The sequence below is a fragment of the Nicotiana tomentosiformis genome, chromosome 5 (assembly GCF_000390325.3).
Source record: "Nicotiana tomentosiformis chromosome 5, ASM39032v3, whole genome shotgun sequence".
NCBI classification, from domain to species: Eukaryota; Viridiplantae; Streptophyta; class Magnoliopsida; order Solanales; family Solanaceae; genus Nicotiana; species Nicotiana tomentosiformis.
The window spans coordinates 109,831,074-109,903,162 of record NC_090816.1 but is presented as its reverse complement, the minus strand read 5'-3'; the positions used below and the strand labels follow the sequence as shown (position 1 = coordinate 109,903,162).

Genomic DNA, 72,089 nt, shown 5'->3' with positions numbered 1-72,089 from the left:
TCAGCATGTTTTGGTATGAAATTTTAGCAAATGAACTAAATAACTTCAGCATACATTAGAAAAACTAATAAGAAAATTACATACTGCAAGACAAAAACTTAAGCATGTTTAGTCTGAAGTTTTAGCAAATGAACTAAAAAACTTCAGCTTGTTTAGACTGAAATTTTGGATAAAACTCATGACAAAATTGTAGATTGCATGACAAAATTTCAGCATGTTTTGGTATGAAATTTTAGCAAATGAACTAAATAATTTCAGCATGCATTCGCAAAAACTCATAAGAAAATTACATACTGCAAAACAAAAACTTAAGCATGTTTAGTCTGAAGTTTTAGCAAATGAACTAAATAATTTAAGCATGTTTAGTCTGAAATTTTAGCAAATGAACTAAAAACTTATGCGTGTTTAGTTTGAAGTTTTAGCAAATGAACTAAATAATTTCAGCATGTTTAGTCTGAAATTTTAGCAAATGAACTAAATAATTTCAGCATGCATTAGCAAAAACTCATTAGAAAATTACATACTGCAAGACAAAAGTTTAAGCATGTTTAGTCTTAAGGTTTAGCAAATGAACTAAATAGCCTAAGCATATTTAGTCTGAAATTTTAGCAAATGAACTAAATAGTTTAAGCTTGTTTAGTCTGAAATTTTAGCAAATGAACTAAATAACTTAAGCATATTTAGTCTGAAATTTTAGCAAATGAACTAAATAACTTCAGCATGTTTAGACTGAAGTTTCAGATAAAACTCGTGACAAATGGTAGACTGCAGGATAAATAATTTCAACATGCATTAGCATGAAGTTTTAGCTTCAATGTGAAACAACTCCATGCTACATTAGCATGAAATTTTAGCTCCAAGGTGAGAGGAGAGGAGGAGATCTCACGCGATTAATGTGTGATGCAAGTTTTATATCTTTTGTCAGGAGTTTAATTGTCATATTATTACGAATTTTCTGTCACCTGACTACCAAATCAATAATTTTTAAAAATAGGATACAGGTTAAAAGGTGGCACAAATATAAGGTATGGCTGTAAATGCCCCTAAGAAAACATGGAATTCAGATTACCAAGTAGTTCATTAAAGAACTAGGAGAAGGTAATTTCTCTATCAAACAATGCTTAAAATCTGATCTAAAGTACTAAAAAACGAGCCTAAACATAGTATTTATACTAAGGCCAAATATTAAGAAATTACTAAAACACACAAAAATTAAAAAGAGGGGGGTCCCATCTAGTGTCTATGCATGTGTTCTTCTTCGACCATCTCCGACCCAACACCAATTTTGACATCAAACACCATTTTAGTGTAAGATTTGATGTTTCGGTGCTCCAACCCAATACTATTTTGGTGTGTGAATAGTGTTACACCAAATTTGGTATAACACTATTCATCAACACCATTACTATTCATCATTATTTTATTATTATCTTTTATTATATAACACTTTTAATTTAACATATTATAATTTTGTAATTACTTATAGTTTTTATGTAATATCTTTATAATATAAATTTTATATTTTAATTTTGGTGTATAATTTTTATAAATTAATTTTCGTATATTTTATTTTTATATAAAATTGTAAGTTAATTTTATTATAAGTTATAATTGTATAAAAATATATAACCATCAAAAAATGTAAAGTGCAAAACTGAAATATAATATGTTGTTACTAAATAACACAATGTTCATTGATTATCATAAAAATAAATATTTAATACAGTAGCGACTGAAATAGATTAAAATTAAAAGTACATTAAATAACATAATGGGATGAGAAAATTACAACAATAATCTAGTACTCTGGAAGGCCGCTTCCAGATCCACCAATATTATTAAAATATTGAGTGTATTGAGTGAATATTTATGTAAAAATTAAACTAAATTTTATCATAATGTAATATTTATTTAATTATATTTTATCAATGATATTATTTTTATTTGAATTATACATTAATATGTATAATGTATAATATTTGCTTATAATTTATATTATTTAAAAATTAAAGGTATAAAATAATTTTATATTAAATGGTTATATAAGAAAGAAATATGAATTATATGGGATAAATATGTATTAAAAAAAAGAAAGGATTTTTTTTATAAAGAAAATAATAGAAGAGAGAGAAGAATATAAAAGAAATATTCTTTTTTGGTGTAAAAAATAGTGTAATGAGTTGGAGTTAATTTGCACCATTTTGGTGTAAAAAGAAATTGGACTCCCTTTCGAGTCAAGGTCTCGCGTTGAATGCTAATTTTAAGAGGACTTTTTCCACCACCACCAAGCTTTTATAGTGGGAGTTTAAGATTAATTGTTTTTTGTTATACTTTATTTTTTTTTTTATTGCAATGCGATTCATTTACGCATTCAAGAACTCCTCGCCGGTCTCTTGCTCCGGCTCCGGCGAATTTGTTCATAAACTGTGATTTCTTTGAACCACGGTCTCTTGGTTCCGTGGGTGTTTGTGCGTTTTGCAGGTATCACTTTTGTGGCTGTTTGGCGGTGGTAGGGAGGTGCACATGCACAAGCAGTAGAGCGGAATAGGGTCATGTCCTCGGGGAGGTCAGGTGGGGGGAGGGGGTAGGGAAAATGTTAAGGGGTGGATGTAACGACCCGACCGGTCGTTTTGAGTATTACAACCCCGCTTCCCCCTTTACTGCTCAAATTATACTTTATAATTGTTGTGTGAATTGCTGGGGTAATTGGTTTGGGTCCGGTGAGGTTTTAGAATGAATTGGAACACTTAGTTCCAAGGTTTAAAGTTTAAGTTAAAATAGTGACCGGATGTCGACTTATGTGTAAACGACCTCGGAATTTAACTCTGATGATTCCAATAGCTCTGTACGGTGATTTTAGACTTAGGAGCGCGTCCGAAAAATTATTTGGAGGTCTATAGTGGAATTAGGCTTGAAATGCCGAAAGTTAAATTTTTGAGAAGTTTGACCGGGGAGTTAACTTTTTGATATCGAGGTCGGAATCCGATTCTGGAAATTTGAATAGCTCCGTTATGTCGTTTATGACTTGTGTGCAAAATTTGAGGTCAATCGGACGTGAATTGATAGGTTACGGAGTCGTTTGTAGAAACTAGAAATTTCAAAATTCATTAGGCTTGAATTGGGATATAATTCATGGTTTTAGCGTTGTTTGAGGTGATTTAAGGGTTCAACTAAGTCCGTATGATATTTTAGAACTTGTTGGTATACTTGGTTGAGGTCCCGAGGGCTCGGGTGAGTTTTGGATGGCTAACGGATCATTTTTGGCCTTGGTGAGATTGGTGATATCTGTTGCTGCATTTTTTGGATTTTCTCTTTCGCGTTCGCGAGTGAGCCCTCGCGTTCGCGAAGAGAAATTTGTGGCAGTCAGGATTTACTCTTCGCGTTCGTGAGGAGGTCTCGCGTTCACGAAGAGAAGCTGGGTTGTGCATCGCGTTTGCGTATGGGGTATCGCAATCGCGAAGGGAAACATAGTGGGCATGGACTTTTGCCTTCGCGTTCGTGAAGGAGGAGCTCGCGTTCGCGAAGAAGGGCTCCGTAAAGCATCGTGTTCGCGAACAGTGGCTCGCGTTCGCGAAGAGCAAATATTGGGAAGCACATTTTGTGCTTCGCGAATGCGAGGGACCTGTCGCGTTCGTGAAGAAGAGAGGTCTGGACAAAAAGTTTAAGTTTAGAAAATGGGACCCATTTTTAATGATTTGGAGCTCGGATTGAGGCGATATTTGGGAGATTTTTAGAGGAAATAATGGGGTAAGTATTTTTAACTCAATATTGGTTAAATTATCCGAATCCATGATTGTTTTTATCATTTAATTGGTGAATTAAGTTGGAAAAGTTTGAAAACTCTCTTAGTTTAAATTGAGGATTTGAAGGCCGAGTTGTGATCGAATTTGAGTAATTTTGGTATAGTTGGACTCGAGGTTGAATGGGGGTTCGGATTTTATGAGTTTTATCGGATTCCGAGATATGGGCCCCACGGGTGATTTTTGGGGCGTAATTTCGGATTTTGTAAAAATATTAGTATTTTGATATAGAATTAATTCCTATAAATTTTGTGGGCTGAATCAAATTAATTGTGGTAGATTCGAGCCATTCGGGAGTTGATACACGCATAATGGAATTTCTGGAGCATTGTTTAGCTTGCTCGACATTGAATTCGGCTTGTTCGAGGTAAGTAACTCTTCTAATCTTGGAGTTGAGGGTATGAACCCTGAATATATGTATTTTGTGAATATTTGGGAAGTGACGCACATGCTAGGTTACGGGCGTGTGGGCGTGCACTATAGAAATTGTGACATAATTGTTTGTATGGAATTTTATAGTTAAATAATCTTGGCATTTTTCATGCGGTTTTATGTGTTAAAGAAATTGAGCTGAAAAGTATATTAAAAATCATGTTGAGGCTATGTGCCAGTATTATTGGGACCCACAGAGGTCATATTTTTGTGAATTATTGTGTTAAATTAAAAAATTCATACTCAGTCATATTCATTTCATTGCATATCATTACTCAGTTTTATGACTCTATTTTGATGCATATAAATGTTTTGGACCGAATGCCCTGTTTTACTGAGATGCCCGAGTGGCTTGAGAGGTTTATGACTGAGTGAGGCCGAGGGCCTTATTTATGTTGCATATTAATGGGATCGGGCTACACGTCGCAGCATGTTGCATATTTATGGGATCGGGCTGTACGCTGCAGCATGTTTGATATCGGCTGAGGGCCTGATTTATGAGGATGAGTGTGGATCGGGGCTGCCCGCCTGCAGCATATTTATGACTGAGTGAGGCCGAGGTCCTAATTTGTAAGGATGAGTTTGGATCAGGGCTGCCCACCTGCAGCATATTTATGACTGAGTGAGGCTGAGGGCCTGATTTGTGAGGATGAGTATGGATCGGGGCTGCCCGCCTGCAGCATATTTATGACTGAGTGAGGCCAAGGGCCTGATTTATGAGGATAAGTGTGGATCGAGGCTGCCCGCTTGCAACATACTTTATTATTATAACATGTGGGTTGTCCGTGCAGTACGTGAGTTGTCCGTGAGAATTATAGCGCTTGGGCTGTAGGAGCCCCTCCGGAGTCTGTACACACCCCCAGTGAGCGCAGGTACCTACTGAGTGCGAGTGCCGAGTGCTGAGTGACTGGGAGGCATGAGTGATTATGAGGTATGCCCGAGTGGCAAGAGTGATTGTGAGGTATGCCCGAGTGGCACGAGTGACTGTGAGGTTTTGCCCGAGGGGCTGTATATGAGTGATGTTCTGCCCGAGGGGCTGTTTATGATCTTATCATTGAGCTGCATTGTATTGGCATGCACACATGACATACATGCATAGAGATGTATTTTCTCGTATTGTACTGCATCACATCATTCATGATTTTTCACACATTGTTGACAGATGGGCACAGTGATGCATTTGTTTTTACACGGATTATCCGGAAGGAAAATGAAACATCTTATTTATTATTGACAAGATTTTTGGAGAAATTTATTGTTTTCAAACTATTCATATTTTTGGCAACTCCAGCAAACGATTTGGTTTTTTTTTTACTGATGTATTTGAAAGAAAGAACTACTATTTTTGAAATCGTGATTTGGCTGGGTATTTTATCCCTGAGTTACTTCTGGCATTATTTGCTTTATATTGTAATGGATTGTTGTGGACTATTGGTTTTGGACCCGGCCTTGGTGGAAGCTCGTCACTACTTTCAACCTACGGCTAGGTTTGTTACTTACTCAGTACATGTGGTCGGTTGTACTCATACTATACTTCTGCACATTGCATGCAGATGTTGGCTGTTGTTGTTACTGTGCTCAATGGTTGCAGGACTTGAAGATGTACCTGTATTCCTGTTGTAGCTGCCTTTTGTTCAGGGTAGCCTTAGATTTATAAAAGCTCTATTTATGTATTATTCAAACAGACTATGTATTATTTCATTTCCGCTTTGTATATTCTATTCTTAGAAGCTCGTGATTTGTACTACCAGTTCTTGGAAAATGTATAAGGTTAAGATAATTATTTACTTAAATTTCTTTAATAATTGTTATTGGAATTGGATAGTTTAAAGTTGGCTTACCTAGCGGGTTGGGTTAGGTGCCATCACAACTAGTTGGATTTTGGGTCGTGATAGTGGAATGGGGCCCAGAGGGGGTAAAGGGAACAAGGTCGCTCGTAGGTTGAGAATAGGATCGTGGGACATTGACGGGTAAGTCTATAGAGCTGGCGAAGATTCTCCAGAAGATGAGGGTCAATATAGTGTGTTGTAACGACCCGACTTGTCGTTTTAAGAATTAATGCCCAGTTCAGCGACTTAAGGTCTCGAGCAACTTCGTAATAAGTATTATGACCCGCGGGGTGTAGTCGAGTTTTATTTTTTGGAAGATTCGGAATTATTAAAAGAAGCAATCCTTAATTAGAAGCTTAAATGGAAAGAGTTGACCGGAGAGTTGACTTTTGAGTAAACGACTCCGGAATGGAATTTTGATGATGTCAATAGCTCCGTATGGTAATTTTGAACTTAGGAGCGTGTCCGTAAAAGTATTTGAAGGTCTGTAATGGAATTAGGCTTGAAATGCCAAAAGTTGAATTTTTGGGAAGTTTGATCGGGGGGTTGACTTTTTGATATCGAGGTCGGAATCCGATTCTAGAAATTTGAATAGGCCCGTTATGTTATTTATGACTTGTGTGAAAAATTTGAAGTCATTCCGAATTTATTTGATATGTTTCGGCACAAGATATAGAATTTGAAAGTTCAAAGTTCATAGATTTTGATTTGAGGTGCGATTCATCGTTTTGATGTTTTTGATGTGGTTTGAAGCCTCGACTAAGTTTGTATTGTATTTTGGGACATGTTGGTATAATTGTTTAAGGTCCTGAGGGCCTCGGGTGGATTTTGGAAGGTAAACGGAATGGATTTCGGACAAAGAGGGCTGCTGAAAATTTCTGTTGCAGAGCTGTTCGCCAGAAATTTCTGGTGCATGAAGCCAACTTTGGAAGCTTATATCTCACAATATATAAGCAATCTGAAAATGTATAAAACTTCAAAGTTGTAGCCATTTGATTCTAGTTTCGAGAAAGTTAAACCATTTATTATTTGAAGATTTGTACAGAACGTTATAATGGATTGAATGGAGGCTGGTATAGCAGTTTTGCCAGAAATTTCTGATGCGTGGAGCCGACTTTGGAAGCTTATATCTCTCAATTCATATGGAATCGAAAAAATTTCAAAACATGAAAGTTATAGTATTTTGATTCTAATATCCAGAAAGTTAAACCATTCATCATTTGAACATTTGTACATAAAGTTATGATCGATTGAATAAAGGCTGGTACAAACAAGTTCTGGACTTTTAGTGACGGATGGGCAAAAACTTAAGGACCAAAAATGGTCATTTCCTTCATTTCATTTTGGATTTTTGGAGCACGGTTCTTGGGCGATTTTCATGGGAAAATATTGGAGTAAGTGTTCCTTATCCTATATTGATTATATTTCATGATTCCATACTCATTTACATCATGAATCCGAGAATTTATGAAAGAAAAATCAAGTTTTTTTGCAAAATCTTCCAAAAACGAAAATTTAAGATTTGGAGGTCGAGTTATTATCGGAATTTGATAAAATTGGTATGGGTGGACTCATAATTGAATGGGTTATTGAATTTTGTGAGTTTCGTCGGATTCTGAGATGTGGGCCCCACGGACATTTTTGAGTTAAATTTCGGATTTTGTTGGAAAATTAGTATTTTCATATGGAATTAATTCATATAATTAGTATTGACTAAATTGAATTAATTTGAATAGATTTGTGCTGTCCGAAGGATTTATTCAAGCAAGACGGCTATTTTGGAATATCGGCATAACTTCAAAAAGGTAAGTATCTTGCCTAACCTTGAGTGGGGAAATTACCCCTTAGGCATTGAGTCTTATGTGAAAATTATGTAATTGAAAACCATGTACGCGAGGTGACGAGTACGTACTTGGTTTATAAGTGCATATTATATCGGTTGAAATTTGTAGTCGCCCTTAAGTATTAAATTGGAAAATTATTATAACTTATTAAATCCCTTATTTGTCATGCCTCATTCCTTGTTTGCCGAGGTTGTTTTTATATGATAATTTGGTGTGATTGTCACTTGACTATACGTGAACTCTGTGTTTGTTTGAGTTGCCATTTTTATGAAAAACACTTTCATTATTGATTTTACTTATAGATAATTTAAATGGAAAATTTAGTTAATAAGATGAATACATCTATTTATTTCTTGAAGTTGTAATTTAAAAGAGGTGTTATTCCTTGATGAATTACTTTTCAATTCACGTTGTTGAAAATTTGGTATTGAATTAAAAAGGACGTGAATCATATTGAGGCAAAGTGCCAAATTGTGAAATATTATTCTGTTGAGTTATTCACTCCCGAACATTTTGTTAAGATGTTGTACACATTATGATTGAGTCGTGGGTTCCTTACTGTGGAAAAATAATGTATTGTTGAATTTTGTGAAAATTTATAATATTTGAGGACTTGATGTGCAATTTGTGATATGTTGTAAGATTTGAGCACTTGATGTGCAATTTGTGATATGTTTTAAGATGTGAGCACTTGATGTGCAATTTGTGATATGTTGTAAGATTTGAGCACTTGATGTGCAATTAGTGATATGTTGTAATATTTGAGCACTTGATGTGCAATTTGTGATATATTGTAATATTTGGGCACTTGAGGTGCAAGTCATATTATGCTGTGATATTTGGGCACTTGAGGTGCTATTTATGAAATATTGTGATATTGATACGCATGCGGTGAGATAAGGGTGGCTTGAAACGCGTGGCTAGTAAGAGAACTACTAGAAGTCATGCGGTGATATAAATTCAGGGTGTTGAAATGCATGCGGTGAAATAAGGATGGCTTGAAACGCGTGGCTAGTGGGGGAATTACTAGAAGTCATGCAGTGTGATAAGGGTGGCTAAAAACGCGGGATGCTATTTTGGAAAAAAATAATAATTTCTTTAAAATTAAATATGAAGGCTCCCGCGGTGATATAAGAAAATGAGATATTGTGAATTTATGATTTGAGACTACGAGGCGGTACCTCGGGAGTGCCCTTTTGTTGATATTTCTCTATGGCTGCACTTGCCTTTGGTTATTTTATTTTTCCGAAATTTATAAATTCTTGTGTTTTCCGTGATGTATTATTTCACTTAATATTAAGTGTTTTGTATTTCTTGATGTATTGTGTTGACCTCGACTTTTTCGTACGAGACTTTGAGGATTTGTATTTTTGGGTTGTACTTGTTTTTTATGATTGAGTTGCTTTAAATAAAAGAAAATTTCTAGTATGTTTTAATTTAATAAATTTTATATCCAAATCAGTAGTTTATCTGATGTTTCATTTTAATTGAAATGTTATTTTCTCCACCCAAATGATCCTAAAATAAATTCATTCATTTATTGATTTCTTACTTGATTTAAAGATTTTAACCTTACTTTATTGAAAAATAAATTGATCATGTGGATCTTATATACATTGAGGATATTGGCACGTGAGTTGTCCGTGAAGTTAAGATATGAAATGAGGGCACGAGGTGCCGGGAAAATATGATGATTTAATTATGGGCACGAAGTGCCGTGGAGATATGAAAAATGGGCTGAGACCCGTGTTTATGAAAAATATGAAAATGGGCTGAGACCCGTATTTTTATGATTATGAAATGAGGTGTCACATGGTGACTTTTTAATTGAAGCATTAAATTCAAAATATTTATTTGGAAGGATTTTAATTTAGAAAGTAGAAAGGATTGTATTTGAAAGATATTTATTTGAGGAAAATTATATTTGAAAGAGAGTTATTTGGTAGAATTATATATGAAGGACATTTATTTGAATAATTTAATTTAATTGGGTGTATTTGTATTTATTATTCGTCTGAGCAATAATTATGATGTTCTTGTTATCATTGCTAGTTATTTCCCAGTATTATTTTCTATATTATATTGCACAGGTTATTAGACTAATGAGTGTCTTAACTGTACCTCGTCTCTACTCCACTGAGGTTAGTCTTGATACATATTGGGTACCGACCGTGGTGTACTCATACTACACTTCTGCACATTTTTGTGCAGAGCCAGGTATTAAAGGTATCGGACTTGAACAGAGTTAAAGCGGGACCGTAAGGATGCAAGGTAGAGTTGTTTGGTCGTCACAGTTTCTTGTAATCTTTTCATTTCATTGTACTGTTAATTTTTAATCAGACAGTATTGTATATTCAGTCCTCGTGATCATTCTATGGATTCAGTTAGAGTTCGTGACTCAGTACTACCAGTCTTGGGAGGTTGTTATATTAATAATTATTTTCGCTCTTGGTATATATATAAAAAATAAAGATGGCTTGAAATGTTATTGTAATCGGCTTACCTAGTCTTAGAGACTAGGTGACATCACGACGCCTGTGGTGGGATTTTGGGTCGTGACATGTATGTGCAGGAGACTAGGTGGGTAGGATCGAAGGCGAGGAATGTAGACGGGTATAAATTGTGGTTCTCTGGAGTCGTGAAGGGCAAGAACCGAGTGGGCATTTTGGTGGATAGGGAGCTCAGGGAGTCGGTGGTAGAGGTTAGGCGGGTGAATGATAGATTGATGGTGATTAAGGTAGTAGTTGGAGGGAGCACTCTGAATGTCATTAGCGCTTACGCGCCGCAAACGGGCTTGGACGAGGAGGTTAAAGGGCGTTTTTGGGAGGCGCTGGATGAGGTGGTGTGACGACCCAAAATGTCATCTTTAAATTTAATGATTAATTATGTGATCTAAGCACTATTTACCATTACTCAACTTGAGCGTGCAGTCCGTAAAAATATTTCAGAAAGTTTTCAGGTGAAAAATGAATTAAAATGTGAATTAAAGCTTTAAAACTCAACTGAGTTGACTTTGGTCAACAGTTTGAGCAAACAGACTCGGATCAGTGTTTTGACAATTTTGGTAGGTATATATCATGATTTGGGACTTAGGCGTATGCCCGGAATCAAATTCCTAGGTCCCTAGCCAGAGATATGGAATTTTGATGAAAAATTAAAAGTTTAAGTTCAAATAGTGACCGGATGTCAAATTATGTGCAAACGACCTCGGAATAGAATTTTGATAATTCCAACAGCTCCGTATGGTGATTTTGGACTTAGGAGCGTGATCGAAATTTTATTTGGAAGTCCGTAGTAGAATTAGGCTTGAAATGCCGAAAGTTGAATTTTTGGGAAGTTTGACCGAGGGGTTGACTTTTTGATATCGGGGACGAAATTCAATTCTGAAATTTTTCATAGCTCAGTTATGTCATTTATGACTTGTGTGCAAAATTTGAAGTCATTCTGAATTGATTTGATGTGTTTCGACACAAGATATAGAATTTGAAAGTTCAAAGTTCATTGATTTTGATTTGAGGTGCGATTTGTCATTTTGATGTTGTTTGATGTAGTTTGAAGCCTCGACTAAGTTCGTATGGTATTTTGGGACATGTTGGAATAATTGGTTAAGGTCCCGAGGGTCTCGGGTGGATTTCGGAAGGTAAACGGAATGAATTTCGGACAAAGAGTGCTGGAATCTGGGAGTTTATATCTCGCAATGTATAAGGAATCAGAAAAATTACAAAACATGAATGTTGTAGTCGGTGGATTCTAGTTTCCATAAAGTTAAACCATTTATCATTTGGACATTTATACATAAAGTTATGATCAATTGAAGTAAGACTGGTAGAGCTATTTCTGGTTAACTTTTAGCGACGAGATTGGACTTTTAGCGACCGGAATAGTGTTTTTGGGGCAGAAACTTAAGGACCAAAAATGGTCATTTCCTTCATTTCGTTTTGGAGTTTTGGAGCACGGTTCTTGGGCGATTTTGAGGATTTCTTCAAGACTTCAACTTGGGTAAGTGTTCTATATCCAAATGTGATTATATTTCATAAATCCATGGTCATATTCATCATTTATTTCGGATTTAAATGGAAGAAATCAAGATTTTTGCAAAATCTTCCAAAAATGAAAATTTAAGATTTGGAGGTCGAGTTGTTATCGGATTTTGGTAAAATTAGTATGGATGGACTCGTAATTGAATGGGTTGTCGGATTTTATAAGTTTCGCCGGATTCCGAGATGTGGGCCCCACGGACAAATTTTGAGCTAATTTCGGATTTTAATAAAAATGTAATATTTTCTTATGAAATTGATTACTATAATTTTTGTTGACTGTATCGAATTAATTATGACTAGATACGAGTCGATCGAAGTCAAAAATTTGAGGAAAAAGCATAATACTTGGTTAAATTGGAGCAAGTCGAGGTAAGTGACTTGTCTAACCTTGTGTGGGGAAAATTTCCCCTAGGATTGGTATTGATGTGATTATTGAAATGTGTTGAAAGTCTTGTGCACGAGGTGACGAGTGTGTACACGGGGCTAAATTGTGAAAGATTATATTTTTAAATTGTGTAGATCACTGTTGCGCATTTATTAAATTATGTTATCTTGTTATATTCTTCATCATTGATCTGAGATATATACTTCAAATTTTTTGATCTTTTCTTACTAATTGTTTTACCTGTTTAGTTGAAACTTGGTTTCTTTTATTCTGTGCATTATTTGAAGGTTGATTTTCTTTAAATTAAATATTATTAATATGAAATATTTGACATTTTTAAACTTGATATTGAAGCAACGTAGTAAAGATTTTGAAATATTATTTTCCTAAATTATTTACTCCTGAATATTTTTATACTCATTGTGAGGGAGCCGTGAGCTCTTTATTGTGAAAAACTATTATTGATGATTTATTTTGGCATGAGCCGTGAGCTCTTTATTATGGAAAAATATTATTATTGAATTATTTTGGCAAGTTAAATTATTTGAGCACTTGAGGTGCAAATTGTGATATATTGTGATATTGATACGCATGCGGTGGTATAAGGTCTGGGTGTTGAAACGCATGCGGTGAGATAAGGGCGGCTTGATACGCGTGGCTAGTAGGGGAACTACTAGAAGTCATGCGGTGTGATAAGGGTAGCTAAAACGCGGGATGCTATTTCGGAAAAAAAATATTTTCTTTAAATAAATTGTGAAGGCTCCCGCGGTGAGATAAGGAAATGAGATATTGTGAATTTATTTATGATTTGGGACTATGAGGCGGTATCTCGGGAGTGCCCTTGTTGATATTGATTTATGGCTGTAGTTGCCTTTGATTATTGTTGTGATTTTCTTAAAGTTGAAAAGAATTCTGTTTTGTTTCAACGAGGTATTTATTTGCCATTATTTGATGTAATTAAATGTGACATACTACTTGATTCATTTTCATTGTCATTTTATATTATAATATTGTTTAAACATTTTACCATGCCATTATTTATTCTCCAGCAGGGCCTGACCTGACCTCGTCACTACTCTACCGAGGTTAGGCTTGGCACTTACTGGGTACCGCTGTGGTGTACTCATACTACGCTTCTGCACATTTTTTGTGCAGATCCAGGTACATCTTATCAGACCACGCATCAGTAAACTAGTTATACGAGGAGACTTTGAGGTATATCTGCCAGCGTCCGCAGACTCCGGAGTCCCCTTCTATCTTACTATGTTGTCTTCCTTATTTGCTTTAGACTCTGATGTATAGAGACATTGAGAATAAATTCTTAGAAGCTTGTGACTTATTTCTACCGGGTTTTGGGAGTTGTAATCATTTGAATTGTAGATTACTTATTTTCGGATATTTATGATTATTCCGCATTGATAGGCTTACCTAGTCTTAGAGATTAGGTGCCATCACGATACCCTACGGAGGAAAATTTGGGGTCATGACAGGTGGCACGGGGTATTCCGCCTACGGAGAAGCTATTCATAGGAGGGGATTTCAATGGTCATATTGGGTCGTCTGCTAGTGGCTATGGTGAGGTGCACAGTGGCTTCGGCTTTGGTGATAGGAACGGGGGTAGTACCTCACTGTTGGATTTCGCTAGAGCTTTTGAGTTGGTGATCGTGAACTCTATTTTTCCGAAGAGGGAGGAATATTTGGTTACTTTTTGGAGTAGGGTGGCTAAGACTCAGATTGACTATCTCCTCCTTAGAAGGTGCGATAGGGGGTTGTGCGAGGATTGCAAGGTGATCTCGAGTGAGAACCTCACAACTCAACATAGGCTCCTATTGATGGACGTCGGTATCTTGATGAAGAGGAAGAAGAGGTTTGTACGGGGTCAGTCGAGGATCAGGTGGGGAGCTCTGTCTAAGGATAATGCGCGGGAGTTGGAGGGGCGACTTACGATTATAGGTTCCTGGAAGAGTGGTGGGGACACTAGTGCTATGTGGACGGAGACGGCGGACTGTATAAGGGAGGCAGCGAGAGAGGTGTTGGAAGTTTCAAAAGGTTACTCTGGCTGGCACCGAGGCGATTGGTGGTGGAATGACATTTTCCAGGGTAAAGTGGAAGCCAAGAAAGCGGCTTACATTAAGTTAGTAGAGAGCACCGACGAGGATCAGAGGAGAGCAAACAAAGAAATATATAAGGAGGCTAGGAAGGAGGCGAAATTAGCGGTCACAGAGCTAAGATTGTTGCATTTGGTCGGCTGTATGAGGAACTTGGGGGAAAAGGTAGGGTCAAGAAGTTATTTCGGTTGGCCAAAGCGAGAGAGAAGAAGGCTCGCGACCAGGATCAAGTGAGGTGCATCAAAGACGAGGACGGTCGAGTATTGATGGAAGAGGCCCAGATTAGGCAAAAAAGGCAGTCGTACTTTCATAAACTTCTGAATGAAGAGGGGGATGAAAACATCGTGTTAGGGCAATTGGGGCACTACGAGAGCCACCGCGACTTTAGGTATTGTAGGCGTATTAAGGTTGAGGAGGTCATGCGTGCGATGGGTAAGATGAGTCGGGGCAAAACGACCGGACCAGACGAGATTCCAGTAGAGTTTTGGAGATATGCGGGTTGAGAAGGCTTGGAGTGGCTGACTGGGTTGTTTAATATTATCTTCAGGATGAAGAGGATGCTTGATGAGTGGCGGTGGAGTACAATGGTTCCAGTGTACAAGAACAAAGGTGATTTCCAGAATTGTAACAACTATAGGGGTATCAAGTTACTAAGTCATACCATGAAAGTTTGGGAGAGGGTGGTGGAAGGGAGGATAAGAAGGGCGGTGTCTATATCGGAAAACCAGTTCGGGTTCATGCCAGGTCGTTCTACTATCAGGAGGTTGGTGGAACAATACAGGGATAGGAAGAGGGATTTGCATAAGGTGTTTATTGACCTAGAGAAGGCGTATGACAAGGTCCTCAAGGACGTCCTTTGGAGGCGTCTGAAGGTGAAAGGTGTGTTGGTGGCTTACATTAGGGCGATAAAGGATACGTATGATGGAGCTATGACTCAGTTTAGGATTGTGAGAGGTGACTTAGAGCCTTTTTCGGTGGTTATGGGGTTACACCAAGGATCTGCGCTCAGCCCGTTCTTATTTTCCCTGGTGATGGACGCACTGACACACCATATCCAAGGAGAGGTGCCATGGTGTATGTTGTTCGTTGATGATATAGTTCTGATTGATGAGACGTGAGGCGACGTTAATGGGAGACTGGAGGTATGGAGGAAGGCCCTAGAGTCTAAAGGTTTCAAGTTGAGTAGGACTAAGACGGAATATGTGAAATGTAAGTTCAGCGACGTGACGGGGGAAACAGATGTGGAAGCCAGGCTTGACTCACAGGTCATCCTCAAGAGAGAAAGTTTAAAGTACTTAGGGTCAATTATCCAGGGAGATGGAGAGATCGATGGGGATGTTACGCACCGTATTGGGGTGGGGTGGATGAAATGGAGGTTAGCGTCTGGATTCCTGTGTCACAAGAATGTGCCACCGAAACTCAAAGGTAAGTTCTATAGAGCGGTGGTTAGACCGGCCATGTTGTATGGGGTTGAGTGTTTTCCAGTCAAGAATTCACATATCCAGAAGATAAAAATAGCATAAATGAGGATGTTGAGATGGACGTGTGGGCACACTAGGTGTAACGACCCGACCGGTCGTTTTGAACATATGCACTTCGCTCGGTTGTTTGAGGGCATGAGTAGCTCCGTATGATGTACTTTGACTTGTATGAATCGTCGAATTTGGTTTGCAGGTATTTCGGAATCGAATTGGAAGAAAGAATTTCATTATTGAAGCTTTAAATTGGGAGAGTTGACCAAGTTTGACTTTTTAGCATTTGACCTCGGATTGGAATTCTGATGGTTCCATTAGCTTCGTTAGGTGATTTTGGACTTAGGAGCACGTCCGGAATGTGATTTGGAGGTCTGTAGTGGAATTAGGCTTGAATTAGCGAAAGTTGGAAATTCGGCGATTTCGGTCGGCAGTGGAAAATTTGATATCGGGGTCGGAATGGAATTCCGAAAGTTGGAGTAGGTTCGTAGTGTCATTTGTGACATGTGTGCAAAATTTGAGGTCATTCGGACGTGGTTTGATAGGTTTCGGTATCGGTTGTGGAATTCGTAAGTTTAGAAGTTCTTAGGATTGAATCTGAGGGTAATTTGGTGTTTTGATGTTGTTTAGAGTGATTCGAAGGTTCGACTAAGTTCGTAAGGTGTTTTAGGATTGGTTGGTATGTTTGGTTGAGGTCCCGGGGGCCTCGGGTGTGTTTCGGGGTGAGTTTTGAGCGAGTCCGGGCATTTCCGGAACTCAAGTATGGTTCTGGTGCTTTAAATTTCGCGGACCTCAGCAGAATTTCGCAGCTGCGCTTGGAATTTCGTGGACCGCATAATTCTGCCGCGGCCGCACTCCGGGGAAAGTTCTGCAGATCTGCTGGTCCGACTTCGGAAGCCTATATCTTTTGATCTACATGGAATTTTGAGATGCTTCAAAAATGAAAGTTGTAGCCTTCGTGTCTAGTTTCTAGAAAGGTAACGATGTCATCATTTGGACATTTGTAGAGAAAGTTATGGCCAAAATACTAAAGCCTAGTAGTGCAGCCACCAAAAAGTGCAGCCACACCAGTTTTTTGCGACCGCAGGACCTGAGAGGCGCGACCGCGCTCAAAATTTTGCAGACCGCGAAGTGGGGATCAGAGGTGCACTATATAAACGGGATTTAGGGTATTATTTCACATTTTGGACCTAGGGAGCTCGATTTGTGGCGATTTTTCGTGAGTATTTCAAGAAATCCATCGGGGTAAGTGATTCTAACTCGAATTTGGTTAATATACATGAATATATCAATGATTTCATCATCTGATTAGTACTTTGAGGTGAAAATTTGGGGGAAATTGTAGAAACTTCATAAAATGAATTTTTGGGATTTGAATGTCAATTCGAAGTCAGATTTGAGTGAAACTAGTATGGTTAATCTCGTGAGTGAATGGGTGTTCGTAATTTGTGAGTTTTACCCGATTCCGAGTCGTGGGCCCGGCGGCCGGGTTTGAGCCAATTTCGGGTTTTTGGTCTGAATTGGTAGTTTTTCATGTGAAATTTATTCCATTACCGTATATTGATGGTATTGTACTGATTGTGAATAGATTCGGAGCATTTGGAGGCCGAGTCGAGAGGCAAGAGCATCACGGGGTAGAGATTTGACCGGTTTGAGGTAGGTAACGATTGTAAATCTAGTCCTGAGGGTATGAATCCCCGGATTTCATATCATTTTACTATTTTGAGGTGACACACATGCTAGGTGACGGGAGTGTGGGCGTGAACCGTTGGGGATTGTGACTTAGTCCATCCCGTAGCAACTGTAAAGTTGTATATTTTATTGAAACTATATGATACTTATGTGTTTTAGAAAGAGTTTCTGTAAATTGGGTTGAATGCCATGCTTGTGCCAGTGCTGTTTGGACCTTTAGGGGCCTTTTCTTACTATTCTCTCACTGTTTTCGATTGAAAATATATATTCAATCATGGTTATACTTGTTTACTACATAACTCAGTTTTCGTTACTCTATTTTGATGCATATAAAAGTTGTTTTGGGCTGAATACCCTGTTTTACAGAGAGCCCGAGTGGCTTGAGAGGTTTATGACTAAGTGAGGCCGAGGGCCTGATTTGTGAGGGTATTTATGGGATCGGGCTGCACGCCACAGCAGTGCTTGGATCGGGCTGCACGCCGCAATAATATATGGATCGGACTGCATACCGCAGCAGTATTGGGTCGGGCTGCACGTCACAGCAATATAGCGCTTGGGCTGTAGGAGCCCCTCCGGAGTCTGTACACACCCCCAGTGAGCGCAGGTACCTACTGAGTGCGAGTGTTGAGTGACTGGGAGGCATGAATGATGGTGAGGTATTCCCGAGGGGCTGTTTACGAGTGATTGTGAGGTATGCCCGGGGGACTGTATACGAGTGACTGTGAGGTTGCCCGATCGGCTGTATATGAGTGATGTTTTGCCCGAGGGGTTGTTTATAATTTTATCATTTTTGCTTACCTTGCATTGAGCCTTTGTTTGAAAACTGTTGAAAAATATCTTTAAATAATTTTACTGGAACTAGGTTTAAACGAGATGTTTTGATTCAAACCCTGATTTTTAAAGCATGTGGTATTTTACTGAGATTTCATGATATGAACTTTATATGCTTATTGCTCGTCACTACTACTCAGTCTTTATTTACTGTTGTTACTTACTGAGTTGACGTATTCATGTTACTCCCTGCACCTTGTGTGCAGATTCAAGCGTATTTGGACACGGTAGAGGTTGTTGACTATTCCGGTTGTAGATTTTCCCGGGGATAGCAAGGTAGCTGCCTGGCGATCACAGCCCTGCTCTTCTCCCTTTTATCTTCCTTTAGTTGTATTTAGCTATTTTCCAGGCTGAGTTAGTCTTGATATTGTTAGACAGATTGTAGTAGATGCTCATGACTAGTGACACCCCAATGTCGAGCTTTTCTTTTCCGCACTTTTATTTTGATTTGAACTCCTTTATGAAGGTTTTTACGCTAAATAACCTTGAAATAAAAATATCGGTTTGTTTTGGAATGAGTCGGCTTGCCTAGTTTCACGATATATGCCATCACGACAGGTTAGGTTTTTGGGTCGTGACACTAGGCTGGATAAGACTAGGATTGAAGATATTCGGGAGAGGGTGGGTGTGGCTCCAGTGGACGACAAGATGCGAGAAGCGCGACTTAGATGATTCGGACACGTGCAGTGGAGAAGCCTAGATGCCCCGGTTAGGAGGTGTGAGCGGTTGTCTTTGACAGGTACGAGAAGAGGTAGAGGGCGGCCCAAGAAGTATTGGGGCGAGGTGATCAGACAGGACATGGCGCGGCTCCAGATTTCTGAGGACATGGCTCTTGATAGGAAGGTGTGGAGATCGAGCATTAGAGTTGTAGGTTAAAGGGTAGTCGAGCGACTTTTCTCTTTGTCCCGGTTTCCCTCTTTATACCGACGAGTATGATAGTGTTTTGTCTAGCACTGCAAGCGATTTATGTTATGTTTCACACTTTTGCATAATATTTGTGTTACTGTTTTTCCATTTTTGTTGTCTCTCACGTTGTTGATTATTTTTTAGGTTTTGTTGTCACAGATCTATTGTCTCTGAGCCTCCCGGAAATAACTTCTCTACCCCCTCTGAGGTAGGGGTAAGGTCTGCATACACTCTACCCACCCTAGACCTCACTGGTGAGATTTTACTGGATTGTTGTTGTTATACTTCATTTTTTAATAAAATCTATAAGGCTAAAGGAGTATCACAATGTCTTAATAATGCACAGACTGTCTATATTTCATTCATCCGGAGGGCTTTTCCGACTTTAACATGTGTATATAAACTAGATAGATTTAGCCCGTGCAAAGCATGGGCCCGACATTTCACATTTTCGGGCATCTGACGATTTCTTTTTTTCTTTTCAATCCTTGAATTGGTTTCAGTCTGGACCAATACATATCATTCAGAATATTGATGATTTTGCATATGCATATTCTAATATGATTGGTCATTGCTTAATTTCAAGCAACATAAAACCGTAACCAAGAGATAACAACTAAGCATGATCCTTAAAACTTGGACTGTACAATGACTTCAAATGTTGCAAATATTCTTTGTTTACAAGGTGATGTAAACTCAAACTCTCAAACGTGAAGACACAAAAACTTAAAAAGTCCAATACATGCCATGTAAATCAAACGTCTCAAACATTGATATGCAAAAACCGAAGAAGTCTGATGTTTAGGGAAGACGCAGAACGAAGCAAATTATTTATCAATCATAGAAACAACCATTCAAGCTACATCACATATACTTGAACTTAGGAAATCAATCTGAATTAAAGTGAACGATGACAAATCATATTTAGTTCTGGATTAAAAAAAAAAGGAACCCACATACTGACAATGACAACTCAAAGTGCACTTAACATTTTCACAATGTTTGAAAAATTGCCAAGTGTGGGAGGAATTCGTCCTTCGAAACGGTTATCGTTCAAGTCAAAATACTTTCCTTAAAAGCCAATCTCCTTTAGTATGTTGTACCGATCACAGTATATTCATACAAAGTCTTGCATATCAACAACGCATTAACATAAAAATCTTGAAAATTTTCAACACAAAGAAGCAAAATCCTTTAAGCCTTCATCAGAAAGTAGCTTACAATTCCTGCAAAAAGATTAGGTGCACGTATTGAAAGAAATTCCTTCTGAGAATGTGTAAATGCAAATTAGAGGCACATTTGTGCTACTGACCTGTTCCAAAATATATCAAATAAATTGGATTCCCCTGAAAAAGGTTAATAACCAAATAAATAAACAGAAGATACAAAATTACATAAGTGGAAGGCACGTCTTCAAGTTTTTATGACAGATCTTGCAACATAGAGCAAAGTTTCCAAGTCCATCGGATCTAAGACATTCTAATTGGTAAGTCAATAAAGTGGTGAATTCTTATTTGAGCTTCAAGAATCTAATCATTAAGTCAACAATTTATCAAAAGAATCAATATGTCCAGTCTCCATGTACATATATCCAGATACTACATTAGCCAATAACATAATCAAAGAGACTCATGACTGCTAGAATCCTATTTTGACGACATACAACCAAGAAAAGTTATACTTTATTGGCTGCAAGGATCACTTATTCAGTATTTAACACATATCAAGTAATGTAACCTTTTCATTGTGAAAGTACTCATGAATAAGATATAACTATACTTTAGGTCAGCATCATAGAGCAAAAATTGCATTTTCATGTCCATGTTTATCATTTCTTGCAATTAGTGTTTCGTCTATGACTGTTTCAAGAGTGTCTCTCAAGGTGGGACTTGTTTGAACCATTTAGGAAGCATCTCTATCTCCACAAATCTCAAATTCTCAAACATGTTGAATGTGAAGATCAAAATGCAAGTAAATGCAATCATGTAGAAAAAGTCGCTCTCAAATGATAATATTAGGAAAACTCGACAAAGAAAAAATTAAGTCGTAATATTTTCCAGATCTTCCAGTAGAGAAAACATATACACATAATAAACAAAAAAGATAAATTAAAATCACATAACATTTTATAAGTACGGAGAAGATAAACAGATAAATTTCCTCAATTAGTAAAATTAGACATCTCTTTGGATCTAGTATTTTTGGCGAATCTTGCTTTTAACATGAAGTTTTACCCTTTGTGTTTCCTTCTGGCTCCCACGACACTTAACGCAATATTTTTAAAAAGAAACTTAAAAAAGGGAAGTCGTTAGTATCTTGAAAGAAGAAATACAAAAATGAAAGTTTCAATTGAAAATACCTTAACAACTTTGGATGGTTAAGGACCAAAAGCTAAAGGAACATCATTTTTTGGTTAGACACATCTACGGAAAGCTAAGATGATCTCCCTGGAACCATTAATAACTGGTGAGACTAATCTAGTATTCGCCTACTAAATACAGGAAATAATAATCCTTAATCAGTAGGTCAATGCAAGTCTGCAAATTGAAAATTCTTTTTTTTCTTGTCAGAAGTATCAGGTTTCAGTCTTCTCTCTCCTAATATCAATCTCATTGCTCGGCCCACGGGGCTTTGTTTCAAAGGTAAAGCAAGTAAAGCACAACATCAATTCGATGTGCGATAGATGTGCGATAAAAGCACAACATCAATTCGAACCATGTCGCTGATTAATGCCTAGTATATAAATGGGAGAAAGGTCGAGGGACGGACCCATACTCCACCGAGTTTTGTTCCAAGATCGTTTGCACCGGCTTTGGATTCAAGAAGATTCGCCACGTTTTGATGAACCAAAACCTGAACCCTTGCACAACCGGAGAAGTATATTTGTTACAGGAATCCAAGATCTATTGTCAAAAGCAGACAGTAGCTCTTTAGGCATTCTCTGCATTGCGGCTTCATTGCATTCAAAAGTAGCCAAGAACTCCTTGTACTGCACTAAGACAGAAATAGACTGCAGAAGAAGATCTCGCATCTCCGCACTGGATATCCTTGGATCATTGAAGTGGGTGACAGCGAAAGTAACCTGAAGAAAGAAGAATTAATAGCAAATACACGTAAAAGAAACGAAGCTAAATAATCTCGCACATAACAGGAAACAAGTACCAAAGGAATCTAGCATTAATCATGTGGATCATTCCGGAACCAACCAAGCTATAGTAAGAAAATCTTTTTGTGCTAATATTTTTTCTTATAAATACTTCTCTTTTGTTAAGTTAGCTTTAGAGGGTGTTGATGTGTTCTATTTCAGCATATTAAAATAAGCAACTATGCAAATACCACTGCCATTATACACTTAGTCCTAAAAGTACCATAGAAAAAAAAAAGCATGTGACTAGAGTGAGACAGAGACGAACTAGAGACGGAGAATTGAGACATACAAACGATGTAAGTCCTTGCTTGAGAAAAATTGTAGCAGGGACGAAAGGAGGGTCACTTTTACGAAGTACATGGAAGCAGTCCACCTGTCATTGAGACAAAAGAAAGGAAGATCACTTTCAAAAGTTGTGGCAACTAACAAACCGACTAAATAAATGACATGAAAATAGCTGGCAAAAAATTTGCTAATGATGAGCACTTGAAAGCATAAAGCATTTTCAATATTTCTATGCCCATAATACAGCTACATATAGACAACAGTGTAAACCTTTTTTTTCCAAGCCCTTCCTTTCTCTTTGCAGGTCGGTACACAAATGGACATGAAATAGAAAGGAACGGAAAAAACAGAATGTGCAAATACCACAATGTACATTATGTAAGATAAGTCAGGTTGGTTCGATCCATTCAAACCCATTCCCCTAAAACTATACAAACACAGCGGCCTAGTAATGAAAGGTGCAGAGACAGAAAAGCAGATGGAAGCAAGGATGGAAGCAAAACGGTAGGCAAGAAAAAGTTTTTGGTTCACTTGGCTATTAATAACTGCAGATACCCAAATTCCGCAGAGGATATGGCACTGTCTTTCACTAAAAGTTGTAGGTCCTTCTCGGCTTCGCTATCCACGCCGGAAGAAAGTCAAATGGCACTAGCAAAGAGGTAGAGAAAAATTCATGCTCAAAATGAGAAGTGCAGTAAAGCATATATACAAACGATGAGTCACTCTTTGATACAAGAAAATGGCCAATTATGGTGGAGTTCCAAAATAGTATGCAGAGTAGGAAATTTTATTACCAAGGTTTCCAAATAGTACTCAGGAGTATAGATGAAGACTGAGTCCTCTTTGCTAAGAGTTAAAAGTAACTGAACAATCCACATGCATACTGCATACATCCCTCTCTGCTTCCACCAAGAAAATAGAGAAACACGATACCTGTTAGATGATAGACAGCAAAAACTAAGCTATACCTCCTTGAAAGCAGACAGTAACTACTCATTAATATGGAAAATATACTGATCCATAATAGCCAAAACATTATTTGGAAATACAACAAAACATGCGATGATCATATTATCAAGCACAATGTTTGACACGATCCATTACTTCTTCTCAGTATATGCTACGAGCCTCCTTCAGGCGTTTTACATGTTCCCCACAAACTTTTTCACTGATCTGCTTATCAGTTGCTTCTAGAAGAGAGATTGACTGTGATTGCCGAGACATATACGATGAAGCCTACAATTGAAATAAGAGAATCATTCAAATATGATGTGAATCCATGAAACATGAAAGGAAGAAAGCAATGAATTCAAGTGCCGTAAGAATGGAATAAGAAAAGAAAGTACGATTGAACTGGCAGGACAAAAACATGTTAACCAAAAATGAGGTAAAATATCAGGACCATGTCCTCACACAAGAGAGAAGCAGATAGAACTAGTTCCGCACCTTCTATATCAATCAAGTATGCCTAAATCCCATATTTGCATGAACCCATCAAATGAATCCTCAATGTCCACTCCATTCAATTTATGTCCATTCTATTCGGTATCAGAGAATTCATCATAGTTAGACTAATTTTACACTGGCCGTCAACCTACCCCAATCCTGCCCCCACTATTTGCTAGGGCCATCAACCTCGCCACTATTTTGAAACCTATTAATAGCCTGTTTGGCCAAGCTTTTTTGTGGGGGGGGGGGGGGGGAGGAGGGGGGGAAGTGCTTTTGGGAAGAAGCAGAAGTAGTTTCTAAGAAGCAGAAAAAAGTAGCTTCTTCCCAAAAGCAGAAGCAGAAGCAGTTTTGACTTTTCTTCTTACCAAGAATACCCTTAACAAAATATAGTATATACCAAAATAACCATTAAACCTAATACTTAGGATATTAATGTATAAATATTCTTATTATTTTTAGGATAGCTTTCTAATATATAGTGACTTTAGGGACGAATGTTTTTATATATGTTGAATGATTATTAATATATTTAACTTATATTAAAAGAATTAAGTACTTTTAAATTTTATTTTCATATTTCACTTAAATAAAATGAAAAGATTTAATTATTGTCTGTAATAATAAATTTTTGAGATTATGTATTTACTTATAATATTAACTACGGAAAAGGGTCAGAACTGCCCCTGAAGTATTGGAATTGGTACAAAATTGTCCTTCATCCACCTATTTGAATAAACATGCCCCTACCGTTATTTTTTTGGCTCAACATTACCCTTATTACTAACAGAAAATTCATAAAAAAAGAAAAATTAAATAATATCCACATGTCACTGTCCCATTGGTCTAACATAAACCCCAAACCGTAACACGCCCAGATATTGACCCGCCCTAATTTTAAAACATAACTCTCTCTCTCTCTCTCTCTCTCTCTCTCTCTCTCTCTTCGCTATTTCATTTTAGTGAGCATTTACTTACGAGTGTATGTCTACTATTATTCATGAGGCAAACTCAAAATTGAGTTCTCTATTAGAATTAATTTTATGGAAGATGGAAGGAATTGTCATATTCTTCTTAATGCAAAAAGTTTAGATTCTTTTTGTTTATGCAATGGGCATTCTTTATTATATAATTTTCTTTATTTGAAATTTGTGGGGGGATTTCTTCACTACTTTTTGTCATTCCTCCGTGAAAATTTGAGGATTAGTTTTTCAATTTTTTTTTAAACTATTTATGTGATGTGTATTTCCATTTTTTATTTATTTCACTATTTATTCAATCAATATGTAAGTTTTTCTACTCCGTGTAACGGGTATTGTGCAATTGTCACATTTCATACACATTGGGTTCATATGATGTATTAATAATAGTTAACAATTTTTTTAGATAATTTCTTCAGTATTTATTTTCTTACTTTGATTATTATCATGGATTCAATTTTCTCGATTAGATTATTGTATTAAGTCTAGTAAAAAAAAGAGGATTTTCTACTCATAATTTGCAAATGAGATAGGCTACTGTGTACGTTGCTATTTCCGGCGGATCCGCCGGTGAATTCCGCCCAAGTAGCAACAAGGCGGATAGAGAGAGAGAGAGAGAGAGAGAGAGAGAGTTGTATTTTAAAATCGGACCTGGTCAATATTCTGACGGGTTAAGGGTGAGTTTAGTTATATTTTAGTTGAAGTTTAGTTAGGCCAATGGAACGGTGACACGTGGATATTAATTAAATATATATTTTTCCCATAAATTTCTGTTAGTAATAAGGGTAATGTTGAGCCAAAAAAATAACAGTAGGGGCATTTTTATTCAAATAGATAGACGGAGGGCATTTTTGTACCAATTTTGATACTTCAGGGGCAGTTTTGGTCCTTTTCCATATTAACTATTAAGTAAATCTATTCATGTCCTTATTCGTAATTTGATACTTAAAAGCACTTTCTGAAAAGCTTGGCCAAACACAAATTATTGCTCAAAAGTATTTTTTAGAGTGATTAGCCAAACACAAACTGTTTCTCTCCAAAAGTACTTTTTTCAAAAGCACTTCTCAAAATAAGCCAGCTTGGCCAAACAGGCTATAAATCATGAAATACATTCTCATGAAGAGAGACAGCACGTATCAAATGAACAAAGAAGCCAGACTACACAAATACCCACGAGACCCTCTGCCCTAAAATTGATTAACTTGCTCTGCTAAATAGAGTGCTCACAAAAAGCTGAGATGCAATTGACATCCTTATGAAATTGTGAAGGCTGATAGGCGTGTGTGCTCTTCTACAGAATAGTGAAACAATTTTCAGCCAAGATGCTTGGCTGCAAAATTGGAGAAAAGCAAGAACAGAAGGGGAAAAAGGTCTTTCCTCTAAATTCCAGTAGTCACGAGGAGGAGGTACTAGCAATAATAGGGACGATTGAGCTATGAGCATCTGAAGGTGGCCTGGGAGCAAAGTGCTGTTAGAAAGAAGGAGAAGAGCTGGAATATCATTTTTTAGCACATAGCTGCAAACAGATGGATCTCTTCCTTTTCCTCCAATTCTTTAATATAACGCCAGGTTCCAGACATTATAAATCGTGTAAATCGAGACAAAACTTAAATTTCATGTTGATCCTTGCACCTTAGGGCTAAGGGCATTCATTTCCTTGCAAGTTCATGCTTTAATTAACATAAAATGATTTTTGACGCGCTCGGTGAACTAAAACACAAATTTTGGACTAAGGAAACAATTCAGTCATTAGTGACGCAGGGGGAGACGAGGACAAATGGGTTAGTATGATCCACTACAACTTCCACCAGCATAATAAATTTGCTTAGCCTCTCATAAATGAGGAAAAAGCACATACAGGTTTTACTCTGATTGCAGAAATTCTTCACAAATAATACGACTATCAGATACCAGGGCAGTAGAATACCCTCATTACCAGAAACTGAATCATGGAGAACTAGAGAACTGCAAGAGATCCCAGGTAAAAAAAGACAAACAGTAACTCAGAGTCGAGGCATAAGAACTTCTCGTACCTTGTCTTGACCACCAACATCCCACACTGTAAAGCTGATGTTCTAACTACCTGAGATTCTGGAAAAGAATTTGTAACTTTGAAATATTAATGACTTGTACAGGACAAGATATGAGTAGATATAATGGAAGAGACCTGCAATTTGAAGATTTTGGTAGCAGCAGATTCTGGCTAGTTTTAAAATTTTAGAAGTAGAGCATGTACATATGCTTGTGTGAGAGAGCTCAAGAAAGTGTCTCCGTCATCATTAGCTAAAGCTTGGAATACTAGGGACTCTGAAATCATAAAATCAACTCATATTGCAGCATTTTATCGTAAATACTAGGTAAAATTTTATTTTAAAGAAACATGATGCTTCTCCTACTTTCTATTGAATTTTTATGCTGCACAAAAGGGATGCTTATCTCGCTTAAAATGTAAAATAGGAAAATTCATGACACCTGTCCTGAGTAGGGTGATCCTTCTTCATTGGCTCTACTTCCCAGGTGGTACAAGTGGAAGAACCTGCAAACAAGCACAGAAACATGAATGTCTTGTCACCTTTCACTTTCCAGTTATTTATGAGAAAGTTAGAATCAGCTTGGCTCCATTGTTTGGTGACCTCCTATTTTAAGATTAGACTATTATATTCTTAAGTAAACATTCAAAAGTATACCAACTACATCATGCAAGATATAAATATACAACAACCAATGCCATCATGGAAGTTCCAGACCATATAACTTAAGACAACAAGTTTCTCCCAAACATTCATTACAAGGACAAGGAGCAAACAAGAGAGTACAAACTCCAGGCCAAGAGAAAAAGCTAAATAACCAAAAAAGGTACTTCTCGCCCCTTAATTAGTAAGTGAGCTGCTATTCACCTTGCCGAATCACCAATAAATTACAATCCAGGCATCAACTTTTAAAGGTCCCAACACCTACATACATGAGCTGATGAAGTGCAAAACTGAGATGCCAAGATCCCTGTGATCTAGATGCTAATTTCTTGAAAGCAAGTAACTAAACTTGTAAGCTTTTTTATTTTTATTTTTCTTCTGACAAGTAATAAAAAAAAATGTACTTACAACTCCTACGTGGGTTAGCTTTTAATTCTGTTAGCTTCAGTATTGTTTCACCATATCTGTAATCTTTCCACTAATACATAACCCGTATGTTCCCTGCTACCATAAAAAAGAGGCAAAAAATTATTGACATGAAAAGTTTTTGCTGACATAATAACAATATTGAGTTACAATCTTGCAACCACAATGTTACAACCAAATGGTAAGTGTTTTTCCGCTCTTCATTTAATTACTTATAGACAATATTAATACAGCAAATTTCTCAATTCCACTAAATTTAATCTTTTCAAGAAAAAAAAAAGGAGCAATTGAACCTGTCAATGGAGCAACCAGCAAGATGAAGCCAATCAAGGAACTGAAAAGCCTGAAGCCAAGGTCACTGATACCATTAAGTCCAGGAAACGAAGTCGGTAACAACACTCCAGCACTTCTACGATCACTTCGGTCCCTCCCAGGCAACCGGCCAGCACTGTCACACAACAAGTCCTCACCCACACAAGGAACGGAGCCATCCTCAAATCGTAACCCAAGAAATGATCTATCCCATCAAAACTGAAAATGGGTATAGAAGATTAGTTTATCATTCACAATGGCTAGTAATCTGCTGATTTATCTTGAAATTCCACTAACAAAAGAGTCTACTGCCAGTTCGAGTTTTAGGAGCATAATAGTTCGACAAAAGTAAGTAGCATAGACTATAGCACATCTACTATTAGCCAAAGAGCAGTTAAAGGGATGATACGAAGGAACATGAAGCAAGAAACAATTTATTTTTGGTTGAAATCATTCAACTAACCTATCATCAGCTTTGATAGGAATTAATAACTGCAGACTTGCTCATTGGCAAGATCTTGCAACAAATAGACAGTGGTCCACCTTCAAGTATCACCAGTAATCCCCACATGAACAAGAGCCATCTTTGAAATGGTGAAAGCGGTTAATATCTCTAATAATGATCTCCCTAGAGACGATTTTACAAATGAACTTGAATGCTGTATGGCAGTCCAAACAAATCCGAAGGTTCTTCTTCACTCTAATAGGAGCACCAGGAGGTGTAGCAATCAGCCCAAATGCAACAGCTAGTTTCTCGCTGTGATAGGAGAGAAGAATCTCCTTTTGTATCCTCTCTACATCATGGAGATCAGTATCTACCATAGGAACATAACCAGCTTTAGCCATTAGCTGTCCCAACTCCTCCAGTTTGGCATATATTTCATCACTTCGCGAATGGCTTCTGTCTCCCACTATAAATGTGTAAATACTATCTTTAATTTCAATCCAACTCATACCAGGTTCCTTTTTTACTCTACTGTCCTTCATCAGTCTTCTTACTTTTGCGACATCTCCCCACAACCCAACTGATGCATAAATATTTGCAAGAAGAACATGAGTGCCAGATTTCTCTGGTTGAAGATTAAAAAGCATCTCAGCAGCACGTTGCCCTACCTCTACATTCTTATGAATTCTTGCAGCACCCAGAAGTGCACCCCAGACAGATGCATTAGCTTCAAAAGGCATCTTATTTACGAGATCAATAGCGTCATCTAATTTTCCAGCTCGGCCCAGGACATCAATCATGCATGCATAATGCTCTTGAGTTGGTTCAATCCCAAACGAGTCTTTCATTGTTTCAAAATACTTATTGGCTTCTTCAACTAACCCAGCATGGTTACATGCATAAAGGACACTAACTAATGTTATGTGATTGGGAGATACACCATCTTTCAGCATCTCACCAAATAAATGAAGTGCCTTTTTTGCATATCCATGTTGGGCAAGTCCTCCAATCATTGCAGACCATGAAACAATACCTTTTCTAGGAACCTCACTGAAAGCACAGTTAGCATCCTCTATACTTCCAGACTTAGCATACATGTTAACTAGAGAGTTACCAGCAAACACATCTGACATGAACCCAAACTTCAACACATGAGCATGTATTTGTTTCCCCTGTTCATATGCTGATAGATTTGCACATGCATTTAGGAGAGAACTGCAAACAAATGAGTCTGGTTTGAGACCCATGCCCTGTAGCTTCAAATATAGTTTCATGGCTTCTTCACCTCGACCAAGTAGAGCATAGGCTGTTATGAGAGAGGTAAAAGATGGCAAATCCGGAGTAGGGCACTCGTCAAAAATTGTAGCTGCATCATCCAGCTGGCTACATTTTCCATAAGAATCAACAAGACTGTTTATGACAAAGGTGTCACACTGAAATCCCGACTTCACAGAAAGTGCATGAACTTGTTTGCAGACATTAGAAGCCTGCAAGCCAGCAGCAGAGTTTAGGACGGCAAGTAAAGTTGTCTGGTCAAATCCAATTCCTTGGGTGAATGTCTGAACAAAAAGGTCTAGACATGCATTGTCTGCCTCATTCTGTGAGTAACCAGAGATCATAGCATTCAACGCGATTAAGTCCTTCCCGGGCATCAGATCATAGATCAACCTCGCGTCCTTGGTTAAATCACACTTGCAATACATATCGATAAGGCCAACACTCACAAAAGGATCCAGTATGATATCTTTCTTTATCAAAAGAGAGTGTAACCCTTGACCCAACCCAGGGAGCTCCAGTGCAGCACAAGCCTTGAGAGCACTCGACAATGTGAACATATTTGGCCAAATTCCTGAACTTCTCATCTGATTCAACATATCTATAGCCTGGTGGTGACATTCATGAAGAACACAACCAGCAATAATAGCATTCCACGAAACAATGTCAGGTACCACAATTTCATCAAAAAATGTAATGGCATCCTTTAGATTTCCCCCTTTAGCATACATGTCAACGAGTGCATTAGACGAGAAAGGATCAGAATCATAGCCAAGCTTCACCAAACACCCATGAATTTTCTTTCCTTGAACAATATCTCCTAACCCAGTACAAGCATTCAGTATGTTGGATAAACTATATTCATCGGGCCTGACTCCACTAACTATCATATCCCCGAACATGCGCATCGCCTCGCTGAAAAAATCATTCTGTGTGTAACAAGAAAACAAAGCATTCCAAGAAACAACATTTCTTTCGGGGATTTCCTCAAACAACAACCTTGAATCTAGAAGCTCGCCACACTTTGCGTACATAACAACCAAAGTATTCGCTACGAAAACATCAGACTCGAATCCTGTGACCACAACAATTCCATGAATCTGCTTACCCAAAAAAAGTTCCTTCTCAATAGAACATGCTTTAAGCACACTAGGAAAAGTGAACTCGTTACATTTAAGATCCAAAGAATGCATTTTGAAGAAAGCCCAGATAGCATCTTTACCAAAACCATTCTTAGCATACCCAGAAATCAAAGATGACCAAGAAACTAAATCTGGTTCAGGACTTTCATCGAGCAGTTTCCATGCATAGTCAAAAGCACCACATTTTGAATACAAATTGATTAAATGGTTCCTATGTTTGCTATCATTTAATAATCCAATTTTGGTTAAATGGGCTTGGATTTGAAGACCTGGGTTCAAAGACTTTGTTTGGGAAAGCTGTGAAAGTAGCTTTGTGTAGGAAAGGCGCCAAAGGTTTGTCATGCTTTGAATCCAAAACAATTTTCCAACTGGGTTAGGGGTAATAAAAGGAGGATCCGGGATAACTTATCGGGTCCTACCATGTTTAGCATCAAAGCCTATGCATTCAAACAAATGTCGTTGTAGTATAGTGGTGAGTATTCCCGCCTGTCACGCGGGTGACCCGGGTTCGATCCCCGGCAACGGCGAATAATGTTTTGCGGAAAAAAAACTCATTCTTAAACGAGGAGGAAGAACTCAGATTATTGAAACCGAGTTCTATATTTTCCCTACCTGGGGTTCTTCAATTTCCTCCTCCACCTCAGCCATTGTTCAACGGTAAATCTTTGTCCGCCATTGTCAAGTTCAGTTGTCGCACTACAAGTTGGATTTCGCGGGCAGGGGTGAAGTAGTAGCAAACTAGCAATATCTGATTCTGAGCTGCTTCGCCTATTCAGGCAACTGTGTTTTCTCCCCTTTCTTTTCCAATTTCAATCCCTAATTCTCTTCCCAATATTGTCAATCTCTGAACAAAAAAATATTTCAAATTTGTTCTCATTTACAAAAGGAATCAATAATCGTGTCGTCAAAAAGTTAGTACTTGATCTGTCCCAATTTATATCCGTTACTTTCCTTTTTAGTATGAGTTACAAAGAGTATGGTATTTTCCCTTTTAGTCCTTCCAAAAAAAATATCATACTTATTTATTTAAAGATAATTTTTTTTAATTTTATTTTACCCTTAGTAAAAAAATATTATAGCTATACAAATTTTTATGATTTATCTTAGACCACAAGTTTCAAAACTATTCTTTTCTTCCTTAAATTTTATGCTGAGCCAAATACAAACACATAAATTATTGGACTATTTTAAAATATAAATGTTAATAGTATTTAGAATTCTTATAGTATGTTTGACAAGCTTCTTTTTGGCCAGTTTGAGTGTCCAATAGGTAATAGGTTCAATTTAAGTCTCTAAATAAAAAATGGTGACAATTTTAAGGGGCTGCGTATGTATTTGGCCATTTAAGAATTATCACATTATTGTGGGATAACTTATATCATTTACAGGTTGATTATTATAAACTAACAGAAATAGTTTTGATCCGTGGCATTATTAGTTGCGATGAAAGCCTCTTCCCAGTGGAAAAAATTTGCAGTAGTACTTGTCACCAAGAATAAACTGCGCGGAATTTTTATTTTTGCAGTTTATACTTTTCTCAGTTGAAAACATTCCATATATTTTGAAACATTAATTTCATGAACTTCTGGAGTAACTTATATTCTTCTTTCATGAAATGTGTTGTATTATTAAATATTCGAATCCTTTTCCATCCCTTAGCTAGATATCTACTTGAGACTCTGATATTCTTTTGTGATAGTATTAGGCTATATATTTCCTGAACGAAGTAATTGATGATTCAATTCATGGATCTTCCAACTACAATTGTTGGGTTTTGTTAAAGCTTGTAATTTTTTTGTTGAAGAAGATAAAATGGGTACGTTAGTTTTTGAAGGACTTGGATGAATCTAACAATTGTAAATTATTGGGAGTAATAGTTAAACATTGGATATCAAATTCAAAGTCATTTGGAGTTGATTTTGCACCGACGTTGAAGCAAAACGTGTTAGTGAAATTTTTACACAGTAAATTATGGTGATCCGTCGGGATTTTATGACCAAATTCAGGTGATCTGTCCGGATTTAGCCACTAATCCTTTGTCACAAGACAAATTTGCCGATCAACTTGAAATCTGACAAGATTTTTGTACAATGCGATCCATCTTGTGATTTCGTCGGACAAGCCATGTTTTGCCCATTAATTTGAAATTCTGATGATTCATTATGATTTTACTACCTAATGTTGGTCCTGAATCTATTTTGCAACTTTTTTTAACGAGGTCAAAGATTAAACGGTGGTCCTGAAAAATCCTAATAGTGTAAATTACCCGAATAAAATATATTGAAAATAAAGAACTGTACCAGAGAAACATATACACACATTCTATAGTAACTGAGATTTGAAGACCGGTACGTTTAGTTAGCATTGTTGAGGTATTGATATTCTGAAGCCAAAAAATGTACCAGAACTCAAAGAAATTTCTTTTCTTTCTCTAAAATATGAAAAGTTAATATCAACAAATCTTAAGATAAGCTAGTCCGACATCTCGTACACAATTTCTAAATATTCAAAGAAAATTAGTTCAAGGTTCCTACAAGAAGAAGAATTGTAACTCGGTTATATATGGAGTTTATAATGGAGGGAACTAGAGAACATTTATCAAAAAGGAAAAAGTAGACCAATTTTGGAATCAAAATTGAGAGTAATAGACAGGTGATTGATAAATAAACACGAAGCATTAACTCAGTCGCACCTACCAGCACATGGAATACGAGGGACTAAAGGCAATCCATCATACAAATATAATGCCTAAGTTGTAGGTGAAGCACAAACTCAAATGGCGGAAACTCTTACTAATATCCTGTTTGACCGAGCCGATAAAATTAGTTTATTTTGAAAAGCATTTTTTAAAAAAATACTTATGATAAAAAGTAGCTTGTAATTGACTAATTACTTTAAAAAATACTTTTCTACGGTAATTAATATTTGGCTAAACTTTTAAAAAATGCTTCTAAGTGTATTTTTCTAAATAAAAAAAAAATAATTGGTGAGAAACTAATTTTTCTGCCTTTTAAGAACAGCTTCTGCTTCTACTCAAAAGTATTTTTTTTCCCTTTAAAAGCTTGGCCAAATGCCAAAAGAAAAATAATTGGTCAAAAAAAAAATACTTTTGACTAAAAAGAAGCTTGGCCAAACAATAAGCATAAACACTATTGTTAATTGAAAACTATTGTTAATTAAAAGGGTATAGATAGTGTATACGCAGACCTTACCTCTACCCTGGAGTAGAGAGGCTGTTTCCGATAGACCATCGGCTCCCTCCCTCCAAGAACTCCCCACCTTGCTCTTTGGGTGACTCGAACTCATAACATCTTGGTTGGAAATGGAGGGTGATTACCAATAGAGCAATCACTCTTGTCTTAATTAAAAGGGTATGATGTACTTATTTTACGTTTGTTTTAGCTTTTCTCATGGTATTTATCTTAGAAATATTGACGGATTGTTTTGCTTGTGATACTTCCCGTCGATCTCAAAATTATAATAGTGCATATATATATATATATATATATATATATATATATATATATATATATATATATATATATATATATATATATATATATATTATAATAGTGCATATAACCAAGACACTGCTTCTCATTAACATTACTACTATCATTATAATTTTATTTAATTATTTTATATTACTATTATGAAACAAAATAGCACTTTTAAATTATTAACTAATTTAAGTTAATGTGTTTAGTCGCAACTTGTTAAGAAATTGTAGGACTATTATAAAATATAGTGTGTTAGTAATAGTATTTGGAGTTCTTATTATGACGATTCTTTTAAAGCAAACACTTGTTGGTCCCTAAATTACAATAGGAAAATAAGACATCACTAATTTTCAACTTGATTTGTTGATTGCTTCTTTGGTTGATTGATTCTTGAAGACAAGCATACAGACAGTGACACAGATCCATTTCTGCTTTCATTTCCTGCTAGTTTGGTCCTTTAGTATCTCTGATTAGAAAACGGATTCGAAAATTAAGCTCCTAAAATAAAATTAATTAAGTTCAGTAAGGAAAGGTTTTATCCTTTTTTTTTCCTTCCTTTTTTGGTATTTTCACTTTTAGTCGTACTAACAGTAACTAGTCCGCCTTTCACAAGGAAATCTAAACAAAAGAGCTTTGCAAGGAACGTAATAGTTAAAAGGCAAAAGAACCAAAAGAATTGGAAGAGAATACGTAGTGTAAAAGAAAAGTTTAAGGATGGATATATAGGGAATATAATGAATGGCAACAAATGGGAGGAAGATATTCTATACAAAAAGGATATACATGGAGGGAAGGGGAGATGAATAACTTGCCTTGGGCTAGATGGATTTGAAATTCAGTGAATATTCCAAAGCATAGTTTCATAAATCGGTTGGCAATACATAAAAGATTATTGACAAGGGAAAGATTGGGGAAAATTGGAGTGTGCACAGAAACAAGATGTGGAATATGTGGGAGAGGCACAGAAACATTGCAACATTTATTCTTTGAGTGTCATTTCTTAGAAGAATGCTTAAAACTTCTGAAGGAGTGGCTTGGACTGAGGGCAAATGTATTAGGCATTGATGGAACATGGCAAAGGATAACAAGAAGTGTCAAGGGAAAAATGTGCAGAAAATTGATCACAGCAGTGTTGGCAGCATTAGTACTGTACAAGATATGGCAAGCTAGAAATGATGCAATATGGAATGGTAAAGTACAAAATCCAGTGTTGGTGTGCAAACAGATTCAACAAGAATGTAGAGTTAGACTAAGCATGCATAGTATTAGGAAAGAAGGGAGAAGTAGTAGGGAATGGATAGAGAACATAAATAACAAAAAGATAGGAAAGGATAGATAGTAGATTTTGCGATTAGAAGGATTTCTTCTAGTTTGTACAGATGTTTGAATGTATTTCTGGTTTGGTTGGAGATTAATAATATTTTCCTTTACACCCAAAAAAAAAAAAAAAAAAAAAGAAAAGTTGCAACTTTCAGCCGGAGAAGAAGATGACGCCTCCCAAAAGAAAATCATCAAATATTCCCCAAGAAATAATTTTTGAAGTATTCTCGTGGTTTCCTGTCAAGTCTCTAATAATGCATTTCAAGTGCGTTACTAAATTTAGTAATTCCTTTATCTCAGAATCAGTTTTTGTAGATATACATCCATGCCGCTCTATGATTCGTACGGATGGAATCAAAGTTGTTGTGTTCCAAAATAAACATTTATACACTATAGTCTATACAGCAAAAGAAAAAAGGAAAAACCTCCCGTCTTCATATTGAGAATTTTGAACAACATCTCTTTTACAAGCGTATAATGTGTGCTAATGGTTTGTTTTGATGCTTGACGACATTTGATTTGGAACCTGTTGTAATTTGCAATCCTAGTACAAGGGTAGTAAAATCTCTTCCACGCCTGAAAGAGATTGCTAAAAATTACTTTTAACTCGCGCCAGAAATTATTTATATTCGATAGTCGAAAAATGCGTAAAATTTATATAATTCTTGTATATAATATACAGAATGTATAAATATACAAAAAATATATTTTTTTGCTCTTATTTTGAAAGCAACTATACAAAAAATATATATGGAGACAATATGGATCTGTGGATTTTAGAGAAGACTCTGAAAAGAAGAATGGGAGAAGCATATCATTCAAATTCCTTCAAATTTTAAATTGCATACACAATATTATTTGATTCCAAAAGAATTTGCAGCTCTTGTGAGGGGGAGATTTTATTCATTTGTTTGTGTTATGATGTCATGAAAAGGAGTTGGAGAGATTTTGAAATCCAAGGGCTTTCAGAAAAGAGTTTGATCCATGTGATTTATTGTTACAATGAAAGCCTCTTCCCAGTGGAAAATTTTTGAAATTTTTTACTGACTTGTGCTCTTTATATTTTTCTCAGTAAGAAACATTCTTCTTTTTAAAAAAATTTATTGTCATGAACTTCTTGAGCAATTTATATGCTTCTCTCATGAGATATGTTGTACGTTAATCACAACCTTAGGAAGGAAAAATTCAATTCAGGAAAATCATCAAAGAATTCCTAAAACTATAAGGAGAATGATCCCTTAGAGTTAAAATTAGCTGGAAAAAAATGATGAAAGTAAAAGGAAGAGGTGATTAATTAACAAACAAAAAAAGCATCAAATTTTGAATGAATAAGTGATAAACAACCAAAACAGGAAAATCAAAAATCTAAATTGGATAATCCTAAGAACCTTTCAATGATTTAACCCTGTACACCAAATTCTTAAATTCCCACACCTACAAAGATACAAATATATCTACAACCCTAACAAATCATTTTTACAAAATAATATAATATAATTTAAATAACCCCTTTATCTTCATGTAATTAATTTAATTCATATCCTCACAAAGAAAATACTCAATTCAGGTTCACTATTTCCGTCTGGGCTCAACATGTATAGGGTTTCCGAATCCTTTGATCCCACTACTCGTTCAAAATGTGCTCTCATGTACGCCATCTCATCGTCCACGTGTCCTTCCAAGTCGGATTTCGCCGGCGGCAACACGCCGGCGCCCATGGACACCGCCTTAAGAACCTCCATGAGATGGAGATCTTCCTCCGTGGCATCTCTCTTTGCACAATAGCCACTTTTTTTCCCATTTACAAACATAGTCCATAATGGCTCATCAAGAAGCTTTGTTTTCTCCTTATGATTATTATTATTATTACTATTGTTATTATCGGGTCTTTTCTCGCATTCCAACGCAATTCGCACCATCCCGAGGCTCATTTCCTTTTGCAACACGTTGGTCTGCATGGCCAGGTCGATGACCAGATTAGGTAGAGTTCCTGGGTTTTCTTGGATCGAGAGGCTAACACGACCTTTTCTGTATCCGAATAACGTGCCCGTGATGCCGGTTTTGTTTTCAGGTAAACGGCCGCCGGGGAGGGAAGGGAGTTTACATACGGGTGTGATTATAGGGAAGGACCGGAACACATTGCGAAAGGCTCTGAAGATTTTTACGGGTCGTTTTTTATTATTTTTCGAAGAAGGTTTGACTAGGGATAATGGAGTTGTAGGTGGAGTAGGTGGTGGTGGTGGTAATTTTGATTGTGGCTCTACCATTGCTGGTTAATTATTCCACCTTTTATTTAAGGTTGGAGATTTAGAACCAGCAATGGAAGAATTGCCATTACAGAAAGATTATTAGGGTTGTTTGAATCTGCTAGGATTAGGTTTGTATGGAGGATTAAAAATGAGGTTGATGTAATTTGTGTTTTTGAATGGATTTGATGTTTGAAAAGATTTTTTTTTTTTTTGTAAGTTTTGGTTTCTTTGGCTTGAGTTTACCTTCGCGATCCATTGTATTCGGGACCTGAATTTGTGGAGTTGGATAGAATTATGATTACCCATTTTTCTTTGGATAAAAAATGTAGAGATTTTACGTTATCATATTGGCTATGATGAAAATTCAAAAATTGGTTCAAACCAAAAATTATCTGGAATTTACACTCATCTAAAAGGGTGGTGGAATGTGGTATTTACTTTTGGTAGCTCAATTATTGAAATTGCTAATTTTACTTCCAACTAAATATAAATGCCTGTGAAGGAATTTATACAAATCAGACGAACTTCTAACTATTAAGCCACACGTTATACACACTCCGATTTCAATCTTGATGATACATTTCGTTTATGAAGAGTCAAACTGTATAGATTTTGACCAATATTTTTAAATATTTCTTTTATCATATTAACATAAGAAAAATTGTAACTTACATGATTTTCGTATCACTACTAAGAATTCGCTTAAAACCGTCCGAAAAAACCGACTAAATTTGGCCGGTAATGGCCAATAATCGTTCAAAACGCGATCATTTACGTGTGGTCGGTAATTTAAAGGTCGGTAGAGCATACTGACCAAAGTCGGTCGGAAATTATCGACCAACTTCGATCGGTCTGCTCTACACGACCATCTAACAACTTAATTGAATAATCGACCAATATTGGTCGGAATATTATTTTAATAATTTAATTTTACCAATCAATATTGGTCGGTGTGCCAAATTTAATAATTTTGGTTACCGACCAACTTTGATCGGTAAAGAAAAATAAATTAATCATATAATATTTTAATTACCGATCAACGTTGGTCAATACTAGAAAAAATATATATATTTTAAATAATTAAAATTTAACAGTACCGACCAACGTTGGTCGGTAATCTGGACATGGCAGCCAACTTAACGACCAAAGTTGGTTGGTAATGTTGAATTTCTGGGAATTCAATGTGCACTAACCGATCAACATTGGTCAGTATCTTGCAATTTTTTTTTAATTACCGACCAAAAGTCGATCGGTTTTCTGAGAATAATTTTGGCAAAAAATGTCTGTTTTGGTAGTTACACCACATGCCAAATAAAAAAAGCATACCAATACCTCTAATTCACATCAAATAACCCCTAATTCACCACAAACAACCCCTAATTCACCAAAATCCAATCAAACATCTAATTAATACTTTAAAACTAACAAGTTCAATTAAACATCACAATTCAAAACCAATCAAAAACCAAGTAATTACGATAAGTTCAAAAATATTCATTCTAATTCAAAACAAGTTCTATTAGTCTAATTCAAAGTATTGGTCAAGGGGTGTTTTCTACAGCATCACCACTATGTGATAAACTTTCATCTACAAAACGGTAAGAATGGTTTTATGGAGGACGGGAAGAACGATCACGTGGAGGACAGGTAGAACGATCACAGGGAGGACGGGAGGAACGATCACGTGGAGGTCGAGCCTCTGTCGATGACTCACGAGACCGGGGCAACGGAAAAGCTCCAGTAGAAAGGAGAGTTCTGATCTGAGCTTGCATACCAAGGAATTGAGCATCTCTAAGCCTTTCTCTTTTCTTGGTCTCTTCTAGCTCGGATGTAAGCCTTGTCACTGTCTCATGCATAGTTAAGAGGTTCTCCCTATTAAGTGTCTCGCCCTGTGAGGAAGTCCCTATTCCTTGCATTACACACCTGTGGCGATCGAAGTTTTTCTCGGGAAGCCCGTATACCTTTCCCTTTTTTGGACCGCCAACAACCTCCAACCATATTCTTTCAGCATCATCGTCCGAAAGTTGGGTTGGCTCGCCCGATTCACCACCTGGCTGACTATGAATGAAGTCCTCCACAGAACTTTGGTAGCGATCCAACGTTATTTTAAATTAAATTAGTATATAAAAATCTTATAAAAGTAAATTATAACACTTAAGGAAAATTAAAAGCTTACGTATGTAGTTTCTGCCCAGTCCTCGACCCACCTATCTGCATTCCCCTCTTTCTTCTTCTTTAAAATATGCGTCTCCTTGAATAACTCATCTTGGTGCATTGGACGCCCATACTTCTTTTCCTGAAAATAAATAAATTTGGTTAATAAATAGAATTGATATACTTAGAAAAGTAAAGACGTAATAATTTAAGCAATTACCAATCTTTTTCTTATTATCCCGATGCTGATAGCACTCTGTATCGACCCGACCGGTCGTTTCGAGCATTTGCACTTTGCTCGGTAGTTTTAGGGCATGAGTAGCTCCGTATGATGTATTATGGCTTATGTGAATCGTCGGTTTTGGTTTTCAGGTTATTCAAAATCGATTTGGAAGAATAAATTTCATGATTTAAGCTTTAAGTTGGAAGAGTTGACCAACTTTAATTTTTATGAATTTAACCCCGGAACAAAGTTTTGAGGGCTCCGTTAGGTCCGGATGGTGATTTTGGACATGGGCGTGCGCCCAGCTTTTCATTTGGATATTTCCATAAGGATTCGGTGCTATTAGCGAAAGTTGGAAATTTGAAGGTTTGGAAAGTTTATAAGTTTGACCGAGAATTGACTTTGTGGATATCGGATTCGGATTGTGGTTCTGGGAATTAGAATAGCTTTGTTATGTTATTTGAAACTTGTGTGCAAAATTTGAGTTTATTCCGAGTTGATTTGATATGTTTCGGCGCGCGTTTTGAAAGTTGAAAGTTCAAGAGTTTATTAAGTTCAATTTGAGGTGCAATTGGTCGTTTCGATGTTGTTATGCGTGATTTGAGGCCTCGAGTAGGTCCATGTTATGTTATGGGACTTGTTGGTATATTTGGACGGGTTTCCGAGGGGCTAGGTGAGTTTCCGACGAGGTTCGGATCATTTTGTCGCATATTGAATTCTTGCTAAGCTGCTGGTTCTAGTGTTCTGCACCTGTGACTGGTTTTGTGCAGGTGCGATGGCTGCATAAGCGAGCCCATGCGTGCAGAAGCGAGAATGCACTGCTGGGCAGGAGTTCGCAAATGCGGAGGAATTTGTGCAGAAGCATGACCGCAGATGCGATTCTGAGCGTCGCAGAAGCGGCCACTGGAGGGTCGAGGCTGTCTCGCAAATGCGACCCTTTTTCCGCAAAAGCGAAGGTCGCAAATGTGGCCACTTGCCCGCAAATGCGGAATTTGCTCGGCAGAACCTATATATCAAGGTTTTATGTTCTTTTATCATATTTTGAGATGTGGAACTCGGATTGAGGCGACTTTTGAAGCAATTTTCATCACAAGGATTGGGGTATGTGTTCTACACTTGGTTTTGATTATATTTCACGAATCTATTTGGTAATTGGATTGTGAATTTTAAAGAGAAAATTGGGGATTATTGTCCAAAGTTTCATAGAGTGAATTTTCGAGTTTGGAACATCGATTCCGCGTCGGATTTGAGTGAAATAGGTATGGTTGGACTCGTAATTAAATGGGTTATCGAATTTTGTGAGTTTTGTCGGGTTCTGATGTCAAACCCAAAATCCATTAAAGGTCGTGATGGCACTGGACACTGCCGTCATGCAAGCCAAAAATAAATACTTGATTTGGTTCTCATTTTAATATTTTTGAAATCATATTTTCTTTCGATTAAATAGTAAGAGATGGAATTCACAATGTAAATAATAATATTCTTAACAATTTCAATACAGAACAACTCATAATCACCCCAAAACCCGGTGTCACAAGTGCATGAGTATCAACTAGGAATGTAAAATAAAATACAGCATCTGTCCGGAATACAAATTTGGACAAGAGAAATATAAATACTCTGAAGGAGACTCTGCCGGCTGCGGGTCGTAATATGGAATGCAGCTCACGTAAGTCCCCGCATGCACACACGCCTCTGCTCTCACAAGGCCACTAGTCACATAGGTACTTGCACAAAAATATGCAACAAGTGTAATGTGAGTACGTAATCAACGTTAGGGTTGTCAATGGTTCGGTTCGGTCGGTTATTTTATAAAATTTGTACCATACCAATTTTTCGGTTATTCTATTATGTATAACCAAATTTAGACTTTTAAAAACCGTACCAATTATGTCGGTTTCTCTTCGGTATCGGTACGTTTCGGTTAATTATTGGTATTTTTTTAAATATCATTTAAAAGTCACTAGTAAAAACATAATGCAATAACATACCTACTTTTATATGACTTATCAAAACTCTCTAGATAATTTTACTATTTAAAAGATGATGAACTAAGAAAATATGAAAGATGATGAGAGTATAGATCCATCAACTATTCTATAGCAGCGTAAAAGAAACTAAGCAAATACACAGAAAATATAAATCATACAGGTAGAAAGACATTAAGCAAGCCGAGACTCAAGAATAAAGTCTATAGAAGATTAAATATTTGAAAATATAAATTTAAAATTCAATACATTGTAGTTTGCTATTCATAATCGCTAGATTATCTTGTGTCTTTCTAGTAAATATGGTGAAAATAATGTAGCTTCAATAGGAGTAGTATAATAGGTTTGAGAATTTGGATTTTGGATTTAATTAATTATTGGTTTGTAACAGTTTTTATAATTTTCAAGGCCCAAGGAAAATTTAATGCATTATTATTTTTAATATTAATATATAAATATATTTTTTCCATGTAAATTTATTTGGTACAGTTCGGTATTTTTTCGGTTTATTTTCATAAAATAAAAAACCTACCCTAAGTATCGGTACTGTTATAGATTTATATAAAAACCTACGATTTTATTAAAAGAAACTTAAATTATTTCGGTTCGGTACGGTTCGGTCGGTTTAGCTGGTTTTTAAACCTCTATTGCCACCCCTAATCAACATGTACCCAGTAAGTATCTAGCCTAACCCCGGAGGAATAGTGACGAGGGGTCGACATCGACACTCACTAGTGGTCTAATAACATGAGGTACAGTAAAGAGGTAAGTAAATATGAGGTAGAGTAAATAAATGAGGTAAACAAGTAATAAATCACGTGGTACAAATCCCCCCTCTTTACGAGGAACTCAAGCCCTCCATTAGAAATTCCCTCCTTAACCGGAGTATATATATAGATATAGTGGATCTCATCAGATAGATCGTCATAACTTAAATCGGGAAAACTCATAGATATACTGGCTTCTTGCCAAATATTACGCACGAATCCATGAGGATATGATATAGGAAATGCCGAGGCGTATGACCCGATCCAACATAAATATTTAAACTGTGCACTGCCGAGGGTCGAATGGCATGAACCATAGATGCATCTATTAAACTGCCGAGGCGAATGGCCCGCTCCCATGAGAGTGTGGTACATAAATCCTGCCGAGGCGATCAGCCCGATCCCATAAGAGTGAAATACATAATCCTGTCGAGGCGAACGACCCGATCCCATTAGAGTAAGAAGTTTTGACGGGTCCTTGACCTCACTCACGAATAATTTTCTAGGTTTCTTTCAAAATCCTACAATTTCTATCAATTTTCATGCTTGAATCCATGTAAAAACCATGTATTTAATTCACATTGTGAATAAATCACTTACCACATTATAGTTGATAAAGATGGAACTCCAAAAGTGCTCCAAAATCGGCTCCCATGGACGAAATGAAGTGAAAATGAGCCAAACCCCCGATTTAAAGAGAGCACACTGCCCAACGTTCATCGCACCTACGGTGACCTGACCGCTTCTGCGGCTCCGCAGGCGCGGTCCAAATTCTACTCCTGCGGTCCTCACTGCCCAGCCAAGAACTCGCACCTGCGGAAGTCCTTTCGCTTCTGCGGGTATCGCATGTGCGACATGCTCTCACACATCTACGAACATTTACGCACCAGCGGCAGATGCCTCGCTCATGCGCACTCGCAGGTGCGCTTCTCCAGTCTGCTTCTGCGGCTCCCCCAGCTCCAGTCCATTCTCGCTTTTGCGAGCAATTCGCCGCACCCGTGATCTAGCACCTGCGGCCAAAGTTACGCAGGTGCGATTACACCAGAAGCATTAAGCTTCAGAAATTCTTAAGTCTAAAAATTGATCCGTTAACCTTCTGGAATCCACCCGAGGCCCTCGGGAACTCAACCAATTATTCCAACAAGTCCTAAAACACAATACGGACTTAGTCGAGCCTTCAAATCACGCCAAACAATATTGAAATCATGAATCGCACCCCAATTCAAGCTTAATGAACTTTAGAACTTGAAACTTCTACATTCGATGCCAATACCTTTCAAATCACGTCCGATTAACCTCAAATTTTACACACAAGTCACATTCGACATCACGGACCTACTCCAGCTTCTGGAATTAGAATCCGACCCCGATATCACAAAGTCCACTCCTGGTAAATCTTTTCAAAAACCTTCAAATTTCTAACTTTCGCCGAATGACTCTGAAATGACCTATGGACCTCCAAATCCACTTTCGGATGCGCTCCCAATACCAGAATCACCATACGGAGCAATTCCCAGACTCGGAGTCCCAAACGGACATCGATAACATAGAAATATGCCTCAACCCAAATTTTATGAAATTCTTCCAAAATGCCAACTTTCACAATAAGCGCCGAAACGCTCCCGGGTCATCCAAAAAACCTGATCCGAACATACGCCCAAGTCCAAAATCATCATACGAACCTGTTGGAACCTTCAAATCATAATTCCGGGGTCGTTTACTCCAAAATCTCACTTTAGTCAATTCCTCTAACTTAAGGCTTCCGAAATTAGAATTTTCATTCCAAATCAACTCTGAACTTCTCGAAATTAAATTCTGACCACACGTACAAGTCATAATACCTAAAGTGAAGCTACTCAAGGCCCTAAACCGCCGAATGACGTGCTAAACCTCAGAACGACTGGTCGAGTCGTTACATTATCTCCCACTGAAACATACGTTCATCCTCGAACGTGCTAAGAACTGCTCTGGAGTTGTCCGAAATCACTATTCAATAACTCGTGCACCTATCCGTGCCACCACAAACCAGTTTGGCACATTAGCTCGAGTCAATCTGAAGATTCTCCCTTTTACTTTGTCAAATTAGCCTTAGTGCCAAATTCCAACATCCGAAATTCTCCACCAGGCCTGTTTCCAACAAACGAACACCGTATCAATCAGTACACACTGCACCCAACATGATTGTATACCCTTACTAAATTCTTACCATGCATCGCACAACTTATTTTCCCAAGGAAATCTTTCCAAATCACAACAACTAAAATTTCCACTGACCGAAGCTCGTAGTGTACCTCACGACCAATTAAGCCTTGCTTTAACTCTAGCAATACTGCCACGACAGAGAAGACATGTAGAACTCATAACCACCTGCCGAATCACAATTTGTGGAGTCTCTCCTACTGACAAGAACCTATATTTACTCTTTAATATGCTTCATATAAATCTAATCACACTGATCCCAGGTCCAATAATCTCGTCTCACCCCAGTGCAAGTTTCTCAAGCAATAAGCCACCACAGACACTGCAAAAGCCTCATATGATGCCACAATGTGCTAATAAGCTACATACTTGAATGCGATACATAAGGAAAACGAACTCTGGAAAGAACTACTCAACCCACGTGACTAATTAGACGACCAAAAGGATGTTATGAACCTTCCTCAGAAATGAGAAACAAAACACACAAGAATAGATATGGGGAAATGTACTCAACATCACACTATTGTGGCGTGCAACTCGATCCACACATGATACCGTTGCGGCGTGCAACCCGATCCAACCATGATACCCGTGGAGGCCTGCCACCCGATCCAAACAACATATCCGTGGCGGCGCGCCACCCGATCCAACCATATACCTGTGGCAGCATGCCACCCGATCCACACATAATAATCTAAAGAAAACACACATCGAGCCGTAACGCTTATACTCACAAAATGCCCGAATATCAACCATAAGCACACCAAGTGCATAATACAAATCCTAGGGAGACGGGTAGCGTCATCTGCTATAAAACTCAAGCACAACTAAGGTACGATATATGATCTGCATCTTGAGAGCCATCCTGCTCACATAATACCACAAACTATATCGTATCTCAATAAGAGTGCGAATAATCAAACTATCTCACAACCCACATGGCATAATAGAGTATTATATGAAATAGCTGACGGCAGAAATAACATCCAAGGCCCGAAGACCCTTCCGAAAATAACGCTATGCTGAAATGAACACATCCGGCCTGATATAGAGCCCGCATTCACATCTAGATCCATCCACGGACCTTAAAACGATCCTGATTGTACCGCACTGGGCTAATAACCTTTCAAGGACAGACAATGACATATTCACGACACATTAGAACAACCGTCAAATCTGAAACAAACTCACATGGTCCACAGCCCAAGGAATAGAATTCCTCTCGGCATAAACTCTGGCACTTGCGATATACCACGGCCTCCACATTTTGCCTTAATCTTTAACAATCAAGTGACTGACATGTCACACTTATACAAATCTCCCCGTGGGGCATGCTCTCACGACCATTCCACTCAGGTAGCAAGGTCTGCACATCCATACCAGCAGTCGTTCTAGTTCTGTAGAGTGAGTCAAAAATCTGCAAGTCAATACACAAAGCCTCTTCCACATGACACCGATCTCAGGTGATGCTAAAGACAATACCAGCTTACTCTAAACATTTGAATTCTTCCCTGCTCATCCGAGCTCTTGACATTCTTGTCGACATCAACTGCAACCTTGATCCTCAACTTCCAATTTATTCTCAACTTGCCTTAGAAACAATAATAGTTCCATTCATTAACGTAACGAAACCCAACAACACTCATCCCGAGTGACCCAATCCACGAGACCACATTGTCTCAATACCCATGAACCATCTCATGTTCTCCTTAAGCGGTCAATAGCATCGCCAACTCGTACACCTATTCTGCAAGACCTTCCGTGAATCCGGAGCTACTTATTCCCTTCCTCCAGTACTGCACCGCATACCCAATGATAACATAGAACATTCCAAGTCCTTAGGCACTGCACTCAAATTCTTGAACCGACCAGGACCACAGTTGAGAGTCACCCACTCTGTGTTGGTCCCGAGTATAAGCCAAACTCTAGCGCTTTGCCAACACGTGAACATCCTATCAAAGAAGCACCCAACTGAATTCTTTTCCCTTGTACATTACTTCAACTAGAAGCAGAAACTCTGATCTTCTCAAAACTGAACATGAACCGATAAGGCCCAAGTATAGCACACATTTCTCCAATACTTTGCTCAAATTACCACTGATGTTTTCTTTCCTTATTCATAATAACACACTAATTTGCCGATAACCAGAAACCTCACAAGTAGGCAACCATGCAATCCAATCATAGACGGTGGGGCTCTCCCACTTAGCTTGAAGCTACAATTGCATAACCTCAAAACCCACAATATTCCTCCTTCCTCATAGACATGAGCCTGCACAATCGACCTACCAAATTTCTCGAAATCCTCCTGTTAAGCATTTTGTGAACATTTTGAATCACTAGCCACATTCACATATTCGACATCTTACTGGATAGCTAGTAGAATTCTTCGTAGAAGCTCCGTCAACACCACGAAATCAGTAAACCATCCTGATCCCATGCTCATTCACCATCTGTACAAGTCTTTTCACTCCCCATTGACATCAACGAAAGGTGGGATAATACATTTTTAAATCCGAAGTCATGTTGCATCCCTCTTCATATCAAGCAACTCCTTTCTGTCGCATCCAATTTTCCTTAGTATAGCAGCCAATATTCCAAATTAGTCCGTAGACGCAGTCACTGTCCACCATAAATCCCAAATCACTCTAAACTTTTCCCAAGGTGTGTAGCTATCCTACCACAGAACCCATATGATACTCTGCCACTCTCCCACTTTGGTCAAACCCTCTCCTTTAAGCAACTACTCGAATTCCGCTTCTCACACTTGGCCTTCTAGAAATTTAACCATGACGAGACACCTTCCACATGTCCTTCCTCATCCTCCGTTGCCAGTTGTTGCCTTAAATCAAAATCCGTCTCTGTAGCACTTGAACCAATAGATCGCTACCAACTTTAAATCCACTCTGAAGATCATACTTCTCAAACCATCAATACTAGGAACACTGCTTCGATCCTAAACCACTGCACACACGATTTCTAACAGCCGCTTCCCCGACACTATTCCACAATACCCTACCCCAAAGGCGAATTGAAGAAGACCATAACATCGGTGAACCTTAACGCGTTTAACAAGGGCGATGACACCACATCACAATTGAGAACTCTACCACGCTCGAAAATATCAAGCCCCATCACTCCATCAACCCCAAACCTAAACAATCATAGTATGATTACCTTTCCTTTGCTGGGATAAAATACTGAACCTCTACATTATGTGCTGAGAAATCCTCCTTTCAAGTCATTCACTACCTCAACGCATAGACAGACATCCAACCATTACACAAACACGATGCGATAACAATGCACAAATCATCATAACAATCAATGCCAAATCTCAAAACCATAGGAAATACTGATGCTGAGCTGAAATGACAAGACGACCTTCCGCAAGGCGACGGTAGTAGCCCAATCAAACATGTAGGCAGAGATATCCTGCACCACCTCTGTAGTACCATGACAACTCCTTGATTCCCAATCTATAACAAGCGCTTCACGTCGTATAAGATTGAATAGGAAAGAAATAAAGGTACAAGCCTCAAAAGAATCAATTCACACGATGAGCAATCAAGAAGGGAAGTGCTCCTAACAGCCTTGTAGCCTCTTGAAGATAAGTACAGACGTCTTCGTACTGATCCGCAAGACTCTACTAGACTCGCTCATGACTCTTGAGACCTAAGTGAACCTAGCGCTCTGATACCATATTATCACGACACAAAATCCATTAAAGGTCGTGATGGCGCCGGACACCGCCGCCAGGCAAGCCAAAAATAAATACTTGATTTGGTTCTCATTTTAATATTTTTGAAATCATATTTTCCTTCGATTAAATAGTAAGAGATGAAATTTACAGTGTAAATAATAATATTCTTAACAATTTCAATACATAACAACCCATAATCACCCTAAAACCCGGTGACACAAGTGCATGAGCATCAACTAGGAATGTAAAATAAAATACAACATATGTCCGGAATAAAAAATTGGACAGGAGAAATATAAATACTCTGAAGGAAACTCTACCGGCTGCAGGTCATAATATGAATGCAGCTCACGTAAGTCCCCACATGCATACACGCCTCTGCTCTCACAAAGCCACTAGTCACATATGTACCTGCACAAAAATGTGCAGCAAGTGTAGTATGAGTACGTAATCAACATGTACCTTGTAAGTATCTAGCCTAACCCTGGTGGAGTAGTGACGATGGGTCGACATCGACACTCACTAGGCGTCCAATAACATCAGGTACAGTAAAGAGGTAAGTAAATATAAAGCAGAGTAAATAATTAAGGTAACATGTAATAAATCACGTGGTACAAATCCCCCCTCTTTACAAGGAACTCAAGCCCTCCACTAGAAATTCCCTCCTTAACCAGAGCATATATATAGATATAGTGGATCTCATAAGATAGATTGTCATAACTCAAATCGAGAAAACTCACAGATATACTGGCTTCTTGCCAAACATTACGCACGAATCAATGAGGAATATGATATAGGAAATGCCGACGCGTACGGCCTGATCCAACATAAATATTTAAATCGTGCACTGCCGAGGGTCTAACGGCACGAACTATAGATGCATCTATTAAACTGCCGAGGTGAACGGCCCACTCCCATGAGAGTATGGCACATAAATCCTGCCGAGGCGATCAGCCCGATCCCATAAGAGTGAATTACATAATCCTGCCGAGGCGAACGGCCCGATCCCATTAGAATAAGAAGCTTTGACGGGTCCTTGACCCCACTCACGAATAAACATGTGAGTTGTAATTTCTTTTAAAAAAACCTTTCAATGAAGTATATATATCACGAAAACATGCCATAAGAGGAGTAAGGTTATTCGGTGACTAATCATGAACTTGTGAAGTCTCTACAATAGAAAGTCTAGTCTCAAGTAGAAATGTAAAACATAGGAATTTAATAGGCGAGAGAATGCTCAAATAGTGCAGCTACATCATGATGTGAACTTAAGCCTACCCGGACAATAACATGAATGTAGCTACATACGGTCTCTCGTCACCCCATGCATACGTAGCCCCCATAACAAGTAGCACACATTAATATACAACACCTAAGGGTATTTTCCCCCTCATAGAGTTAGACATGAGACTTACCTCGCTCCGAAATTTCATAACCGGCTCCAAAGCCTCTCTAACACCTCAAACCGATGCTCGTCGCTCCAAACCTAGTCCAATAAGATGCAACCCAATCAAAATATACTCTAATACTCATAATTAATCAATTTATAATAATTTCCAACTCCGCTCGAAGAATCGATAAATCAACCCTCGGGCCCAAGTGCCCTGATTCCGAAAATGTTTGAAGATAACCATTACCCATAAGCTCACAAACTCAAATATATGATTTATTTCCAATTCCATGCCCAAATTCGTGGTCAACATCCCAAAATATAAATTTCTAGGTTTCTTTCAAAATCCCACAATTTCTATCAATTTTCATGCTTGAATCTATGTAAAACCATGTATTTAACCCACATCGTGAAGAAATCACTTACCCCATTATAGTTGATGAATATGGAACTCCAAAAGTGCTCCACAATTGGCTCCCATGGACGAAATGAAGTGAAAATGAGCCAAACCCCGATTTAAAGAGAGCACACTGCCCAACATTCATTGCACCTGCGGTGACCTGACCGCTTCTGCGGCTCCGCAGGTGCGATCCAAATTCCGCTCCTACGGTCCTCATTTCCCAGCCAAGAACTCGCACCTGCGGAAGTCCTTTCGCTTCTACGGGCATCGCAAATGCGACCTGCTCTCGCGCATCTGCGCACATTTACGCACCAGCGACAGATGCCTCGCCCATGCGCACTCGCAGGTGCGCTTTTCCAGTCTGCTTCTGCGGCCCCCCAGCTCCAGTCCATTCTCACTTCTGCGAGTAATTAGCCGCACCCACGATCTCACACATGCGGTCAAAGTTACGCAGGTGCGATTATACCAGAAGCATTAAGCTTTAGAAATTCTTAAGTCTAAAAGTCGATCCGTTAACCTTCCAGAATCCACCCGAGGCCCTCGGGACCCCAACCAATTATACCAACAAGTCCTAAAACACAATATAGACTTAGTCGAGCCTTCAAATCACGCCAAACAATATCGAAATCATGAATCGTACCACAATTCAAGCTTAACGAACTTTAGAACTTCAAACTTCTACATTCGATGCCTAAACCTTTCATATCACGTCCGATTGACCTTAAATTTTGCACACAAGTCACATTCGACATTACAGACCTACTCCAGCTTCTAGAATCAGAATCTGACCCCGATATCACAAAGTTCACTCCCGGTCAAACTTTCCAAAAACCTTCAAATTTCTAACTTTCGCCGAATGACCCCGAAGTGACATACAGACCTCCAAATCCACTTTCGGACGCGCTCCCAACACCAGAATCACCATACAGATCTATTCACAGACTCGAAATCCCAAACGGACATCGATAACATTGAAATATGCCTCAACCCAAATTTTATGAAATTCTTCCAAAATGCCAACTTCCACAATAGGCGCTGAAACGCTCCCAGGTCATCCAAAACCCGATCTGGACATACGCCCAAGTCCAAAATCATCATACGAGCTTGTTGGAATTTTCAAATCTCAATTCCGAGGTTGTTTACTCAAAAATCACACTTTAGTCAATTCCTCCAACTTAAGGCTTCCGAAATTAGAATTTGCTTTCCAAATCAACTCTGAACTTCCCGAAATTAAATTCCGACCACGCGTACAAGTCATAATAACTGAAGTGAAGCTTCTCAAGTCCTCAAACCACCGAATGACGCGCTAAAGCTCAAAATGATTGGTTGGGTCGTTACATTCGAGGTGCGGGCCTGAGGTTTTGACTTTTGGGTTGATTTTGGGCTTTTGATTAAAGATTCGACCCTTATCGATTGGGTTTGTTTACTTTGGCATTAATTGATGTATTCGAGGTGATTTTGTCTAGTTTTGAGTCGTTCGAAGGTCAGTGCGCGCGTGTTGGCATTTTTGGAGTATCGCTTGGTTTACTCGATATTGGATTTGGCTTGTTCAAGGTAAGTAACATTTCTAAACTTGGAGCTAAGGGTATGAACCCTGGTTATATATGTTATGTGATTTTTTTGGAAGTGACACGCATGCTAGGTGACGGGTGTGTGGGTGTGTACTATAGAAATTGAGAAACGATGTGACTCGTGTTAAAAATCATGCTTAGGCAAATGCTGGTATTGTTGGGACCTAGTGAGGTCATTCCTGCTGTCGAATTATATGTTTAAATTATAATTTCGTAGTCAGTCATGTTCATTCATTGCATATCATATCTCAATATCTGTTGCTACTTATTGATACATTATATCAAAATTTTGGGCTAGTATTGTGATCTTGAGAGACTGGAGAGATTGACCTGGATTTGGCTTATTATAGCACTTGGGCTGAAGGAGCCCCTCCGGAGTTTGCACACCCACAGTGAGCGCAATTGATATTATATTGAGGGGCGGATCTTCCCTAGGCATGGATCTTGCCTAATTATTTATATTGACGGTTGAATCTTTCCATGCCTAGGGAAGATCCATCCCTCAATATATATATATATATATATATATATATATATATATATATATATATATATATGGGATGAATCTTCCCTGGGTTGGATTGGCCATATACAATACTAAGTGACTGTGCGTGAGTTGTCATTTATATTTGGGCTGAATCTACCCTTTACAGTGCCGAGTGACTGAGCGTGCGGAATACTGAGCGTGATGAGTGAAAAATGTGAGACAATGAGATTGGGTACTCTGAGAGTGTGAGTACATGAGTTCATCACTGTGCATTGCATTAGACATGCATACTTGATATGTAGGCATAAAGAAGTATTTTTCCTCATTCCATATGATAATGGAATTTCTTATCTGTTGTTAAAGTTTTTAAGAAAAATCACAGATTTCAGACTTACTCAGATTTTCGGTGATTTCAGCAAAAGATTTGAGTTTTACTGTTATACCTGAAAAGAAAATATTTATTTTTCGGAATTGTATGCGAGCTTAGCATTTATTTATTGAGTTATTTATTATACCATCTTTATTATATTGTTATGATCTGTTGCTGGTTATTGGAGTTGGACTCTGATCTTTGTCCCAGATCGTCACTACTTTCAATCTAAGGTTAGGTTTGTTACTTAATGAGTACATGGGGTCAGTTGTACTCATACTACACTTCTGCATCTTGCGTGCAGATTTTGGACGTTGATGTTGCTATGTATGACGGAAGCTAACATTAAAGACGTACCTTTGTTCCAGTTACAGCTACCTCTTGTTCATGGTAGCCCTAGACTTACGAAAATCTGTTTATGTACATTCGGGCAGATGATGTATTTATTGCATACTAGCTTTGTAAACTCTAAATCTTAGAAGCTCATGATTTGTACTACCAGTCCTTGGGAATTCTTGTATAATAGTTTAGCTGTATTATCATTTCTTCTCTTAATAAATATCATTTGAACTAGTTTGTTGTTAACTGGCATATCTAGCGGGTTGGGTTAGGTTCTATCACAGCTAGATGGATTTTGGGTCGTGACACACTCCTAGTGTGCAAGGAGCCTCCCTTCCCGGATGAGCGAGCTTTATTTGCTAGTTTGCTCTTCTTTAAAAAGTCCTCGGTCTGCCATTGCCTTAACAAATCATCCCATAAATGTTGCAGACACCAGTCAGGCCTCATGTTCTTCTTTCTACCATCCGAGAAATGATCCGACAATCTCTTGCGGGCTTTATGATAAAAATTTACATCTACTTCCTCGTTATAGCGGTCTTCCCATACACACTTACTCTACATTTAAAAAGTTAAATATTAGATAGAAACATCATAATATAAATTATTAAACTGCTTAAAAGAATGTTTATACCTTAAACTGATTGGAAATTTGCTCTTTCAGCGAGTATAGGAAGTCACTCCAAGTCGCATAGGGGCCATCATAAAGCTTTTTGATCGCATTGGTGATTATCTTCGTAGTCTGCTTGCCCAGTTTGAACCTGCAATTCAACAATAAAAACACATAAAATATTAGTAAACAATTATAAAATAGTAAACGCAAAAATAACAAATAACTCTTACCCGTTACCCTCAAGGACTATGATGATCCTTCCATAGCGATCATAATGCACTACCTCTGGATCATCATCATCAACATGTGTATCAGAGGCATGTGTAGATGGTGTAGATGGGGGCTCAGAGGTATAGTCTCGCAGGAGAAGTCCTAAAATGGATGGAGTAGATGATGAAGATGGCAGCGATCTATATGGATGCGACATAGCTGGATGCGATCCATGTGGCTGTGACCCATATGGTTATGATATGGATGGTTGTGATCTATGTGGCTGTGATATGCAGGGATGCAATCCACGTGGTTGTGATGCAGATAGCTGCGATCTAGGTGGATGTGATGCAGATGGCTATGATCCAGGTGGATGTGAGGCAGTTGGACTGTATGTCGGACGTATAGTTCTATGACCCTGTGATGGAAGATCCGACGTCTGGATGAAGGTATAGGAACGGTGATGCTGTGGCAGCTCAGTATAGCCGTGGGGTAGAGGATAAGACATAGGCATCTCTGAAGAGGGTGAAGATGAGGGAGTAGTATTATCCCTAGATTCTACCCTCCTCTTTCCCTTCCTAGTCTTTTCTCGACCCCGAGAACTAGTAGGGTCATTGTTACCTTGACCCTTGCCTGCCATCTGCATAATATAATAAATATTTAGAATGAAACTTATAAGATACTAGTTATAACACGAGAATTCTTTAAAAACCAACTTTTTAATCCTCATCAATGTACTATTCCTCGTCCGAGAATTCTTCGTCCTCACTTGTTTCAATTTCATCAGTTAATTATTCGTCTTCATTTTCTATAATTGTTACTTCATTTATATTAACAATAACCGAATATATATATAGTGGGAACTTTAGAAGTACATTGTCAGGATAAACTTACAAACTGTTTGAACCACGCATCAAAACTCGTATATACAGCATCATGGCCAAATTGACCTACAAAGTGACTGTGACACATCAAAAATAATTAGTAGTTGCATCAATATGTAATCTCTGTAAATTTATATTTTGATTAATAATAAATCAATACTTACTTAAGAAATAGTTGAACTTCAGGACAATTTAGCAACACATGTATTGTAGCTGACTTGTACTCCATATCACTAAAACTTCTCTTTCTAACATCCTTAGAACCGGCCTGGTTGATTGAAGATGGACATTGCTGGATATAATGGACCGTTAACATATTTGACAATGTGCCCATTGGTTCTATTCCTAGAACATGACACATTACTCTCAAAATAGTAAGAACAAAAATGTGCAGTTTCATTTGCAAGATAGGCTTCACATATAGATCCTTTAATCCTATTCCTCTGCTTAACAAATTGTTTGCATTTCCCAATTGTCCTACATAATGTCATGTTATCTAAGAACATTCAAATAAAATAGAATATTATATCAAACTTATAATATTACCTCTCAAAGGGATACATTCATCTGCATTGAACATGCCCTCCAAGTCGTGCCTCGTGTACAAGGTGGATTAGAAGGTGTTCCATCACATCAAAGAAACCACATGAAAATATTTTTTCCATCTTACTAGAAGTTACAGGAATGTTTTGATCGATCCGAAGTAGGTTTTCTTCCCTCAAAGTGGTAGAACACAAGTCTTTGAAAAATAAACTAATCTCTATGATGGGTTTCCAGATTCTTTCAGGCAAATCGCAAAATACAATAGGCACTAAGGTCTCTATGAAAATATGACAGCCATGATTTTTCAAATGGCTCAACTTACCTACCTCCATATCTACTTTTTTTCCCAGATTCGTCGCATAACCCTCAAGCATCTTCAATTTCGTAACCCAATCACAAATTTGATGTCTTTCCTCCAATGTGAATGTGTAACTTGCATTAGGCTTGAACACCTTACCATTGTTCGTTGTTTGCAAGTATAATTCAGGTCGCCTGCAATATTTTTGTAAGTTCATTCTAGCCTTCGAGTTATTTTTTATCTTGCCTTTAACATACATTACTGTGTTGAACAAATTGTCAAAATAAGTTTTCTCAATATGCATGACATCAAGGTTGTGTCAGAGAAGATTATCCTTCTAATAAGGAAACTCCCAAAATATACTCTATTTTATCTAATTATGAGCAACACCGTATCCGGGGAATCTTGAAGGTGGATCCTCAGTAACTTTACTGAAGTTCTGGCCCCTCTCCCAAATTTTCTCACCCGAAAGTATTGGAGATGGCAAATCATATTCCACTTTATTCTTTTTGAATGCATTTTTCATCCTTCTAAACTCATGATCATCATGCAAGAACTGACGGTGACAATTAAACCATGATTGCTTTCAGTCATGTTTCAAATGCTTTACCATTTTCGATGCAGTAAGGACAAGCTAGCTTCCAAGCAGCCATCCACCCAGACAACATTCCATACCCAGAAAAATTGTTAATAGTCCACATAAATTAACATGTAAGTTGAAATTCTTCTTGGTTGATATGTCATATGTTTCAATACCATCATACCATAACTGTTTTAGCTCATCAATCAAAGGTTTCAAATAGACATCAATCAAACTTTTTGTATTACGTGGACCGGGGATAATATAATTTAAAAATATATATGGACTAGTCATACACAACTCAGGTGGTAGATTATAAGGTGTAAGAAATACATGTCAGCATGAATATGGTGTCGCAAATATAGAAAAATACATGAAGCCATCCGCACACAAACCTAACCGAATGTTCCTTGGTTCACTAGCATAATTTGGATATGTCTTGTCAAAGTGCGTCCAAGCTTCTCCATCTGAAGGATGACACATAACACCAGGTGGTCTTTTATTTTCAAAGTGTCATCTCATGTGAGGGGCAAAACTCATCGACGCATATAACCTCTTTAACCTAGGTATAAGAGGCAAATAATTCATTGCATTCACATCAACTATATTCCCGCTGGAAAGCCTCTTGAAACGAGGCTTTTCACAGAATTTACAACTTTCTAAATTTGCATCATATTTATAATATAACATGCAACCATCTTCACAACAATCAATTCTCATCGACGAAAGTTCTAACTTAGAAACCAATCTCTTTGCCTTATAGAAATCACCAGGTAAGTTGATATTTGGGTCTAGTAATTTACTCATAAGGTCAATGAAAGAGTCCATGGCCGCTTGAGAAATATTTCAATCAGATTTGATACTTAGTAATCTAACCGCAACAGACAGCTCAGAGTGCAGACTTCCTTCACGTAGTGGACGACTAGCTTCCTTTAACTGTTCATAAAAATATTTTGTATTATCATTAGGAGTTTGTTTAACATTTTCATTGGGCTCAACCCCGAAGTGCATCCCAAAAGCATCCGCAACCATATCATAAATTCTAGAATCTTGATTCCTATTCTCCACTGACCTACTACTTTCACAAATAACAATGTTATCAAGTATTCCACGGCTACCATCGATCTCTCCATGATTAGTCCGCACAAAGTAATTCTCTATACACCCCTTATTATAAAGATGGAGCTTCACTTCCTCCAGTTTTTTAAACTTCACACAATCGCACTTGACACAAGGACACCTAATTACTCCTTCAATTTGGTATGATGAAAGTGACACTGCATGTCTAATAAAGTCATTAACCCCTTCTACAAAATCCTCCCACAATCCCTGCCGATTAGGATAATTCCTATTGTACATCCAAGTACTATGTTTCATCTATACAAATGAAACAAAAATAAATTGAGATATTTCCATAAGTATTAGAACTACTTAATTTATTCTACAATTATAAATTAATTAAATCATTTTTATTTAATTAAGATAATTAATTTTTACTAATTACACAAAAATTAAATTATAGTAAATATAATTAATTAATTATGATTCATTCAATTTAAACATAAACTATAAGTTCACTTCATACCCAAAAAGTTCAACACTTATCCCTAAAAGTTCAATTCATATCCAAAATATTCAACCATTACCCCTAAAAGTTCAACAATACCCTAAACAATTTAATTAACCTCACAAAACATAAGATCTATCCAAAAAGTTCAACACTTACCCCTAAACCAATTCAATTCATACCCTAAAAGTTCAATTCACAAGAACAAACCCCTAAAAACTCAATTCAATTCAAATTTAAGCATTCAATTCCTAACTAAACTACTCAAATCATTCAATTCAATTCAATTTTTACAAGACCTAAACCCTAGATTTTAATAAAATTCAAAGTTAAACAATCAATATAAACAATAATGAACTAATTCATAACTAATTAACAAAATATTAAAATTATACAAACAATGTAAGTTCAAATCTAAACTTGGAATTTTTAGGAGGTGGAGGAGGAGGGGCATTAGCGGCAGTAGCAGCGGCAACGACGATGATGGGGAAGTGGCGACTTGGTGTGGCACGGAGGAGTGGGGAATAGGATTTGTGTGAAGGAGAAGAGAAGGAGTGGCGGAAAGGGGGGCAATGGGTATGAGGGAGAAGAGAGTGAGAGTTAGAAAATTTTGAGAAGAGAAGAAGAGAAATGTCACGACCCGAAATTGCCAACTTCAGACCGTGATGGCGCCTAATATTTCACTTGCTAGGCAAGCCAACGTTAGAATAATATTAGCCATTTTAAAATAATTTTTAATTTATTAATAACAAAGAAATAAATGCGGAAGTAAGGTCTGAAATATAGTGAATAATCCATAAAAATAACGGTTTCTAAATACCATCCAGAATTGGTGTCACAAGTGCATGAGCTTCTAGAATAATACAAATAAGGGCCTAAATAAAATAAAGCTATTTGAAAATAAACACACAGCTAAAGTAAAGTAGACGGGGAATTCATAACTGCAGACGTTATGCAGTTATACCTCAAGTCTCCTCTGAGTAGCTGAAATCCGAGCAAGTCTATGGTACGCCACTGAGACCAACTCCGAAATCTGCACAAGAAGTGCAGAGTATAGTATCAGTACAACCGACCCCATGTGCTGGTAAGTGCTGAGCCTAACCTCGACGAAGTAGTGACTAGGCTAAGGCGGTTCACTTACATTAACTTGTACGCAATATTAGTAACAACAATAAATAATAGAAATAAATCAGGTAACTCATTTATAATAATTGAAGCCAATTCAACAGTCATAACCAATTATCATTTTCATCAATTCTGTTGCAGCGTGCAACCCGCTCTCACAATATATTCACATTCAATTCTATTGCAACGTGCAACCCGCTCTCACAATATATTCACATTCAATTCTGTTACAGCGTGCAACCCGCTCTCCCAATATATTCCTTTTAATCAAGTCTGTCATATATTTATTTCAATCAAGTGTGTGTGTGTGTGTGTGTGTGTATATATATATATACATACACACTTCTAAATAAGTCTGTTGCGGCGTGCAATCCGATCCCCCAATATTGACTTTTAAATAAGTCTGTCATATATTTATTTCAATCAAGTATATATATAGACTTTTAAATAAGTTTGTTGCGGCGTGCAATCCGATCCCCCAATATTGACTTTTAAGTAAGTCTGTTGCGGCGTGCAACCCGATCCTCCAATATATCCATTTCAATCAATTCTGTTATGGCGTGTAACCCGCTCCTCCAACATATTCATTTACTAATTCTTATAGAAGAAATTTCCCCGATAAATGCAATAATTAATATAAAATTATAAGTCAACAAGCATACAATAATTATGATTTAATTATGAAACAAACAATGACAAATAACAAGTTACTATGGAAATCAGAGAGAAAATAGGCAGTTTAATATTTAATATATTAAATGTCAAATAACAATTAAGACACATAATTCAAATAGCAAGTAACAATTAATGCAAGAATTCAAGGATTAATATTTGACAAGGAATAGGAGAGAAACAATTATTATAACAATTAATTCATGATTTAAAATAATTTATAATTTTTCAAGTAAGTAGGCAAACAATTAATTTGACGACGTATAGACACTCGTCACCTCGCAGATACGTCGTTCACATGCATTTCACATAACAAATAATTTATGAGTTCTATTCCCTCAAGTCAAGGTTAACCACGACATTTACCTCGCTTTGCAAATTCCAATCAATTACTCTACCACAACTTTTCCTTTTAAATTTATCTCCAAAAGCTTCAAATCTATTCACAAACAATTCGATATACTCAATACGAATCATAGGAATTAATTCCATATGAATTTACAAATTTTTTGAATAAAAACTCGAAATTTATTTAAATATTCGACAGTCAGACCCACATCTCAAATCTCAAAAAAACTTATGAAATCCGAACACCCGTCCCGAGATGAGTCCAACCATACAAAATTTATCAAATTCCGATATCAAATGGACCTTCAAATCTTAAATTTTTATTTTTGGAAGATTTTATAAAAATCTAATTTTTCTTCCATAAATTCACGGATTTATGATCTAAATGAGTATGGAATCATGAAATATAATCAATATAGGATAAGTAACACTTATCCCAATGTTTTCCCATGAAAATCGCCCGCGAATCGCCTTACCCGAGCTCAAAAATTGGAAATGGTTGAAAATGGGTCGAAACCCCATTTCCAGAACTTAAGTTCTATTTTTCAGAATTTTATTCATCGCGATTGCAGAAATTCGTTCGCGATCGCGTTGAACAACTTTGCCCAGGTTCATTTTACTCTTCGAGATCGCGGGAATGGCTTCGCGATCGTGAAGCACATTTATGCACATGCTGCCACTTTTCTCTATGCGAACGAGACATCACACACGCGAACGCGAAGCATAACCCCATAGACCTACGCGATCGCGGACTGTTTCATGCGAATGCGAAGAACAAATTTGAGTACCCCAGCTTCTACCTCATTCCTCTTCGCGAACGCGAGGACTCGATCGCGAATGCGAGGACTCGATCGCGAAGCTTTGCACTTCGACCCTTCGCGAACGCTAATCACAATTGTGCCAGTCCAACTTTCCTCTTCGCGATCGCAGGAATGGCTTCACAATCGCGAAGCATAAAACACCAGATGTCAGCAGAAGCTAAAAAACTAGATTTTTCTAAGTTCAAAATCAACTCGTAGCCTATCCGAATCTCACCCGAGCCCTCGGGGCTCCAAACCAAATATGCACCCAAGCCCTAAAATATCATACGAACTTGCTCGCATAATCAAATAGCCGAAATAACACCTAGAACTACGAATCGGACATCAAATCAAAGGAAGTTTTCAAGAAAACTTTATAACTTATTTTTTCACAATCGGACGTCCGAATCACATCAAATCAACTCCGATTCGCACTAAATTCGGCAGACAAGTCATAAATATTATGGTGGACCTATACCGGGCTCCGAAACCAAAATACGAACCCGGTGTCAATAAATCCAATCATCAGTAATTTCTTAAAAATCAATAAGCTATCAAGCTTTTAATTTTTCCATCAAAATTCCATATCTCGGGTTAGGGACCTCGGAATTCGATTTCGGGCACACGCCCAAGTCCCAAATCACGATACGAATCTACCGGAATTGTCAAAACATTGAACCGAGTCTGTTTGCTCAAAATGTTGACCAAAGTCAACTCAGTTGAGTTTTAAAGCTCTATTTCACATTTTAATCTATTTTTCACATAAAAACTTTTTAAAACATTGTACGGACTGCGCACGCAAGTCGAGAAATGATAAATGGTACTTTTTGAGGTCTTAGAACACAGAATTACTTATTAAATTTAAAGATGACATTTTGGGTCATCACATTCTCCACTTCTAAAACAAATGTTCGTCCTTGAACGGAGTTAGAAAAAAAAGTACCCGAGCTGGTGAATAAGTGTGGATATTTACTCCGCATATCTGAATCGGTCCCAGGTAGATGCCTCTACCGGCTGACCTCTTCATTGCACCCAAACTGAAGGATAACTCTTAGACCTCAACTCCCGGACCTGCCGGGCTAGAATAGCCACCGGCTCCTCCTCGTAAGTCAAATCCTTGTCCAGTTGGACTGTGCTGAAATCTAACACATGGGACGGATCACTATGATATTTTCGGAGCATAGACACATGGAACACCGAATAAACCGCTGATAAACTAGGTGGTAATGCAAGCATGTAGGCTACTTCACCCACCCTTTCAAGAATTTCAAAGGGTTCGATATACCTAGGGCTCAACTCGCCCTTCTTTCCGAACCTCATTACACCTTTCATAGGTGAAACCCGGAGAAATATTCTTTCTTCAACCATGAATGCAATATCACAAACTTTACAGTCGGCATAACTCTTTTGCCTAGACTGAGCTATGCGAAGTTGTCACGACCCGAAATTTCCCACCGACGGGACCGTGATGGTGCCTAACATTTCACTTGCTAGGCAAGCCAACGTTAGAGAATCATTAAACCAATTCCTTATTCCCATTCAGTAGTTAACAATAATTAACTAAGATGAAATATAATAAGTACGTAATATCTTAAAACTGTATTAATTACTATCACCCGGATCTGAAGTCACAATTTACGAGCATTCTAGAATTTACTACAAGTAATAGTCTGAAAGAAATACAACTATCTGAATGAAAGAAATAATAGAACATAAAAGATAGATGGGAACTTCAAGGTCGGTGAACACCGATAGATCTACCTTGAATCTCCGGACAGCGGACCGATAGCAAAATCTCGATCAACCCGAGCCGGTATCAGAATCTGCACAGAAAGTGCAGAGTGCAGTATCAGTACAACTGACCACATGTACTGGTAAGTGTTGAGCCTAACCTCGACAAAGTAGTGACGAGACTAAGGCAAGGCACCTATAAATCAACCTGTACAATTTAACGGTGTATATACAAATAACAGAAATGAAGAACTAAACAAGAAATGTCGGGAGGGGAACCTACTGAGGGGAATACAAGATAAAGAGCTATAACAGATGATCACTGGAGCAGTCAATATACCATGAATCAACAGGAATAGTGAATACAGTAAGGAAAATTACACGGCATCACCCTTTGTGCTTTTACTCTCAATCTCACCATAAAATTAATAGAAACGGCACGGCATCACCCTTCGTGCATTAACTCTCATATCATGGCACGACATCACCCTTCGTGCATTAACACTCACAATATGGCACGATATCACCCTTCGTGCATTAACACTCACAATATGGCATGGCATCACCCTTCGTGCATTAACACTCATAATATGGCACGACATCACCCTTCGTGCCTTAACACTCACAATATGGCACGGCATCACCCTTCCTGTATTAACACTCTCCCATACCATAATGCAATGCATAAATAACTACAGGGAGATAGAATAACAAATACAAACCTTACTTCAACATTTGGTTCCATAATATCAATCTTAACTTTGAAATAAAAACTCAATTGTCACCAGAAAATTCGTAAACATGATAAGAACGATAAATTGAACAACACTAGTATAACACGTAGCAATTAGGCATAGGAATGAGACAATATAAGAAAAACATAGAAACATGGAAAACAGGTAAATTGGCGGCGCGTAACTACTCGTCACCTCACATATACGCCACTAACATGGATTTCACTTAGCAAGTAATCTAAGGTTCCTAATTTCCTCAAGTCAGGGTTAGACACAACACTTACCTCGCTCTAAATGCCACTTAATTCTCAATCACAGCTTTTCCTTTAGACTTCACTTCCAAACCACTCGTATCTATTAAAAAATGACTCAATAATATCAAATATTGCTAAAGAAATCAATTATATTGCATAAATTAATTTTTTCAAATTTTCCTCCAAAAAGTCAAAAAATCGACCCCGGCCCCGCTTGGTCAAAACCCGAGGTTCGGACTAAAATCCATTTACCCATTCATCCCCGAGCCCGAATATATAATTGGTTTTGGAATCTGACCTCAAATTGAGGTCTAAATCCCCAAATTCCCAAAATCCATAGTTTCTACCCTAACCCCTAATTCTACCATGAAAACTCTAGATTTTAGCTTCAAAATTCAAGAAATGTAATGGGTAATTGAAAGAAAATGGTTTAGAATCACTTACCAACACTTTGGGGAAGAAATAAATCTTGAAAAATCGCCTCACACCGTTTGGTTTTTGAGAAAAATGAATTTTTGGCTAAATCCTGTGTTTGGATGCTGTTAAGTGCTGGGCGACAGTGTTCATCGCGTTCGCGAGAGCACTGTCGTGTTCGCGAAGAGTATAGGCTGCCATGCCTTCACATTCGCGAGACAGTGCTTGCGTTCGTGTAAGCTACGCTTCCCTAGTCTTCGCGTTTGCGAGACAGTGTTCGTGTTCGCGATGAAGAAAAGGCTGACTCCCCTCCCCAGTGCCTAACACTACGAGGTCGCGATGGGCTTGCCGCGTTCGCAAAGGGTAACGGCCCCCGTCGCTTTGCGTTCGCGACCAAGCCTTCGCGTTCGCGAAGAAGAAATACCTGCCTCATCTGTTTACTCTTCACGTTCGCGAGAGAACCTTCGCGAACGCGAAGAAGGACATGCCAGAACCCAGACTCTGCAGAAAAAAACCAGATTTCCAAAGTCCAAAACATCCCGTGGCCTATCCGAAACTCACCCGAGCCCTCGGGGCTCCAAACCAAACATGCACACAAGTCTAAAAATATTATACGGACTTGCTCGCGCGATCAAATAGCCAAAATAACACCTAGAACTACGAATTTAGCACCAAATCAAATGAAATTCTCAAAAACACTTTAAAATTTCTATTTTCTCAACTAGACGTCCGAATCACGTCAATCCGTTTCTCACCAAATTTCACAGATAGGTCTTAAATATCATAATGAACCTGTAGCGGACTCTGGAACCAAAATACGGACCCGGTACTAACAATGCCAAATATCAATCAATTCTTAAAAACAAATAATTTTCAAACTTTTAATTTTCATCAAAAATTCATAACTCAAGTTAGGGACCTTCGAATTCGATTCAGGGCATACACACAGGTCCCAAAATTCGATACGGACCTATCGGGATCGGCAAAGCACGGATCCGGACCCGTTTACCAAAAATGTTGATCGAAGTCAACTAAAATCAACTTTTAAGGCAAAAATTCTTATTTTCATTAGTTTTCAACATAAAAGCTTTTCGGAAACATGCCTGGACTGCGCACGTAAATCAAGGAGGGTAAAAAAGAGATTTTTAAGTTTTAAGAGTGCAGATTCGAGTTCTAAAACAGAAGATGACCTTTTGGGTCATCAGATTCTCCACCTCTAAAACAATCGTTCGTCCTCAAACGGACATAGAAAGGTACCTGGGCTGGTGAAAAGGTTCTATCTACTCCGCATGTTTGACTCGGACTCCCAAGTAGCTACCTCAATAGGCTGACCTCTCCACTGCACTCGAATTGAAGAGTAACTCTTTGATCTCAACTGGCAAACTTGTCGGGCTAGAATTGCCACTGACTCCTCCTCGTAAATCAAATCCTTGTGCAACTGGACAGAGCTAAAATTTAACATATGGGACGGATCGCCGTGATACCTTTGTAGCATGGACACATGGAATATCGGATGAACATCTGCTAAACTAGGTGGAAACGCAAGCCTATAAGCCACATCTCCCACTCTCTCTAGAATCTCAAAAGGTCCGATATACCTAGGGCTCAACTTGCACTTCTTTCCGAACCTCATTACACCCTTCATGGGTGATACCCGAAGTAACACTCTCTCTCCGACCATGAATGCAACATCACAAACTCTACGCTCGGCATAACTCTTCTTCCTGGACTGAGATGTGCGAAGACTATCCTGAATAATCTTGACCTTATCCAAGGCATCTTGTACTAAGTCTGTGCCCAACAACCGAGCCTCTCCCGGTTCGAACCACCCAACTGTCAACCGACACCGCCTACCATATAATGCCTCATAGGGATCCATCTGAATGCTCGACTGGTAGCTGTTATTGTAGGCAAACTCTGCAAGGGGCAAGAACTGATCCCATGATTCTACGAAGTCTATAACACAAGTGCGGAGCATATCTGCATAGTACGCTCGGACTGCCCGTCCGTCTGAGGATGAAATGTTGTGCTCAACTTAACCCGCGTACCCAACTCACGCTGAATTGCCCTCCAACAGTGCGAGGTAAACTGTGTACCTCGATCAAAAATGATAGACACGGGCACCCCGTGAAGACGGACGATCTCACGAATATAAATCTCTGCTAATCGCTCCGAGGAATAGGTAACTGCCATAGGAATAAAGTGCGCAAACTTAGTCAGCCTATCCACAATGACCCAAACTGCATCGAACTTCCTCTGAGTTCGTGGGAGTCCAACAACAAAATCCATAGTGATACGCTCCCACTTCCACTCAGGAATCTCTAAACATTGAAGTAAACCACCAGGTCTCTGATGCTCACACTTTACCTACTGGCAATTTAGGCACCGAGCTATATAGGAAACTATGTCTTTCTTCATCCTCCTCCACCAATAATGCTGCCGTAGGTCCTGGTACATCTTGGCAGCGATCGGGTGAATAAAATACCGAGAACTGTGAGCCTCCTCAAGGATCAACTCACGAAGCCCATCCACATTAGGCACACAAATACGACCATGCATCCTCAAAACTCCATCATCTCCAACAGTAACGTGCCACCGTGCCGTAGTAAATGAGGATTGTCATCCTGCCGATCTCTGATGCGCTCAAACAAAGAAGACCGAGCAACTGTACAAGCAAGAACACGGATGGGCTCAGAAATATCTAACCTCATGAACTGGTTGGCCAAGGCCTGAACATCCAATGCAAGAGGTCTCTCACCAACTGGTATATATGCAAGGCTACCCATACTCACTGACTTTCTACTCAAAGCATCGGCCACCACATTGGCCTTCCTGGGATGATACAATATGGTGATATCATAGTCTTTCAATAGCTCCAGCCACCTCCTTTACCTCAAATTGAGTTCCTTCTGCTTGAACAAATATTGCAAGCTCCGATGATCAATGAATACCTCACATGGCACGCCGTAAAGATAGTGCCTCCAAATCTTCAGCGCGTGAACAATGGCTGCCAGCTCTAGATCATGAACATGGTAATTTTTCTCGTGAATCTTTAGCTGCCGTGAAGCATATACAATAACCTTGCCACCCTGCATCAATACCGCACCCAGACCAATATGAGATGCATCACAATATACTGTATAACATCCTAAACCTGTGGGTAACACTAATACCGGTGCCGTGGTCAAAGCAGTCTTGAGCTTCTAAAAGTTCGCTTCACACTCGTCTGACCACCTGAACGGGTCACCCTTCTGGGTCAATCTGGTCAACGGGGCTGCTATGGATGAAAACCCCTCCACAAATCAATGGTAATAGCCTTCCAAACCCAGGAAACTATGGATCTATGTAGCTGATGTGGGTCTAGGCCAGTTCTGAACTGCCTAAATCTTCTTAGGATCCACCTGAATACCCTCTGCTGATACAACGTGACCCAAGAAAGCAACTGAACTCAAACAAAACTCACATTTTGAGAACTTAGCATATAACTGGATGTCTTTCAGAGTCTGAAGAATGATCCGCAGGTGCTGCTCATACTCCTCTCGACTGTGGGAGTAGATCAAGATATCATCAATAAACACAACCAAAAAGGAATCTAACTAGGGTTTGAACCCCCGGTTCATCAAATCCATGAATGCTGCTGGGGCATTTGTCAGCCCAAATGACATCACTAGAAACTCATAATGCCCATACCGAGTCTGAAAAGCTGTCTTAGGAACATCGGATGCTCTAATCCTCAATTGATGGTAGCCAGATCTCAAATCAATCTTTGAAAACACCTTGTCACCTTGAAGCTGTTCAAATAAATCATCAATCCTCGGCAATGGATATTTGTTCTTGATGGTGACTTTGTTCAACTGCCGATAATCTATACACATCCTCATTGATCCATCTTTCTTCTTCACAAACAACATAGGTGTACCCCAGGGCGAGACACTAGGTCTAATGAAGCCCTTATCAAGCAAATCTTGCAACTGCTCCTTCAATTCTTTCAACTCTGGCGGGGCCATACGATATGGCGGAATGGAAATAGGCTGAGTGCCCGGAGCCAAATCAATGCAGAAATCAATATCCCTGTCGAGTGGCATCCCCGGTAGGTCTACAGTAAACACCTCTGGAAACTCACGAACAATCAGCATGGAATCCATGGAAGGAACCTCCATACTAGAATTGCGGACATAAGCCAAATAAGCTAGACACCCATTCTCGATCATATGACGAGCCTTCACATAAGAGATAACCCTCATGGCAGAATGGCCAAGATTCCCTCTCCACTCTAATCGAGGCAACCCCTGCAAGGCTAAGGCCACTGTCTTGGCGTGACAATCTAATATAGCATGATAAGGTGATAGCCAATCCATACCCAGTATGACATCAAAATCAACCATGTCGAGAAGTAGAAGATCTACACGAGTCTCAAGACTCCTAATGGTGACCACACACGAACGATAAACACGATCTACAATAATAACATCTCCCACCGGTGTGGACACATACACAGGAGCACTCAAAGAATCATAGGGCACAACCAAATGGGAAGCAAAATAGGATGACACATAGGAGTAAGTAGATCCCGGATCAAATAGAACTGAAGCATCTCTACTGCAAACTGAAACAGTACCTGTGATAACAGCATTAGATGACTCAACCTCAGGCCTGGCTGGGAAAGCATAACACTGGGGCTGGGCCCCACCACCCTGAACTACGTCCCTGGGATGGCCTCTAACTGGCTGGTTTCCACCTCTAACAACCTGACCTCCACCTCTAACAGTTTGGCCTCTACCTCTGGCTGCTTGACCCCTGCCTATGGCTGGCTGAGCAGGTGGTGTAGCAACTGGTGCCGGAACCATGGCACGAGAACTCTGATGCTGTGAGCTGCCCATTGCCCGAGGGCAAAATCTAAGCAATGTGCCTCAGATCACCACAAGTATAACATAACCTCGGCTGCTTTGACTACTGATCCTGTCGACCTGAATAACCACCCTGATAACTCTGGAGTGGAGGTGCACTAATAGGAGCTGGTGGTGCACTGTAGGCTAGCTGGTCGGAATAATGCATCTGAGGGCCACGACCACCTGAGGCACCATGGGATGCTTGGAGCGCTAAATGAAATGGCCTGGGAGGATGACCTCTACCAAAAGTACTCATGCCTCTAGATGAGGCACCGCTGAACTCACCGGAATGACGAGGTCTTTTGTCAGACCCCTGACCTCCCTGAGTAAGAACCATTTCAACTCATCTGGTGACATTAGCAGCCTCCTGAAAAGAAATCTCACTCCCAGTGTCCTTAGCCATCTGCAATTAATTAGGCTGAGCAAGTCCATCAATAAACCTCCTCACCCTCTCTCTCTCGGTGGGAAGCAGAAGAATGGCATGACGGGCCAAATCCACAAAATGGGTCTCAAACTGAGTAACAGTTATACTGCCCTGCTAGAGACGCTCAAACTGACGGCGACACGCCTCTCTCAATGTGATAGACAGAAACTTCTCTATGAAGAGCTGAGAGAACTGGTCCCAAGTAAGAGCATGTGATCCAGCTGGTCTGGTCAACAAGTAATCTCTCTATCATTTCTTGGCTAAACCAGTTATCTGAAATGCAGCAAAATCGACCCTATTGGTCTCCACTATACCCATGTTCCAAAGAACCTCGTGACAGCTGTCAAGATACTCCTGGGGATCCTCTGAAGGAGCACCACTGAAGTAAACAGGAAAGACCTTGGTAAACCTGTCCAATCTCCATAAAGCCTCAGAAGACATAGCTGGCCCATCTCCGACCTGTGTCGCAATAACCGGTTGAACTAATCCAACTGGCTGAGCTGCTGGAGCCTGATACTGGGGAGATATCTGCTCCGGAGCGGGAGTGCTGGAAGTCTGGGCTCCTTTTCCATCTTGAGAGGCTGCTGGTGCCATGGGAAATGCACCAGTCTGGGCCACACTCTCCATAAGGCCCACCAAACGTACCAAAGCGTCTTGAAGTACTAGGGTAGCAATGAACCCCTCCGGAACCTGAGCTGGTCCAGCAGGAACAGTCTAGGCTGGAACCTCCTTGTCAAGCTCTCTCTGAGGCTCCACTGCTGGGGCTGGTGCTCGGGCCCTAGGCTGAGCCCTGCCCCTGCCTCGGCCTCTGGCACGGCCTCGGCCTCGACCTCTGCCCCACGTAGGAGCTGTCACTGGAGGCTCTGGCTGCTGCTCAGCTGAGGAAGCAGTGCGTGTTCTCTCCATCTGCGAGAGAATAAGAGTAGAAGAGTTCAATCAGTATTAAGAAAGCAAAACCGCAGGACAGAGAAGAATAAAAGTGAGACTTGTTCCTAAACTTCATAGCCTTTGGAAGATAAGCACAGACGTCTCCGTACCGATCCTCCAGACTCTACTAAGCTTGCTCGGGAATCGTGAGACCTAGGCAACCTAGGGCTCTAATACCAACTGTCACGACCCAAAATTTTCCATCGACGGGACCGTAATGGCGCCTAACATTTCACTTGCTAGGCAAGCCAACGTTAGAGAATCATTAAATCAATTCCTTATTCTCATTCAGTAATTAACAATAATTAACTAAGATAAAGTATAATAAGTATGAAATATCATAAAACTGTATTAATTACTACCACACGGATCTAGAGTCACAATTCACGAGCATTCTAGAATTTACTACAAGTAATAGTCTGAAAGAAATACAACTGTCTGAATGAAAGAAACAGTAGAATAGAAAAGATAGACGGGAACTTCAAGGTCTGTGAACGCCGACAGATCTACCTTGAATCTCCGGATAACGGACCAATAGCAAAATCTCGATCAACCCGATCCGGTATCAAAATCTGCACAGAAAGTGCAGAGTGCAGTATCAGTACAACCGACCCCATGTACTGGTAAGTGTCAAGCCTAACCTCGACGAAGTAGTGACGAGGCTAAGGCAAGGCACCTACAAATCAAACTTTACAATTTAACAGTTTATATACAAATAACAGAAATAAAGAACTAAATAGGAAATGTCGGGAGGGGAACATACCGAGGGGAATACAAGATAAAGAACTACAACAGAATGATCACTGGAGCAGTCAATATACCATAAATCAACAGGAATAGTGAATACAGTAAGGAAAAATGCACGGCATCACCCTTCGTGCATTAACTCTCATATCATGGCACGACATCACCCTTCATACATTAACAC

At 38.5% G+C, this 72,089-nt stretch overlaps 2 protein-coding genes and 1 non-coding gene across 10 annotated transcripts; 1 reads left to right on the top strand and 2 right to left on the bottom strand.

Annotated features, from left to right (window-relative positions):
- Nucleotides 1–20,507: 20,507 nt before the first annotated feature.
- Nucleotides 20,508–32,388, bottom strand: LOC104096199 (pentatricopeptide repeat-containing protein At5g04780, mitochondrial-like). Of its 8 annotated transcripts, none has more exons than XM_070175202.1 (10): nt 29,093–32,388; nt 28,611–28,848; nt 27,671–27,734; nt 27,232–27,289; nt 23,877–24,008; nt 23,567–23,705; nt 22,777–22,860; nt 22,109–22,421; nt 20,652–20,685; nt 20,508–20,565 (listed from the first exon to the last, which is right to left on the bottom strand). In XM_070175202.1, the coding sequence occupies exon 1, from the start codon at nt 31,831–31,833 to the stop codon at nt 29,182–29,184; it is 2,652 nt and encodes an 883-aa protein (XP_070031303.1). In that variant the 5' UTR covers nt 31,834–32,388; the 3' UTR covers nt 20,508–20,565; nt 20,652–20,685; nt 22,109–22,421; nt 22,777–22,860; nt 23,567–23,705; nt 23,877–24,008; nt 27,232–27,289; nt 27,671–27,734; nt 28,611–28,848; nt 29,093–29,181. The 8 variants fall into 8 exon arrangements, with proteins under 8 accessions (XP_070031303.1, XP_070031305.1, XP_009600828.1 ...); XM_070175204.1 differs by lacking the exons at nt 20,508–20,565; nt 20,652–20,685 and adding exons at nt 27,366–27,505; nt 28,300–28,392 and having other exon boundaries at nt 21,669–22,421; nt 27,232–27,281; XM_009602533.4 differs by lacking the exons at nt 20,508–20,565; nt 20,652–20,685 and adding an exon at nt 28,300–28,392 and having other exon boundaries at nt 21,669–22,421.
- On the top strand, nt 31,947–32,018 carry TRNAD-GUC (transfer RNA aspartic acid (anticodon GUC)). The gene has a single exon. It is a non-coding gene; the product is annotated as a tRNA-Asp (tRNA).
- Nucleotides 32,389–37,605: 5,217 nt separating the features above from the next.
- LOC104120730 (protein MIZU-KUSSEI 1-like) lies at nt 37,606–38,770 on the bottom strand. Its single transcript, XM_009632554.3, has one exon. It carries the CDS (start codon nt 38,576–38,578, stop codon nt 37,847–37,849), a length of 732 nt encoding a protein of 243 aa, XP_009630849.1. The 5' UTR covers nt 38,579–38,770; the 3' UTR covers nt 37,606–37,846.
- Between the last annotated feature and the right edge of the window lie 33,319 nt (nt 38,771–72,089).

Bases quoted from the DNA above. Each gene is read 5' to 3' on its own strand.
- LOC104120730 (XM_009632554.3), bottom strand. From the start codon at position 38,578: ATGGTAGAGCCACAATCAAAATTACCACCACCACCACCTACTCCACCT.
- LOC104096199 (XM_070175202.1), bottom strand. From the start codon at position 31,833: ATGACAAACCTTTGGCGCCTTTCCTACACAAAGCTACTTTCACAGCTT.